Source organism: Sturnus vulgaris, unplaced genomic scaffold (genome assembly GCF_052056855.1).
Source record: "Sturnus vulgaris isolate bStuVul1 unplaced genomic scaffold, bStuVul1.hap1 Scaffold_195, whole genome shotgun sequence".
Taxonomy (NCBI): Eukaryota; Metazoa; Chordata; class Aves; order Passeriformes; family Sturnidae; genus Sturnus; species Sturnus vulgaris.
The window spans coordinates 8,910,440-8,982,528 of record NW_028276170.1 but is presented as its reverse complement, the minus strand read 5'-3'; positions in this window follow the sequence as shown (position 1 = coordinate 8,982,528).

The window sequence follows — 72,089 nt, the reverse complement described above, 5'->3', positions numbered from 1 at the left end:
TGGTTTTGTTCTGGCCACGAAGGCTGCATGGTGATTAGGTTCTTTTTCTTCTCACTGGGCTTCATTTTCTTGGAGGCAACTGATGTTTGGCTGAATGAACAGGTGACTACTTTGAACTTGTTGATGATAAAAACACATGCATACCTTCTCCTTAAGTTAATGAATTAATTTGACTTTGTCATTGTACATTCAATTCAAGAGCCTTACATAAAAATATTTTACTTTTTTGGTGCAAATATTGCAAAAAAAAATTTATAAATATACAAATTTAGGAGCTAATTCCCCCTTCCTTGTTTTAAAAACAGCATTCATGACTCTTGCCATGAACATGAAGGGAAGTTCAAAACAAAACAATACATATAGTAAAACCAAAAACTTAGAGTAATTGGGAATAATTCTGCTACAACAAACCAAAACATTTCCGATAACAGATATAATTAATTACACTTGTGAAATTAGGTGATTACCAAACATTAAAACATTGTACCATCATCCCCGTGTCTGCAACAGTTGATAAACCTCAAATCAGTGAATAATTGGATAAGCGTCTGTTGGGGGTTGTTTTTTCCTTTCCTCTCTGCCTGTGGAATTTTTTTTCCCATTGACATGCTAAGAAGCACTGATGGTTGGGTCCTAGCACCAGGGAGGGCATCCCTGGTTTTTTGGGAGTTTCTCTCGGAGGGCGGGGGGAGGGAAAGGGGGAACACGGTGAGATTGGAAGCAGGTAAAGGAGGGTGGGGGGCAGTTGCTGGCTCTCGCTCGCTTTTGGCTCTCGGAGCAGAAAGGTCATTGCTACCCCCCCACCATCCCAACGCCGGGAGCTGCCTCTCTGTTTTGGACCCAGCACCCCTGCTTGGACGCCCTCCTGCTTCAGCTTGCTGTTTTCCCAGCATCCTGCCTCTCTTCCATCCCTTCCCATCTGGGACACAGCTGCCATCACCCCCAGCCCCCTGCAGGTGCCGGGATCGTCACATCTGCCCCGTCCACCGGGAATCTGCCAGCGCTCACTGCCAGCGGTGACGGTGACTGCAGCACAGGGGAAAAGTGCCTGAGGCCCAGAAGGACTGGAACTGGGTTCCTGTTCTGCTTCTTGTTAATTCCAGAGTTGTTGTTCTGTTTGCCTTCTTAGATATACTAGTAAAGAACTGTCATTCCTATCCCCATATCTTGGCCTGAGAGCCCCTTAATTTCAAAATTATACTCATTCAGAGGGAGGGATTTGCTTTCTCCATTTCAAGGGAAGGCCCTGCTTTCCCTAGCACACACCTGTCTTTTATTCAAATCAGGAGTGATTTTGGCACCCAACGGTGGAACCTGTGGACATTGAGTGGAAAAGCTGGAAAAGCAATAACAGTTCTTGAGTGACCTGATTTTGTGTTTTAGGTGGCACCATGTTGTCCAGCTTACCCTGGTTTGGGCTGCACGTGGTCACAGCTACACCTCTCCCATTTGCAGGCCCTTATTTGAACATGGGTCCTATCACTAAGGCTACTGTGACTGTTATCCAGTTCATTTTGTGGGTTGATAAGGTGAGGAATTCATGGGTTTTTAACTTCCTCTGGAAGATGGCAACGTGGGTTCAGAGCTATCACACTCTAACTGTGTGTTTTTTGGGTTACTTCAATAATGGTACTTACTGTGAGGAAGTGACAGCAGGGGAAATTTTCTCCCTTCCCTTCATCCAGTCCACCGTTTAGGTCCACTGCACCAGTTTTCAAAGGCTTCAAATGGTTCAAATCTTCTCTAAATGTTAATGCTATTCTACAGTGGCTGGTGTTGCTGATATGCCTGTTAAACCTGTTCTATTTAACATTCAGAGATAAGGGGAGATTGATTTGGATAACAACCCTGATACCTACCCCAGGAAATTGGGATGCTGCTGCAGACGCTGACCCTGCCCCACAGCCCACTTCAGAAATGAAACACCCGGATTGGGTGGGTGTTTTAGTGAAGGAGATACGTGAGATGAGCCAGATGCTGAAGGAGTACCTTTCCCCAGCTGGTGAGAAACCCTCCCCCTGCCTTAAAGAGGGAGAGTCTGATGGTGCAGCAGTGGAACCCACAGACATTACATCTGTCCAGGTTCCAGCTGAACTGCAAGGGCACTCACAGAGAGCAATAGTCACCCCTGTGGAAACAAAGAAGTCTAAGATGAAAACAAGGTACCTAGATAATAAGGATAAGAAAGGAGGGCCCTGACAACCAGCAGGGGAGCCAGAGGTTGAGATCATCACCAAGTCCCTGTCATACAAAAGTCTCCATACTCTGCAAAAAGACAGTGAGTGACGAGGCCGTGAGGCTTTTACCACCTGGTTAGTGCAGGTGTGGGACCTTATGGGTCCAGGTGTGCAACTGGATGGTCCTGAGGCAAGGAATTTGGGACCCTTGACCCAGGACTCAGGTGTGGACCAGGTATTTGTAAGGGAGCCAGGGCCCCTTTCCCTCTGGGAGTGCCTTTAATAAGTGTGAGAGAGAGGTTTGTCCACAGAGAGAGAATGCAGGAGCACCACCATAGAATGTGCTGGAAGACCCTTGAGGAAGGGATCCAAGAGCTGAGAGAAGTGGCAGTGCTGGAGGTGCTCTTTGGGAGGGATGGACAGCATGACAATGACCCTGACAAGGTCAGGTGCACAGGGCAGATGTTGTGGAATCTGGCAGACCTGGGGCCATCTCAATACACCACCTTCATTGCAACAATTAATGCTGATAATAACAGAGACAGTGGGTTCTGTTGCCAACAAGCAACAAGCTTAGAAATTTTGAGAGTACAATCAATGGCCCGGTGCAGGCTCATGTCTCTGCTGTAATTGTGAGCCTCCAAGAGGAGATGAGGGAGATGAGGGAGGAGGTGAGGAAGAACAGTTCCCAAGCAACACCAGTGCTGTCATATCACGAGTTCCTGGAACACATTTTCAAGCCCTTCCAGCTGTTTCTGTCTTGCATCACAAAATTGGCATGTGTTTTGACCTTTTAAAGGACTTGTTGCATGCATTAGCATCCAAGGGGTTGCTTTCATCGTGCCCCATCCATCCCACACGGCAGCTCTTGCCATAGCCTGGAGGAAGCAGGAGACAGCGAGGATCAGCTGGAAGGCGCTGGCCACGAATGTCCCTCCCGCAGGCCCCTGGAAGGTCTCTGTGCTCTGCCCACGCCGCCCCTCGTGCGCGCAGGGAGCAGAGCCCTCCCAGCCGGGACAGGATTCCTAATGGTTGCTGGTGTTTTTTTCTAGGGAGACTTCCTGCTCAATGCAGGCTTCCCCTCAGGATGCCTGATGGTCTCTGGTGGTTTCTTGTGGGGACAGCTCCTGCTCAATGCAGGCTTCCCCTTGGGATCCCTCATGGCAGCTGTTGCTGAGGTTGCTGCATGGTTGCAGGCCTGAGCTGTCGCCTGTCCCCAGCCCCTGCCCGCTGAGGGCCTGCTCTTCCAGCCTGCTGGGCATGGGGCTGGCTGCTTTGGAGTTGGGCTTCACCTTTTCCTTCTCCATGTGCAACTGCCTGGAGCACAGAGATCCCGGGAGCTGCTTCCTCCTGAGCCAGTGGCACTCCTGGCACTGGGCAGCGCAGGGCCCTGTGCCCCGTATATACCCCTGCAGGGCGGGGCTGTGCCATGTCACCAGGACAACAGAATGGCCAACAGCACCCAGGAACCCGATAGAACGGCCCTGTGTCACAAAGGGCCCAGCCCAGCACCCCTTCAGCAGCCCAAGCCCCTGGAAGTGGCATGGAGCAGCAGCCAGCCTGGAGGGCTTCGAGCCCCTTGTTCTGATCCACTGATGAAAATGATCAGAAATGGCTCTGCCTCAATTGGGGTGCAAATGAGAGCATGTGCCAAAGTTAATAGTATGGGTTTTATTGTAGAGTAAACAAGTGGCAGAGAGAATGAAAAAAAAAGAGAAAAGTAGAAATGGAATAGAGGTGGGGGGAGAGAAAGAGAGTGAAAGAGACTGATTAAGTAGGAAACCTCACCACTCTGTGGATCCCAATGGAATCTCTGATGGAGAGCATCCACAGATGTCTTGAAGATGGATCCCAGTGGCATACTGTGGATGCTCTACATCTCCATTTTCTTGATGCTGAGAGTCCCCCAAAAACTCGGAGTTTAGGGGGTCGATACACACTAATACATGATAGATGTATATTATAGTTAAAACTTTCACAAAATATTTAAGTAGAGGCTTTGTATTGTGCATTATAATATTAATATTTGCAGAAATAAATGTAGTTGTGAAATAATAAATAATACTTTTATTTTTATAACTAACTGACGATATTTAGAATAACTCAAATGTATTTGTGAAATGGCTATGCTGATTCCAAGTACTTATAATAAACTTACAGTAGTGGAAATAGCTGAAAGCGTCTGCATGTTCAGACATCATTGAAAGAACCACGCAGATAACATTGAGAGAACAGATGTAAGGAGGACTCTGCTGCTGACTGTCAATAACTGTCACTGAAATTACCAAGCAGGGGACCCTTGTGAGCAAGTGACACAGGACCCTCTAAACTGCACAGAAAGGGGGACAGGGGTCGAACCAAGCTAAAGAATTGCCAGATGTAAACGAATTCAAAGCAACGTTTGAATATGTATAATCCTTATAAATATGTATTTGACCAATGCAATGAAAAAGTTGTTATGGTTAACCAGTGTGCCTCTGGCTGTGGCTACGCACCCAGCACTGTTATTGTCCCTTTTATCTCTTATTAAACTTTTAAAAATTTTAAAGAGTGAGGCTGGTTCCTCACAAAACCCAAGGTGCTCACCACTTTCTTTCCCCCCCCAAGCCAGGATCTGTCAATCCCAAACTTTGTTCAGATGTTGGAGGAGGAGGCTGCGAGGAAAAGGAAGATGCCCTGGGTAGGAGGCAGGTGAAGGGGCAGGTGCTCCTTTCCTCCTCTCCTCTGCTCCATCTCCCAGCCCAGCATCACCCCCGGCTGCAGGACAACCCCGCTGCCGACACCTCCTGCCAGGGACGGATTGGGGGGGATCTCCTTCCCCTTCCATCTGCAATGGAGGCAAATCCCATCCTCTCCTTGTCCACCTTCCTTCCTCTCCTCTTCCTGTCCTTCATCCATCCACGTTCCTTTCCCTTCTCCTTCCTCCCTTACTCCTTCTTGTTCTTTCCTCTCCAGCCTTTTCCTTTTCCCTTCTCGCTGTCCCTCCCTCTCCTTGTCCTTCCTCCCCCAGACATTGAGCTGCAGACAGAGACCAGGGACAACAAATCCCTGGCACAGAACCTTGTGGAAGAGGCCGTTTTGAGTGGCTCCGTGGCACAGAAATGCAACGGGAAGGAAAAGTCCCAGAGATCCCACACAAGGAGTGGCTGCAAACCGAGCCCAGGGAGCTGTGAGGAGGAAAGACCCTCCCTGTGCCAGGAAGGCAATGGGAGATCCGGCCAGATTTTGGAACTGGTGGAGAAGCCTCAGGCCATGGAGAAGCCCTGGGTGCTTGGAATGTGGGAAGGCTTCAGGTGGAGCTCAGCCTATTCCTGCTGTGTCCAAACACAGCAGTTCCAGATGCAGAGATCCCCCTGCAGCCTCTGGAGATCCATGGGGATGCAGAGTTCCCCCCACAGCCCCTGGAGGAGCCACGCAGGAGCGCGGGGACCCCTGAGAGGAGGCTGTGACCCCGCAGGCAGAGGGGCCCCCGCTGGAGCAGCCTGTCCTTGAAGGACTGAGCCCGTGGCAGAGTGACCCACGCTGCAGCAGAGTGAAGAGGGCTGGTACCCATGGGATGGACTCAGGTTGGAGAAGTCCAGGAGAAGTCTCCTGTGGGAGAGACCCCAAGGTGCAGCAGGGGAACGACTCCTCTCCCTGAGCAGAGGGAGAAGCCACTGGGGATGAACTGACCATGGCCCCATTGAAGCGTGGAAAAACACTCAATAACCCACAAAATGAGTTATAAGAGTAGATGTGTATTTATTCAGCACTGAGGTGCATGGTGGATAGCTCTTCCAAAAACATGCACACCTTTGGCGACCTGGCCTCTCTTTTATTCTCTACAAACTAGGACTACACAACACACCTAATACATATTCATTGCCTATCCCAGCTTCACATTGAAATTGGTTTCACACCTCTTTTCGACTGAGCATTTGTAGCCGTGGAATGGTGTTTTAACCCTTTAAGTGTGGTGTGTGATAATTGATAAAAGATTCGTGTTAATCACAAAAGCTTTAGGGTTTGTACGAAGCAGAATACTAAGCTCTGAAGTGAAGCATGGAAACTAGATAAAGGAAATTATATGATAAAATCATTCTGTTTAAAATCACCTTGTTATGTTATATTATGTAGTATTATGTTACATTATATTATGTTATATTATGTTATGTTTTCCAAATAAGTTGTATCGGCTACCAGCTTGCAAAATCGGACTTCCCAAAAAGCCCTTCCTGCCTTTGTCTAATCAATACTGCCTATCTCAAGGACCAGACTTCCAGAACTTCTCTGGTGCTTATCTACAAGGACCAGATGGCTATCTGTGACTGATTATCACCCAAAGGCTTTGTGAATTTGTGTAAGGATGTTTATTCAACCACCACTGCTTATGACAACAAAAAAACAAAAATTATTGATTACAATGAGAAACCACAGTATAAGAAGAGGCTGCAAACCAAGGTTGGGTGGAGCGTGGAGTGGGCGGTGACCCCTCACGTTCCCCAGCGTGCTGCTTGCTCTTTCTATATCAAATAAAGCAATCTAAATTTTGCTGAAAATCGAGACTTCTGTCTCTCATTTATAACAATTTGGTGCCGAAACCCGGGACGTCCTTGGAGCCCTGAGAGGCACTGCGATTTCGGGGAGGCGCCCCACTGCTGTGGCCCCGGTTCGTCAGTGATTCTCGGGACCCATCGACGTCCCGCACCATAGAGACTGAGCAAGGAAAATCTCCCCGGAAGACCGCGGCAAAATCACCTGTAATTCTCGTGCACGAAGAGCCAGACAGGAGCATCGGACTGTGAGTATCTGTGTGGTTTGGTGGGGATGACTGTGTGCTTGCCTGAATGAGACGTGGCCTTTGCTGCGAAGCGAGAGTGGAGTCCTTCTATCCGCGTTTCCAGCATCCCGCGAGGGACCTGGCCGGTGACCGGACGAAGCGAGTGAGCACAAAGGGAGAGACTGCTTTTCTTGTCCTAGCCCAGGTAGAGGCTGGGTCCTTCCCATCCTAGTCCAGGTAGAGGCGGGACCCGGGGAGGGGGGGAAGGGGGAGGAAAAGTAAAGCAGATTGCAACACACCAGTCACGGAGGGAGAAGGGAAAAGCTGTTTTCCCATCCCAGCCCAGGTAGAGGCAGGTTCCAGTCCCTCCTGACCCAAGGAGAGGCAGGGGTTCGGGCGGAATACATGAGTCTGCATCAGGCCATTGATCATACTGTCCTAATGTCTAAGTTTGTTGGGGACAGAACCCAGTATTTCTCGGCTGCTGTCAGCACTAACCATTGCAGTACAGGTGGTGTATTGAGATGGCCCCAGGTTTGCCATCTGCCCTGTCCACCTGACCTTGTCAGGGTCATTGTCATGCTGTCCATCCCTCCCAAAGAGCACCTCCAGCACTGCCACTTCTCTCAGCTCTTGGATCCCTTCCTCAAGGGTCTTCCAACACATTCTATGATGGTGCTCCTGCATTCTCTCTCTGTGGAGAAACTTCTCTCTCACACTCATTAAAAGCCATTCCCAGAGGGAGAGGGGCCATGTTGGGCGCCAAAAATCTGTCCTGGTTTTAAAAAGGACAGGTGTGTGCTGGAGAAGAGCAGGGCCTTCCCTGGAAATGGAGCTAATAAATCCCTCCCTCTGAATTAGTATAATTTTGGAATTATGGGGATTTCAAGCAAAAATACGGGGATAGGAATAACAGTTCTTTACTAGTATGTGTATATATATATAACAAGGCAAACAAAACAACAACAGCTAAGTAATTAACAACAAATAGAAGACGGGAACCCAGTAACAGTTTTTCTGGTTGTGGACACCTTTCCCCTCTGCTGCAGTTACCGTCCCAGTTTGGCAGTCAGTGCCAGCCGGCTCCCGGTGGGCAGGGGCAGATGCGGTGGTCCCGTGTGGCTGCAGGAGTGCTGGGGGTGATGGCGGCTGTGTCCTGGGTGGGAAGGGTGGAGGAAAGACTCTGCTCATGAATCCTTGGAGGCAGTGTCAGTCCCAGTGCTCCAATAGGTTGTGTGGAGGTGGCAGGCTGAAGTGGGAGAGCGTCCAAGCAGGAGGGTGCGGGGTCCCACAGCCGAGGAAAGGCAGCTCCCGGCGTTGGGATGGCAGGGCGAGGTTTTCCAGTGGCCATCCTTCTCCGAGCCAAACGAGCGAGAGAGCGAGGAGCTGCACACACCTCTCCTTTACCTGCCCCTGATCTTACGGTGTTCTCCCTCATCCCCCCCATCCCCCCTGCCCTACGAGACAAACTCTAAAAAGGGTCAGGCAGTCTCCCCCTATCACTAGCCATCTTAGCATGTCAGTGGGAAAAAATTCAAGTCAGCGAGGAGAGGGAAAAAAAGAAAAAAAAACAACCCCCAAGAGAAACTTAAACCAAACTTTACTGAAACAAGCCCGCATTGGCTGCCTGTCACTGCGGTGTCGCTGTTGCCGTGTCCCTTTACCCAGTCAGCTCTCTGATCATGTGGTGTCCACGCATCTCCCCAGCCCATCACTGCCTCACACACGAGGTGACCACCAAGCCACTCTCCGGCCATCTGACCCGCAGCTGAGCCCTTCCCAGAGTGCCCGCACCCGCAGGGAGCGCAGGGCTGGATTTGGCCGCCAGAGAGTTGGTGACCCTCGTGAGATCCTCGGTGCATTTAGTTCCTACAGGAGTGTGGGCACCGCTGGGAAATGATCTGCATGCCTTGTTAATTGGATGTTCTTCCACCGCTAGCCTGGGGCAGGATCTCTCCCGGTCCTCCTCTCAACTCCCGGGCCTCTCCTCAGCCAATCAGAGAAGGCACCAAAATAATTGAGCCAATCAGAGCGCGCGGCGCTGATGACTCCTCAGGCAGTCCCAGAGCGCCCAGAGCTCCTCACCTGGACTCCACCCGCGCCCCGCCCCCAGCGCCCCCCGCCAGGAGAATTTGGGGAGGGGAGTATCGCGTTTTATCTTCTTTTTTGTTGTTCCAGAGTCAGGATTAAATGCTCGAGAGACGGAATTTCGTGTTCGGACTCAGATATTTATTAATTCTTATCTATATTACAGTGAGTTCTACAGCACTTCTAGCTAACAGGCTAAAAATGGACACTCTCTCTCTCTACAAGGCCTTTTAAGGGCCAATCTGTCCAATTAAGAACACACAGCTAAATTCTTTTTACTTTTAACCCAACAACCAATCACCCGTGACCTGCACTGTGGATTTTTCTATCCAATTACAAAAGTACCACCAAGACCCGTGAAGAAGGTGAAAAAGAAAGAAAACTCCACCCTAAAACCTCCATCTTCTTTTATATGTATTAATATAGTCTAAAACCACAAATTCTAAATTTTCCACCATGGGACATTACACACTTCTATTCAAACTACACACCAGCGATCCCAGTTCTATCACACAATTCTGGAAAGCTTCTTCACAGCCTCAGGTCAAAAGCAGTGTTTTCCTGGAGGTCAATGCCTGTCAGCAGAGAAAGCCCAAACCCCTCAGTTTCCAGGGTTCCAACAGGGGGAGGTGTCAGACCCTGCCCGGCGCTGGCCATGGGGCGTGTGGCGGGGGCCCGGAGCTCTTGGCTACTGTGGGCTGCTGGGGGGCTGCTGGGGGGACACCCCCGGACCTGTGTCCTGCACACACAGCGCTGTTCCAGGAGATGGTTTAGTCCGAGTGTCACTTCATTCACGGCACCGACCGGCTGAGGTTCCTGGAGAGGAACATCTCCAAGCGGGAGCAGTTCCTGCACTTGGGCAGCGATGTGGGGCTGCACGTGGGGACACCTCCTTTGGGGACAAGGCTGCCAGGCACTGGAACAGCGACCCGCAATGGATGGAGTACAGACGGGCTGCGGTGGACAGGCACTGCCGGCACAACTACGAGTTGTCCAGCCCGTTCCTCGTGGAGCGCAGAGGTGAGCGTGGGGCAGAGCGTGTCCCCTCGGGCCCTGCCCTGGGAATGACCCTGGAGCCCCTCAAAACCTCCCTGGGAATCACCCGAGACACGTCAGCCCTTCTTGTGCCCACCCCGGGGCCTCCTGCCCCCCCACCCCAAGTAACTCCGGTGGCTCTCCCAGTCCATCCCAGTCTCTTCCAGTGTCCTCACGGTCCCTCCCAGTGTCACCAGAGTCCCTTCCAATTCCTCTCAGTCCACAGCCATTCCATTCGCATTCCACTCCCAGACCTCCACCCTCTCTCCCAGTGCACTCCCAATCCCTCCCAGTCTGTTCCAAGTCCTTTTCAGTCCAATCCCGAACCTCCACTCTTTCTCCCGTTCCCCAATCCACTCCACTCTCTCCCAGTGTTCCCCCACTTTCTCCACTTTCATCCCCAGTCCCTCTCACTTGCACAACAGCCCTCTTCCATTTCTCCTAGTCCCCACCCCAGCTGATCCCAGTGTGTCCCTGCTCTCTCCCAGCGCTCCCCAGTGCCCATCTCACTGTGGCCCTCGAGCTCCCAGCCCAGCCCCAGATGCCTGCTCTGCTCTGTGATGGATTTCTGCCTTGCCGAGATCCAACTGAGATGGTTCCAGGGCCAGCAGGAGCTCTCGGGGCATGTGGTGGCCACCAATCTGGTCCCTAATGGGGACTGGATTTCTACCAGCTCCTGGTGCTGCTGGAAACCCCCCGGCACGGGGTCAGCTCCAGCTCCAGGTGGAGCACGTCAGCCTGGAGCACGGCCCGGACCCCACAGTGTGAGGGGCGTGGGGGAGGCACTGGGGGAGCTGGGAGAGGGATTGACGTGTGCTGGGAGTAACTGGGAGGGAGTTTGAGATAGTCTGGATTAAAACAGGAGAATGGATCGGCGGTCTAGGATGGCTGAGAAGGAGTTTGAAGGATGCTGGGGAGGGTGGGATGCGGTTCTAGGGGTCCTGGAGAGCACTGGGAGGGAGTCTGGGGGTGCTGGGTATAACTGGGAAGGATTTGAGTGAGCGTGGAGGAGCTGGAAAAAGATCAGGGATTGGAAAGCAGGGTTTGGAATGAGGTTGGTTGTGTTGGAAAGAGACTGGGAGGATCTTGGTGAGTTCTAGTGTGGCTGGGAAGGGATTGGGAGATGGTGTGGGGGTCCTGGGGCAGTGGGGGGCAAATGAGAGGGAGTTATGGCATTTTGAAAGGGACAGGAGGGGCTTTGGTGGGTCCCAAGGAAGCCAGGAAGAGATTAAAAGAATTAGAAGAAGTTTTAGGGAGCCCCAGGTGGGCTGGGGGAGATTTGGAGGATTCTTGGAGAGCCTTGAAATGTCCGTGAGAGGTTTTGGGTGGCCCTGACCCCTGTGGTCCCCTAGAGATGTCGCCAGACGCCGCTCACAGCAATGTGCTGACGGAGATTGGTGGGTCCGTGTTTGGCTTCGTCTTCCTGGCGCTGGGGCTCGGCTTCTACCTGTGCAAGAACGTGAGGGGGGGACCTCAGGTTCATATTCCCCCGCCCCCAGAGTGTGTGTGCTCCTCCTGGGGACCTCCAGCCGGGTGTCACCCCCTTTTCCCTGCCCACAGAGTTCCTGAGCCGGCAGCGGCCGCAGCCCCTCCCCATGAACTCACGGAAGGCCAGGACCCCCTGCTCCATCCCCACACTGATTTTGGGAGGGTAGTGTGTCTCCCCCAGCCCTGCTGGAACTCTGCCTAAGCCCAGCTGCTCCCAGTGTTCCCAGTAAAGCTTCCCAGTTACACCCAGTTCATTTAGTGGGGGGTACTAGGAAAGGACTTGAGGGGACCCCGCGGGGGGATCGTGACTGGGCGGGGAGGGTGGGGTCCAGGTGGGGAACACTGGGTGCTGCGGGTCTGCCCGGCAAGCGGTGAGTCATCACAGCTGCTCTCTCTGATTGGCTGAATCTTCTTCATCGCATTCTGATTGGCTGAAAACAGGCCAGGGAGTGAGAGAAGGAACAGGAGAGATCCCGCCCCGAGCACCGGCACGGGAACAACAGAGCCAGCCTGGGCACAGCGAGGGAATTTATTACCAACCAAATCACAGCGGGACAAGGAAAAGGGAGAGAAATCTCTCCAACCCCTTCCTTCCACCCAACAGGGATCACCAGGACCACGGATCCCCAGGGCTCTGCCCAACGGGGGTCACTGGGGATCATCCAACACCGATCCTCCCATGGGGGATGGAGCTGGAGCAGAACACGAAGCTCTTCCCACACTCGGGGCACTCACAGGGCTTCCCTTAGTGGTGACTCCGTTGGTGTCTGGTAAAGGTTGATCTGTCAGAAAAGCTCTTCCCACACTCAGGACACTCGTGGGGCCTCTCCCCAGTGTGGATGCGCCGGTGGACAGTGAGGGTGGAGTTGCGGTTGAATCCCTTCCCGCAGTCGGGGCAGCGGAAGGGCCTCTCTTCTGTGTGAATCCGCTCATGTAGGAGGAGATTGGAACTGGTGTGAAACCTCTTCCCACACTTGGGACACTCGTAGGGCCTCTCCCCGGTGTGGATGCGCTGGTGGTATTTCAGGGCAGAGCTCCACCCAAAGCTCTTCCCACATTCCAAGCAGGTGTAGGGCCGTTCCCCTGTGTGGATCACCTGGTGATGCGTCAGATAATAAATAGTCCTGAAGCTCTTCCTGCATTTCCCACACTCGTAGGGCTTTTCCCCAGTGTGGATCATCTGGTGTTGGATTAGCTCGGAGCTCCACTTGAAACCCTTCCCACATTCCAAGCACTTGTGGGGCTTCTCCCCTCCAGGAGGCTTCTCCACCAGCTCTGAGCTCTGCCTGGATCTCCGGCCGCCTTCCCGGCTCAGGGAGGGTCTTTCCTCCTCGCAGCTCTCTGGGCTCAGTTTGCAGCCCCTCCTTGTGAGAGATCTCCGGGGCTTTTCCTCCTCCTCCATCTGCCAACGCCTTGGGAATGAAAATTCCTGGTTTGGGGAAAAAACAAGAGGGGAGTGCCTTGAGCCGGCGGTTCCCCCTTGCCCAAGTTCATCCCAGAAAATTATTGGCCATATTGTGTCTGTAAGAACCTCTGAAACACCAAGATTCAGCCCCAAAATCCTCCAAACCTCAAGATACACATCAAAAACGCCCCACAAAGCAAGATTCAGCCAAAATCCCCTTGAAATACAAAGATTCAGTCCCCGCAAAAGAAATAAAGCACCAACTTTTACCCCAATAAAGCTTTCAAACACCAAGATTGACCCTTCAGAAAATCACAGATCCCCCTCTCTGGTCACCTGCTGCATTTGGAGGGGGGCAATGAACTTGGGGCTGCAGGGGTGAGGCTGTAGATAGAGGGAGGGATGGAAACTTGTGTTGCTTCTCTTTTCTGCTCCTCCTTCTCCTGTGTCCCTGCTTTTCCTCACATTTCTCTTCCTCCTACTATTCCTCCTTCTCATGCACAATCCCACCTGCTCCTCCCATATGCATTATTTGACCATTTTGTTCTTCAACCTTGCTTCTCCTTCCCTTCTCCTGCTGCCCCCAGGCCCAGCACCCACTGCCGGCTCCCTCTTCCCCCCAAACCCACAGCATCCCAGCGCAGGGGCAGCGATGGAGCTGGGGCAGCTCGGGCTGGGGCAGCGCTGGGCTCTCGGCCGCTCCCGCCCGCACTCGCTCCCCACTGCAGCCGCTGCCGCCACCACAGCGCGGGGGGGCCCGGCCTTGGCGCTCCCCCCCTCCCACCTCCCCAAATTCCCATCCAGGGGGGCGCTGGGGCCAGGAGACAGACAAGTGACAGATCAGGGGGGCTGGGAAGAGTCGGCAGCCAGAGAGCACTGAAAATCTCAGCAGGGACTACAGTGGCATCTTCGGGGACTAAACATGGCAGGGCACCCGTGGAGGGTAGAAAGGGAAAGCCAGGAAGGGCTCCTGGCCAAAGGGATGATGATCCCAAAATATCTCTGAAGGGTCCCTTGGGAGCATCTTGAGGGAGTTTGCACATTCTCCCAGAGGTAATCAAGGACAGGGAGACACAGGGGAGCAATAAGGGAAGTCCAGAAGGAATTTAGACAACAGGGGATGGATGGTGATGGTGTGCTGGGAAGGGAATGGGTGAAGGGGAGTGTCCTGGACTTTCTTTGGGTCTCTGCAGAAAGGAATGATTTAGCAGAAAGCTCAGCAGCTGTCAGAGGATGAGCACCCCCAGGCACTGAGGGGGCTGCAGGAGGGGCAGAAGAAGCCCCTGGAGCACTTGGTCACAAAGGCACAGCAGGGGAATGCAAGAAGGGATGAGGAGAAGGCCAAGGGGAAGGCAAAGGCCATGGCAGAGTTTCTACAGCCCCTGAGGGATGAACCCCAGGGCCCAAGGGGGCCCCAGCACCCAGGGGCTCTCACATCCTTACACCATCTTCAACCAGGTGCCCTCCTCACACTGACACCATTCAGTCCTTGATGGCAAAGATGCTTTCTGGGGATGCCCACTTACACAGGATGGTAAACTGGATTTTGCCTTTGAGTGGGAACAAGAGGTAGAAGGGAAAATGGGAAAGACATGGACGGTCCTTCTGCAGGGATGCACGGAAGCACCAGCCTTATTGGGGCAAGCCTTGCAGAAAATATCACAAGAATTTACCCCACACGCAGGGATTGGGTTAATGCAGGATGTGGATGACTTGCTGCAATCAGGAGGACAAGAAGTGGTAGAAGAAGCCTCTGGGAAATGGCTGAATATTCAGGCTAAAAAGCATCGTTGAGTATTTGAAATAAAAGAGGAAATGCTGGAGAAAAAGGTTAAATATTTGGGACATATTTTGACTGAAGATTTGTGGTGTATTGACCCAGAGAGGGACCAGGCAACCTCAGAACTAACATTAACCAGCACTAAAATGGAACTGGGACAACGCTGAGGATTAATAGGCAATTGCAGCACCTGCACTGAGGATTCTCTGTTCCAGCAAGAATATTGTATGACTTTTTAACCCCAGACAGCCTTAATATTATTGTATGGACATAAGAAAAACAACAAAATTTGAGAAAATGAAAAAAGAAAGTGATGGACGCCACAGCCATGGCTCTACCAGAGTCAGAAGAGAAATTGGAATGGGATGTGGATGTTAAACAGGGCCATGCCAAAGGAATTTGGAATTCCCGGCCGCAGGAGCAGCATGGGAGGGCACCACTGACCCTGCACTGAAGGCAACGCAGCAGCAGCCAGGGCTCCACATCGGGCCAAGCCCCTGGGCCTGCCCACAGATCCTCTGCTGAAATCCTCTGCCTGGGCACCCTCCTTTGGCATCTCCACACACTGGGGCCAATCCTTGCTGCCACTGCTGGAGCTTCGCTGCTTTCTGTGCCTGCACTGCCACAGCTGCTGGGGAAGACAACGGCACAATTCCACTCTGCCCCTCAGTTACACTCACACACTGGGCTGCCGGGGATTCCATGGTCGGAAAATATAACGAGTGTAATTTTAAAAATCTATTTCTCTACTCAGGCTTCATGTGCCTTTGCATTGGGGAAACTAATTTGAAAGAGATTTCTAAGGAATGTTCCTCCACTCAACAGAGAGGAGTTTAACATCTCAATAGACTGGGAATAGCCCAAAAGATACTCACAAAGATAACGACCATTAAGGCCCATCAGCAAACATCAAGGAACACCCACCCCAGACACTGCCCCTGGCATAGTTGGAGATGCCTGGTCTGCAAAAGGCTGAGAAGGAAATCCAGGAGTGCGGACTTAATTAATATAGAGGGGAAGAAATCCAGGTCCGATAGGAAATTAAATACTCAGAACTACACAACTTGGAAGCAATGAACATTAAACCAATGGATTTCTATGGGTTCAAACTGTAAAAAGTTAAGGGAAAATCTAGTAAAACTCACGTGTCATGGAATGATTTTCTCTGCACACCCGGGCTATTTGTGGATGAAATTATTTCTGCTACTCATCCTGGCCAGAATCAAGCAATTCCTTGATTCTCTAACAGTAGAAATGGTGTTGAAGAGTTTTAGTTCTTCCCGCAGTTTTGGTGACAAGACTACACCATTAGAAGGTTTTTTCTTAATAATCCTACTTTTATAAGATTCATTCCAGGCAGAGTCAGGAGAGCAGCTTTAGAAATGCAAATTAACTCTGCTGAAGAAATGTATGGACAATTTACCAAACTATTCTTGCCTGGGGGAGGAATTTTGCAGATTTCCTCTGTCCCCCACTCCAAGCCCTGCCTCCCTGCACAGATGGAATTTGCACAAATAAAGGCAGAGCTAATAGTGAGGATATCTGACTGCAACAGAAATTGGTTAAGCTGCAAAGGGAAACAGCAAACGGAGAATGTTGGGAAAACTTCATGAAAAAAAGCAGGGGGGAAATCATCCCTCTCCTCACTCCAACCTGTGCTGTCACTGTCCAGGTTATATAGGGTGTATTGGGGCACTGGGGTGTTTTTGCAGCCACAAATTCAGGGAAATGAGTTGGAAATTCGAGTATGTGGCGATTTAATTAGAAATGCAAACTAACACTGCTAGGGCAATGTGTGCAAGATGTACCAAACTCTTCTAGCCTGGGGGAGGAATTTCCCTGAGTCCATCTGCCCCTCACCCCCAGCTCTGCCTGCTTGCACAGATGGAATTTGCACAACTAAAGGCAGAGCCCATAGTGAGGATATCTGACTGCAACAGAAATTGGTTAAGCTGCAAAGGGAAACAGCAAACGCAGAATTTTGTGCAACCTTCATGAAAAATAGTGTGTGTGGGGAATCATCCCTCTCTCCAGAGCACTGGGGTGTTTTTGCTAATCCAGAGAAACCAGTTGGGGATCCAAGTATTTGATGATTTCATAAGATTAACGTGGTCAATTGATGCAGCCCTGGCTGCAGGGAGCACCCCAAAACTGGAAAAAAAATGAAGAAACACCAGAACAAATCCTACAACACCATGGACCAGCCCCTGGGAGCCCTAACGAATTCATATCAGGAGACAGAGAAGTCATTTATCATTTCAATAGCATCATTAGATTACACAATGTCCTCGAAATAACACCCAACCAGACAGCTCCAGCTCCTCACCTTCTTCCCGACCAATCCACTCAGATGAGGAATTCAACGTTTCCCGATGGAATGGAATCAGATGATCTATTAACAGAAAGTGGAGAAGTTTGTGGAAAATTAAATTACTCAAACTGCTGCTTGCAAACAGATCACAAAGGAAAAGTGGTGAAACAGATAACAAAGGAAGTGAGAAAGTAGCTCATATTCCGGTCAAATGTGGAAAGGAAGGGAATGGGACACGTTTTCGTGGTTTCCTGGCAGACCACGGCTTAAACGAATGCTGCTCCTCCTCTGACGTGCTGCAGAAACTCTCAGCTTTTTACCATGCACGACACTTTGCGTCAAACAGGATGCAGGAAAAGAGATTGAGTCGATGGAAATTAAAAGTTTGTAAAGGCAATTCTTGAGAAAATGAGAGAAGGAGGGATTGAAAACAGTAAGGTTAATATCGTAGTAGGGGTGCATATTAAGGGGGACATGCAGTAGGTGGATCGGGAACTCTGAACCCTCCAAGTACCTCAGCCAGTAGGGAATGGGAGAGGGAGATGCAGCCGGGAAAATGAGGATAAAAAGGAGGCTGCGTTCTAGAGACCGCATGGCAAATGCCGCATGGCCTCTCTCTTTGTTCATCAATAAAGTCACTTTTACAGGACTCCTCTGTCTCCTGCGGGCACACAAACCTCTGGCCACGGGAATTTTCCCGCACAGCCCCGGGCACAGGGCAGACACCTCTGTGCCACCCACAGCAACCGGGACGAGCCAGCGCTGCTCCGGCACCGGCTCCTGCCGAGGCCCCAGCGGGAAGGAGACCGCGGGCAGCCGCTCCCGCAGCGCCCTCAGCCCAGCGCCAACACGGGCCGGCACCGGCACAACCAACCCGCCAGAGCCCCCTGCCGCCCCCGAGGCCCGCAGCGAGCCCCGAGCCCCCGCACAACCGAGCGCGGCTCCCACCTGCGCTGGGGCCGCCTCCGAGCTCCGCCGCCGCCTCCCCGGGCTCCGGCCGCTGCCGCCGCTGCCGGGCCTGCACAGACGCTGCCACAATGGCGCCTTTGCTGCTCTGCCCAATCAGCGCGCGACAACCAGGAGTGACATTGGCACAATCAGCCAATGGCAGCGAGGGCCGGGCTCTGCACACGGCCCAGCCTCGGCCCGCGCTCTCAGGGCCCCCCGGGCTGTGGGAGGGCAAAGGCGGAGATGAGGAACAGCCCTGGAACGGGCCCGGGCCCGAGCCGCCATTGGCCTGGAAACACAAACAAAGTTCTCCGCAGCTCCCGGCACGCCTTTCCCAGCCCTGCGTGTTCGCTGCCTCCGGCTCAGCGGGAATCCCTGGAGCCTCACTTCTCCTACCCCCTAATTAGGAGCATCAGTGCATGGCTTTGATTTCCCCCACAAAAAGGAAAAACTGCCCCAAATCCCTGTGGACGAGTGGGGGAGGGGAAAGATTTCTGGCAGAAAACTCGAAAAACTCAGAGCAGTGTAATGAGAATAAATGAAGACCCTTTAAATCAGCTTTCCGCCACCCATCCCTCCTTCCAGCTGTACCTCCTACCCCGGCAGTGCAGAAACGACTCTCACTTTTTAAAATTTTAATGGTTTATGAAACCTTAACAAAATATAATACAGGTCTTATGACAAACGACGCTGTTGTTTTGGGGGTTTTTTTAAGTCTCATATGTTTATTAAACTTTAGCATAAAAATACGCCAAAAGACTGAATAAGGAGAAAAATCAGCGCTGGGAGCACAGGACTAAAGCAGCTGACCCGGGTGTGATTTGGGGTCCCGGGGGGGGTCCCCGTGTTACCGTATGGACTAGAAATTCTGAATATTAGAATATAAAGTGTATAAACCATAATAGTAGTAGTAATGCTAAGGCTTGAAGACTGCAGTCCCCAGAGTAGGCCCTGGGAAACTAACTTAGGAATGTGCTGTGCTAAGAGCATGCAGAACCGTTAGTGATAAGGTTAAAGTATAAACATAAATAAAGTACTGGTGGTGGGCAGTGGTGCCAGAGAGAGATTGAGGAGGAGAACACTATAGTCCTAAGATAAGCAACCATGTAAGATTTATGACGTAAAATGCTATCTTCAAGGTGAATGTATCTATAGAAGAATGTGTACTTCTGCACATAAACCATTTGTAAAAGGGTATAAAAACCCTCTAAAAAGGGAACCAGTGGGATCCTGACTTGGGACGCGAGTCCGCAGGTCCCCAGGCCCTGAATAAAGCACCGCATAAACTGACACTCTGTTAGTTTGTGTTTTACTTGGGGTTTCAGGCAGCAAGGCCATAGGGACTTCTCCACAAGGAGGGAAAAAACCAATCCTCTCGTGGCTTCACTTTCACGATTCGCATCCACCTGGGACAGGAACTTACGAATCATGAGGCTCCTCCCATTTTCACAGCTTTCCCAAAGCTGTGCTTATGGGCCACGTTAAACTCATGGGGTATTTACTTTAAAGAATGAACTGTTCCAAACCAAAAATTCTCTTCATCTCTCCTTCTCTCTGTTCATGCTTCATCTCCAGGAAAAGAGATCCCCTTTTCTCCTCGGGATGAAGGATTCTCAACACAGATGCCTTTGATTAACAATCTATCAAATGGAACATCGCCAACCCCCCATGTCTTTCTCCATGGTTTATAGGAATATTCAATGTAACATCAGTTCATCCCTACAACATACAAAAGGATTTTCAGCCATCTTCACAGCATCTCCTCATTCTCCTTCCATCTAAAGAAACTTAGCTCTTTCATTTTCTCTTCTCACTCTGGGGAGGATTGAAAAGTCTGCAAGTCTTATCTGAGCACTGAAAGAGTTAAGATTTCACACAGGGAAAGCAAGGCTGCAATGCTGGAGCTGTGCCAAGATTTCGGAAACCTCAGGCCTGGCTGGAAAAGGGAAAGAGGGGGAGTGGCCGGGATCTCAGTCAGCCTCTGTGGGCCCAGCCCAGCAGTCACTGCCATGATGCTGAGCCATGGCCACCCCTCCTCCCTGCCGGGCCATGCCAGCTCCCCAGACAGGGCCCGGCCCTGCCCCCGGCCAGGCCCGCAGGCCTGCAGTGCAGCCAGGCCGGGCCCTGGGACCGCCACTGCTGCTGGGAAACAAAGAGAGCTCTTTTCCAAGTCACCCCCTTCAAAATGTGTGTTCATGGAGCGAACTAATTTTCTCCAATGGTTATTCAGGCTGTCAATAACCAAGCCAGCCTTCATTTGGTCCCATTCAACTCACAGAGGAAGTTTTCTCATAGAGAAAAACCTCTGAGTCCATTCTTTACCAGGTGAAAGCAGCACAACCCCTGTCCCCCACGGCCACCCCATTACCAGTTGTTGTGTGGGAGGAACCCCCCATGAGTCCCCCAAGGGCTTGGGGACTGCCCCAGAGCAGATCCATCCCCTCCCCAGAGCCCCAGGGAATCACTCCAGGGATTGAGTGATGAAGACACGAAGGGACCCCCATGGAACCATCCTTTTTCTGTACCAGACACGACTTTCCTTCCTGTCTCCCATCGTTCCCTCAACTCAAAGACCACTGCCAAGTCAATTTGGGGGTCCCAGCCCCCTCCCTCAACCTTGGGGGGGTCTCAGACCCCTTTTTGCTCTTCCACTACTTCCCCATCATCCATCCCAATCCCCACGCATGCCGGGTTTTGGGGGTTCCAGGCCCCTCCTGCTACCTCTAGGGGTCCCATCCCTCCCTTCTCTCAATTCAGGCACCTCGTGGCAGCTTTTTCCTGAGAGGAGTCCCTGAGTTACGGGATTTTTGGAGTGAAGTTTTGGAGGTGGACAGCTCTGTCTGGCTTTCCTCTCCCTGTTGTGGCCTCTCAGCTGCCCCCGACACCCTGGGGGTGCTGGGATTTCCCTGCTGGGGACAAGGACGTTCATTCCCTTCCAGGAGCCCAATGCCCAGCTGGGGCTCCAGGGCAGGGGGTCCTTGAGCAGCTGCCCCAGAACCTCCGCCAGGGTCTCCCAGCGCAGCCGGAGCCGCTCGGCCTGGGGTCCCCAAAGGCCTCAGCGAGCCCCAAGTCCCTGCCAGGAACCCTCAACTCCCTCCAAGCCAGCATCCCCCACAGCCCCTGCAAGTTCCCCCCATGGCACCGGCCGTGGCCGTGTCCCCACATGTCACTGGCCATGTCCCACCATGTCCTCACCCATGGCTGTGTCCCCACCATGTTTCCATCCCTGTCACTGTCCCCCACATCTCCATCCATGCCTGTGTCCCCCCATGTCCCCACGAATGGCCACATCCCCCTCCATGTCCATGTGTCCCCATGTCACTCTCCATGTCTGTGTACTACCATATCTTTGTCCCCCCATGTCCCCACCTATGTCTGAGTTCACTGTCTTTATTTTTATCCCAAGGTTGGATGTTTTAAAGGGATGAAGAGAAATGAAAAGCAAATCCAGCCCAAAATAACAGGATTTTTGTGTCCATGCTGGCTGAGAATCCAGCAGGGAAGGAGTGAGGGAAGAATATTTTTGGAGGGGTTTCCACCCCATTGTCTCCAAAATCTTGGTCTTTGCCCCAGTTCATCACCATTTTGCTGTGGAAGACACCCTTGGACAACAGGAAATCAAAATCCTGGAATCTCTGAGGCTGGAAAAGACCACCAAGACCATTCAGTATGCCTTAAAGCCTCCAGAAGATAGGACAGAACACAGAAGTTTTTCTGGGGTTGAAAGTCAACAAATTCACTCTCTCCAAGGAATTCCCAATGTTGGTTTCCATCCCAATGGACGTTCCTGCCCCTGTGTTCATACAGGTGTCCAGAGGGAGACAGGATGATGCACAGCCCCCCCAGCCAGGTGTCTTCCCAACACGGATCACCAGGACCATGGATCACCAGGGCTCTGCCCAACGGGGGTCACTGGGGATCATCCAACACCGATCCTCCCATGGGGGATGGAGCTGGAGCAGAGCACGAAGCTCTTCCCACACTCGGGGCACTCACAGGGCTTCCCTTAGTGGTGACTCCGTTGGTGTCGGGTCAAGGCTGAACTCCTGGAGAAGCTCTTCCCACACTCAGGACACTCGTAGGGCCTCTCCCCAGTGTGGATGCGCCAGTGAACCCTTGTGACCACACTCTGAAGAAGACACACTTCTGATATTTCTGAGGCACTTATGACTGAGGCACTGCATGTGCTTGTGCAGGTAACAATCCCAAAGTTCTTTCTGTCAGGAAAATTAATCCACAAATACCAGAGGTTTATGTCCAAAAAGGAGACAGAGGAGTCCTTTTTGCTTTATTCGAATAAAGGGAGAGGCCATGGGACATTCCCCTGGGATCTCTCAAATTTTTGGAGGACGCAGCCTCCTTTTATCCTATTTTCCCAGCCGCATTTCCCTCTCTCTTTCCCCATTGGCTGAGGTACTTGAGAGGCACAGACTTCCTGGAACGCCTGATACCTGAAATTCCCCTCTAATGTATAACCCTCCCTTTTACTTTTTAATTCTTACAGAATTCATAGTTTTCCCCCCGTTGCTTCTTTCATCTTTTGATATCCAATTTCATTTATCAGCAGCCCTACAGTTTGTTTGTAAAGGCAAATATCTTTTTCCATTCATCAATCAGTGGAATCCATCCCATTGTTTCTTTTATCTCTCAGTGCTAGCCTTATCTACAGGCTGATCCACAGCTCATTTGGAAAGACAAATTCAACATTACTCGCAATCCCCCCTCTTTTATTTTTTCAATAATTGTCTTTACAAACTTTAGCTATCATTGACTTAATTTTTGTTTGTTCCTGAGTCCTTTTTGGTTTTGTAATTATTTGGAGTGACATCAATTTCTGTCATTTTGTAACCATCTCTGGATCTGTAGGCGTGGCTATTACCTGCATCCCTTTGATCACATGTTGAATAAGTTGTACTAAGCAAGGGATCATGCATGGGTAGAAGATTAGAGTTGCTACAGCACATAAGAGGAAAAAAAGTAGTTGTTTAACCCATAGTCCACCAGGTAGCCAAGAAAACATGTCCCATTCCCATCCTTTCCATGTTTGGACTGGCACATGAGCTAATTTTCTTATTCCTTTTGCTATTTGTTTCACCACCTTTCCATTGTCATCTATTTGCAAACAGCAGTTTGAGTCATTAAATTTGCCACACACTCCCCCTTCTTCTGCTAATAAATAGTCTAATACCATCCAGTGTTGAAATATTGCAGTTCTCATCTGAGTAGCCTGGTCAGCAAGAAGGTCAAGAGCTGTAGCTGTCTGGTTACTTACTATTTCAAAGACAGCTTGTAACCTAATTATCCGGTTTAGATTATAAATGGGTTCTCTGGCACCTGATATGAATTCATTAGGATTCCAAGTGGCTGGTCCGTAGTGTTGTATGATTCGTTCAGGTGGCCATTCATCATCACCCCATCTTTGGGTGCTCCCTCCAGCCAGGGATACATCAATTGACTGCTTTTCTCTAATTAGATCATCATGTACCTTGATTCCTAAGTGATTTCCCTGAACCTGTGGTAGCAGAAAGAGCAGTGTCTGATATACCCCACACAACATATTCCTGACCAGTTTGGGGGTAACCTGCGATATGCATGTTGGCCACAAATCCAGTAATGCCCCTTTAAAGCCCAGGTCCCATTGGCAAAGGGACCTTCCCAATTTTCATGGTCAATTGGAGAGTCAAAATACAGCTTACTCCCTGGGCCCAGTGGTCCCCCAACAATGGTTGCCCCACCATAAGAATCACAGTAGTTGCATTTCCAAGCTCCCACATGAGGTTTCCACCTGCAGTTACATCCCAGATCTGTTTTGTTAGATTTGGACCAGAACCTATTGAAAAGGGTTCGAGTTCCATTTCGATGTTGCCATTTCCACTGGTAGTCACGGATAACATGTGTCCTACTTGTGGAATTATCTCGGGGGCAGCTTAAAAATAAGGGATCAAAAAACTTATCCTTCCCCACTGCTTTACAGCCTTCTAAATCTTTCTGGTAATTATGGTAGGAGCACTTTACCCAGCTACCATTTGTGAGCTTAACATGTGTTTGATTCCATCTGCCTTGATATCTGGAACAATCATAAGGAAGGCAGTTGGGGGTCCAACAATCTAAACCCAAAGATAAAGTCCAGTCACAAACGCTTTTTCCCATGTATCTGCTTCTTGTCCTAAGTGCCTCTTTCAGAAGAATGAAGCAGCCATGGACTTCCTTCTTCATCCCAAACTCCTGTTCCATTACGGACCTCACTCAGGGTGCTAATCCACCATTTAGGTTCAACTGGGCTGGCCACCCATGGCCCGTTTTCAGATTCTCCTGGACCTCCACAGACCCAACAATTGCTAAGATTAAAGGTTTTTGCTACTTCTCCTAAGGTCAAAAATTATTTTCCCATTCTTGGCCCCAACCTAACTGATAATATAAAGGGAACATTATTAAGAGAAACATTCTGATTGTGTAATCTAATTTCCTAACTTAATTTTTACTTTCACCTTGTCTTCCACACCGCTTGTGGCGAGTGAAGGCACAGAAACAGCTTAACATAAAGAAAACAATGACAGCAAGGGTTGGCCCCCAGTGCCTGGAGATCTGAGAGGAGGGATGCCCACACAGACTATTTCAGCAGGCACTCTGTGGGTGGGCACACGAGGCTTCCCCCGATGTCGACGCCCTGGCTGCTGCTCCAGTCCCCTCCTGCCGAGTGTCAGTCGCGGCTTCCCGTCCTTCTCCTCCAGCTGAGATGTCCAAATCTCTGGGGCTGCAGAGACCTTGGCCCGAGTGTGATGGGTCCAGCCGTGTTCAGCTGTCTTGACGGCTGTGTCTGTGCTCAGCAACACCTGGAAAGGTCCACGCCACTTGGCCACCAGTGGTGCTTCTTCCCACTCCTTAACCAGGACCCAGTGTCCCGGTTGGATGTTGTGAACAGCAAAGTCCAAAGGCAGGGTCTGTGCCAGCTGAGCTTCCTGTCGAAGAGATTTCACAGGAGACAGTATCCGAGCCACATATTGTTTCAAATACACATCACTTATCTCTATCCCCCCACTAGGCTGAGAATTACAAGGGTAAGGAATTCCAAACATCAATTCAAAGGGAGATAATTGAATATCTCCCCTGGGTCTGGCTCTTATCCTTGCTAAAGCCAGGGGTAGGAGCCGTACCCACGGCATTTTAGTTTCTATCACCAGCTTCAGGAGATGTTTCTTTATTTCTCCATTCATCCTCTCAACCTGACCCGAACTCTGTAGGTGCCAGGGGGTATGGAGGTTCCACCGTATTCCTAAAGCAGTCATAACACCTTGAAGAATTTTTCCTGTAAAATGAGTTTCCCTATCTGAATCTATCGCTTCCACCATCCCATATCTTGGAATTTTTTGTTCCAAAAATATTTTAACAACTGATCCTGTAGTTGCTGACACAGTTGGAAATGCTTCTGGCCACCCGGTTAATTGACATACTATTACCAGAAGATATTTAAATCTTGCCACTCAAGGCATTTCAGTAAAATCCACCTGGCATCTCTGGAAGGGACGTACTGCCCAACGCCTCCCTCCCCTGGCCAGTTTCTTTGTAACTTTGTTGTTGGTTTTAGCACAAGTCAAACAGCCTTCAATAGCTCGCTTTGCCAGGCTAAAGAGACCAACAGCAGCGTTCATTTTGAGGAAGGCTTCTGCCAGTCCTCGGGAGCCCCAATGACTCCCTTCATGAAGTTGTTTTAACAATTGTAAGGCTCGAGCTTTTGGTATCCACTGCTTACCATCCCTTGTAAACCAATTATTTTCTCTTTTCTCTGCCCCACTCTTTTTAATTATTTCAAGTTCTTCTGGTGGAAAAGAGAGTTTCTCTGGCAGCGGTGCAGTTACTGGGAGCAAAGGCAGGGTCTTAGAGACTTCTGGCAACAATGCAGCTTTCCGAGCTTCTTCATCAGCCAGTCGGTTTCCTATTGCCTTCTCTGACCATCCTGCCTGATGCCCCTTAATGTGGATTATCGCCACCTTTTTTTGGTAAATTCACTGCCTCCAATAGGCGAGAGATTAAGTTCTCGTGAGCTAATGTCTTTCCTCTGCAGCTTAATAAACCTCTTTCTTTCCATAGTTTTCTAAATGCATGTATTACCCCATATGCATATTTAGAATCAGTAAATATATTTACTGTCTTGTCCTGGTATAATTCACAGGCTCTCACAAGCCCGTACAGCTCTGCTGTCTGAGCTGACCAGGTGTGTGGTAACTTCCCCCCTTCCTTTAATTGCTTCCCATTTACGATAGAGTATCCTGTAAATCGTTTCCCTTCTACCACCTTGGAGGACCCATCAATGAACACATTCTCTCCCTCAGGCCAGGGAATATCCCGTAGATCTTCCCTAGCCCATGTCTGGAGGTCTATAACCTGGATACCATCATGGATTTCTTCCTGGCCCCCCTTTTCTCCAGGGCCATTTAAATAAGAGGCTGGATTAAAAATTTCCCCACCTATAAATTCTAAATCCTCCTGTTCCATTAAACAAGATTCTTACTGTAATAATCGAGCACTCGTCATCCACTTAGAGGCTCTCTCAGTTAACAAAGCTTTAATCTGATGTGGGACTTTAACAATGAGATCCCCTCCCCTTGTCAGCTTTCGGGCCTCAGCCACCATCAGAGCTGTGGCTGCACAGTTCTGCAGACAATGGGGCCGCCTCTGGCCACCGGGTCTAACAACTTAGAAAAACAGGCACCAGGCCTCCGTGTTCCCCCATGCTCTTGCACCAAAATTCCTTTAGCATGACCCTGTTTGACATCCACATATAGCTGAAATTATTTTTCTGCATCTGGAAGAGCCAAGACTGGGGCCTTAACCAATTTGTCTTTTAATTTCTTAAAGCTTTTCTCTCCTTCTGGTGTCCATACCACGACATTAGGACTGTTTTGGGTTAAAAGTTATATAAAGGTCTGGCCACCACAGAAAAATCCTCGATCCATGCTCTGCAGTACCCCACCAACCCTAAAAACTGCCGTAACTCCTTTTTAGTCTGGGGTAATGGTACCTGTAAAATCCCTTGTATCCTTTCTGGATCAATACACCGTAACCCTTCGGACAGAATGTGTCCCAAATATTTGACCTTCTTTTCTACTAACTGTGCTTTTTTTTTTTTTTTTGGATACTCTAAGTCCCTTTTTTGCAAGAAAATTAAGCAGCTTTACAGTAGCTTCTTCAACCACCTTTTCCTGTTCCCCTGATAAGAGCAAATCATTTACATACTGCAACAACTTGACTCCTAAGGGTGGAGTAAACTCTCTTAATATTTTCTGTAAAGCTTGCCCAAACAGAACTGGTGACTCTGTATATCCTTGAGGGAGTACTGTCCATGTCAATTGTTGTTTTATCATTTTCCCTCCTTCCTCCTGTTCCCACTCAAAAGCAAAATACTGTTTACTATCTTCTGTGATTGGACACCCCCAGAAAGCATCCTTCAAATCCAGTACAGAATAATACTGATGTGAAGAAGGGATTTGATTTAGGATTGTGTATGGATCTGGAACTGTGGGATGCCTTGGTTTGACAATCTCATTTATTATTCTTAAATCCTGCACCATTCTGTAGGTTCCATCTGGTTTCTTAACCGGCAGGATAGGAGTGTTATAGGGAGACATACACGGCTCTAAAAGACCTGCTTTTAGCAGGGACTCAATAACAGGCTGTAACCCCTTCTTTCCCTCCCTTGAAAGAGGGTATTGCTTTTTAGACACCACTTGTCCTGGTTGCTTCAAAGTAATTTGGAGAGGCTCTATGTCCAGTTTCCCATATTTCCCTGGAGCTGCCCATACTTCCGGATTTATTTTAGCATAAGCCTTCTCAGACATTTTACACAAAGATATCACAGTTTCGGACTCCGTGTCACTTCTTACAATGCTAATTTGCATTCCCATTCTAGCCATTAAATCTCTTCCCAGTAAATTACAATCACAATTAGGAACAAACAAGAATTCATGCACTTCAAATCTGTCCCCCACATCTATTAACAGCGGTTGAATAAAATGCACTCGCTCATCCTTCCCACTTACTCCTTGAATAACCAAGGATCTTTTTGACAATTTCCCCCCCTTAGGTATAAAATTTAAGGTGGACCGAGACGCCCCCGTGTCTACCAGAAAACACACCTCCTCTCGATCCGGACCCACCTTAAAAGTTATCAAGGGCTCCTGAGTGGTGGGTCCTTGGTATAATAGGAGCCCCTGACACCCCTAACAATCCATTTCTATTATTCTCTGGACTTCCTCCTCCTGAGGGTCCAGTTGTTTCTGCGGACACTCGTTTTTCCAATGCCCTTCTGCCCTGCAGACAGCACACTGGTTCTTCCCCAGCCGCTGTTTGGGTCGGCTGTCCCCTGCCGAGGAGGGAATCCCTTTGCCACTTCCTTGTGGCCGACCCCGTCCCCTCTGTCCCTGGGGACCCCTTGGACCCTGTGGTTTATTCCTCCGGGGTGCAAAAACTCTGCCATCATCCTTGCTTTAGCTTCTGCCTTTTCCTCATCCCTTCTTACATATATCTGATGTGTTTTTCTAACCAATTCCTCTAGAGGCTTATTTTGCCACTTTTCATCTTTCTGTACTCCTTTCCTTAGATCAGGCCAGGCCTTAGTAATAAATTGCACCTTAAGCAATGTGTTGAAGGCTGGCCCTTCAGGATCCATCCCCCTGTGCTTCCTCAAGGCATCCCTAATCCTCTCCAACCAATGAGAGGGGCTTTCCTGTTTCTCCTGTTCCAACGACAGAGCCTTAGCTATGTTGTTAGTTCTGGGAGCCGCTGACTTGATTGCCCTGATCAAATAAGCACGGCAATCACGGTGAGCCAGACTGGCCTGGTTATTTGGGTCCCACTGGGGGTCTGCCTGGGGGATGGCATCACCCACCGTAGGTGCATTGGGTCCAGCCCCCCCTGCTGCTTGTGGGTGTTCATCCTCCCACAGCTGCCGAGCTTTCTGCAAAATCATTCGTTTCTCTGATTACCCAAACAAAATTCCCAATAGAAAATCCCAATCCTTCCATGTATAATCCGCATTTCCCAAATATTCCTCTATCTTTTCCCCCACCCCTATGGGATCATCCAAATATGGGGGTAATTCTTTTTTTAACCCTCTTATATCCTGGGTAGTGAGTGGTACAATTACAAACCCAAATCCTCCCCCTTGACTCCCCAAAGGAACTTGACAGAGTGGCATCTGGTGTACCCCTGTCTCTTGGGGGGCTTCTGATGCCCTAAACTGAGTTCAAATTCTAGTTCTGGGGGGTGATACAACATGCTGCTCCCCTCCCCCTACACCATTGTTATAAATGAGAGACAAAAGTCTCGATATTCAGCAAAATTTAGATTGCTTTATTTGATATAGAAAGAGCAAGCAGCGCGCTGGGGAACGTGAGGGGTCACCGCCCACTCCACGCTCCACCCAACCTTGGTTTGCAGCCTCTTCTTATACTGTGGGTTCTCATTGTAATCAATACTTTTGGGTGTGGTTTTTTTGGTTTTTTTTTTTGTTTTTTTTTGTTTTTTTGTTTTGTTTTGTTTTGTTTTTTGTTTGTTTGTTTGTTTGTTTGTTGTTTTTTTCCTTTTTTTTTTTGCTGTCATAATTTTGCTAGGTAAGCAGTGGTGGTTGAATAAACATCCTTACACAAATTCACAAAGCCTTTGGGTGATAATCAGTCACAGATAGCCATCTGGTCCTTGTAGATAACCACCAGGGAAGTCCTGGAAGTCTGGTCCTTGAGATAGGCAGCATTGATCAGACAAAGGCAGGAAGGGTTTTTTTTGGGAAGTTCGATTTTGCAAGCTGGTAGTCGATACAACTTGTTTGAAAAACATAACATAATGTAATGTAACACAATACAACATAATATAACATAACAAGGTGATTTTAAACAGAATTATTTAATAATATAATTTCCTTTATCTAGTGTCCATGCTTCACTTCAGAGCTTAGCATTCTGGTTTATGCAAATCCCAATGCTATTGTGATTAACATGAATCTTTTATGAATTGTCACAATTTCCCCACTTTTCTTTTTTTATCCTATTGATTCGTGTTTTGGTTTCAAATTTTGTCAGTACTTCTTGTACTGCCATTAATTTTGTTGCCTTCTCAGGGTCTCTTGGTATTGTAGCAACTTGCATTCCTTGAACCACCGACTGGATTAGTCGAATGAAGCATGGAACAAGACAAGGGATGAACAGTAGTCCTAATAATGCACATGTTAACATAAATCCTAATTTTTTCCACCAAGCTCACCCCCACAGCTTATTCCACCAATTATCATGAAGCATAGACTTCCAGGTTTGTACAGGTACATGGGCTATTCGTTTTATTTCTTCTGCAATTTTAGTAATTACTTCACCATTATCATCAATTTCTAAGCAGCATGCAGAATTATTAAACTTCTCACACACTCGCTCTTCTTCAGCTAACAGATAGTCTAGAGCCAGTCGGTTTTGATATACTGCTGCTCTAGTTTGGGTAAGTTGTTTAGCTATCAATTCCATTGCTCGGGCTGTCAGGTTTGAAGTAATTTCTACCACGGCTTGTAGCCTGATAATTCTATTTAACATATAAATTGGAGTGCGATAGCCCCAGCTCCCATCTTCAGCCCAGGTAGCTGGTCCATAATATTCAATAATTCGTTCTGGGGGCCATTCATCATCCTTCCATATTTGTGTTCCCCCTATGTCTGTGCTCCTTTTATTTCGACACAAAGTTTCATACAAGGGAACTCCTAACACTCTATTACCCTTTTCCTTTGGAAATGTAAAAAACGCAGGCTGGATAATCCCTAGAGTACATGTCCCTCTCCATCTTTTTGGTGGTGTATTATAAGCTTTTTTCCACAGATCCAAAATATTCCGCCTGGGGCTTTCCGTCTCAGTTTAACTGATTCAGGTTGTTGCCAATAGGTCCTTACACTTTTTACTTCTTCATATGGGTTGGCTCTATTTTTATTATACCAGCATAGTCCTGTAAAATTGTTCTTTATACAATTACCTTTACTTAACTTTCCCCAATATCCTTCTGGAGCTTTGGGCCACCAAGACCGATTGCTTGCATTTGTAATCAGGATAGTCTTACAGGGGGTGTGCCCCACATCTTGGGTAAAGTTATTTCCCTGACGTGTTATACATGCCTCTCCTGTTACCTCATGACTTAGAACCCACCCTTCAGGTCTATTGACTCCCCTCGATATTTCCGTTTGATTCCACTGTAACAACTGATCTGGGCCTATTCCCTGCCCCCTCCATGGCCATTGCTCAGTCATCTGCATTCCTCTACAGTGATCCAACAGTGAGTTAAGTTCAGTTCAGTAGTAATTTCTTTCATTAATTCTACAAATAAATTTTTTCCCAAGGTGGGTAAGTCCCGTTCACTGAGTTGTTGTTTTATTTTCTCATACAAGTTAAAATTTACCCCACTGTTTGTCCTTGTTCCTTTGAACACTTTAGTTGTATTTTTTATCAATTCCTCCTTGTAGTGATCTTGCACTCCTCCCTGATCTGAATATCCCCACATACCTTCTTTTGGGAAGCAGAGCTGTGTCTCTCCTACTGGGCAACTTTGGTATGCCGATGGAGCCCACCCTCCTTTTCCCAAATTGGTGGCTACCCAGTAACTTCTTCCCATAATAGTACAGGTTTCTAAGTTGTGTTTATTATAGCAGGCCGAATTGATGTGTGTGTGGAAGGCAAGGGTGGATACCGTGCATCCCCGTACCCAATTGTCTGGTGACACTTGGAACAAGCATCAGCATTATTTCCTTTTATCATCATTAGCAATAGGATGACTCCCATGACCATTTTCATCCCTCTGCCTCCCTCAAGGCCTACGGGGTTGCTGCCAGTAGCCGAGGTTTGTTTGATCTTCTCGGCAGCAGGGAATATGTCCTGGGCTCTCCCACTTTGTCTTTCTCTTTTGGTAGTGTTTCTTAATTTTGTCCCAGCTTTTAGCTTTAACATTCCAGTACGAGGTACAGCAGTAACAGCTCGGTATACACAACCCTTCCGACACTCTTTTGCCAATACCTCTGCTCTGGCTTTCGTTTTTTTCCTCATTTCATTTTTAAATAACTCCCACCAGTTATGATCATCAAATTTAATTTCTCCTTGTGCTGACAGGGTATTAAGTACCTTAATAGTTTTTTACATTCATTTCTTCTACACTGGACACATAATGGGAATGGGGGATACCCACCATAGGAATGACACCACTACAACTCAGTACAATATGGACTCTTTTTTTTTTCTTTTTTTTTTTTTTTTTTTTAGTGAACGGGCTACAATCACACCCCTTCTGGTGACTCAAAAGACTGCATTAATTCTTTTAGGGCTTGTTCAATGAGATTAGGGGATTCTGTAAAGCCCTGAGGCAATACTGTCCAAGGCAGTTGTTGTTTCCTGCCCTTATCAGGATCTTCCCATTCAAAGGCAAAGCAATCTCTGCTACTTTCCTCTAACGGGCATGCCCAGAAGGCATCTTTTAGATCTATTACACTATACCAAGTGTAGTCAGGGGACAACTGGTTTAAGAGAGTGTAAGGGTTTGCTACTACAGGAAATTTGGTAACAGTTCGCTGATTTATAGCTCTCAAATCCTGTACCAATCTGTAATTCCCGTCTGTCTTTCTGACAGGCAGAATAGGAGTATTATGTGGGGACATACATGGTTCCAAAGCCCCCTGTTGCAAAAGGTTTTCTATGAGAGGCTTAAGGCCCCGTCTCCCTTCCAGTGATATTGGATATTGATGAACTCGGATAGGTAAATCGGGATCAGTGATTTTCACTTTGATAGGTTTCATTTTTAACTTCCCTATTTCCCCAGGGGTGTACCACACCTCAGGACATATTTGCTCCTCGTCCTTTTGGGTTAAAGCAAAAATTTTATGCTGCCCTTGGGATACTTCAATTTTCAAATCCAATGCTATTATTAAATCCATCCCCAGTAAATTATTTTCTGCCTCTGGCAGTAACAGCACATCTTTTAATTCAATTTTGTTCTGGGTCTCAATTTGCACATTTTTAATAATAGGGACCCGAAATGGTTCACCTTTTGCTCCAGCCACGAGTGCTGTTTCTCTACTAGGTTTACATCCTTTTGGTAGGTGTTTAATTGTGGATTTTTTGGCTCCTGTATCTACTAAAAATTCCACCTTCTCTCCCTGGGGACAGATCCTTAATTTTATCAAGGGTTTTTAGATGGTATGGTCCCCAGTACATACAGCCCCTGACACCCCTATTCGTCTTCCTGGAACTTTTTTTCATCCCGTATCTGTGCTTTACAATTTTTCTTTATATGACCTTTCTTGTTACAGTAAAAGCAGGTTCGCCTTGGTGAATTATTTCCTGCTTCATTTCCTTGTTTCGGTGGGGGTTTTCGTGGTTTCCCTCCCCCTTTCTGCTGGGTTTCTTTCTGTGTTTCACGAACTGCAGCTATAAAGATTTTAGCTTTTGCTTTCTGCTTCTCTTAGCAATTCTTGTAACCCCCGATCTTGCCAATCATCTAACTTTTCTAATTTCTTTCTAATATCTCCCCATGATCGAGCAACAAATTGGGTTTTGAGGAGTGCCTGGCCCACTTGTGTGTCAGGGTCTATCCAGGAGTACATTTGGAGATTTTTCCTCAGCCGCTCCAACCAGTCTGTCGGGGATTCTTTTTTTTTTTTTTTTTTTTTTTTTTTCACTAAAAGCTTTATTAATATTTTGTCCTTTAGGAACTGATTCTCGGATACCTTTAACGAGTATCCATCTTAAGTCCATCATATTCTGGCGATGGACATCATTCTGATTATCCCAGTTAGGATTATTTAATGGCCATTTCTGGTCTCCCCTAGGTCCAATCTGATGCTCCCGGTCCCATACCCTCATTCCAGCCTGTCTGATCATTTCCCGTTCCTCCGTGGTGAATAGGATACTTAATATAGATTGTAATTCCATCCAAGTATACATACTTGGTCCGAGGAATTGATCTAGTCTCTCAGATACCCCTATAGGATCTTCCAATAGTTTTCCCATTTCTTTTTTAAAGTTCCTCACTTCCCCTGTGTTCAAGGGAACATTTACAAATCCAATTAATCCAGCCTGTTGTCCTGCTAATGGCACTTCCCTCAGGGGGTAAAGGCGAGCCTTTGTGTCGTTATCTCCCTCCTCTCTGGTGATACCATCTCTCCTGGTATTCCTTTGACTGGAGCGAGTTCTTAGAGCTATGGGAGTACCAGGAGGAGAAGTGGGTGCGTGGGGGGGTCTCCTGTATTTTCTGTATTATACGGAGGTGGGAGATTATCGAGGGGTTCCCAGGTAACCTTATTTTTATTTTCATCTTCTTTTTCTTTTAGAGTATATATCAAGGATGGCTTGGACTGTTTTGCCCACAGGGCAGCATACTCACATTCCTCTCTGTTAAATGGTTCTTTACAAGCCACATATGTGTTTAATGCCCGACAAATCCAACCCTCAAATGATCCGAACATGGGCCACTATAGGTTATCTTTACGGATCATTTCTCTGGTCCATTCCACCATGCAATATTGAATTAATTTTTCTTTACTTCTTCCTCTGTATACCACCCCTGTGTCCCAACATTTTAATATTACTCCCAAAGGGCTGCCTGGTGCTATTTCTGGCAACTTACTTGTCTTGTCTTTATTTTCCCGGTCTCCTTGTGGACTAAATGAACTTGAACCTCTTCGTGGGTCCTTGGGACTCAGAATCTTACTCCCTCTTTGTCCCATTTTTACCTCAAAGGACTGTCTTGAGGTGTTTGTACTCCCCGATGTGTTCTGCCTGAACCCCTGCCTCTCCTTGGGTCAGGATGGACTGGAAGCCGCCTCTACTTGGGCTGGGATGGGAAAAGCAGCTTTTCCCTTCTCCCTCCGTGACTGGTGTGTTGCCATCTGCTTTTCTTTTCCTCCCCCTTCCCCCATCCCCGGGTCCCGCCTCTACCTGGGCTAGGATGGGAAGGACCCAGCCTCTACCTGGGCTAGGACAAGAAAAGCAGTCTCTCCCTTTGTGCTCACTCGCTTCGTCCGGTCACCGGCCAGGTCCCTCGCGGGATGCTGGAAACGCGGATAGAAGGACTCCACTCTCGCTTCGCAGCAAAGGCCACGTCTCATTCAGGCAAGCACACAGTCATCCCCACCAAACCACACAGATACTCACAGTCCGATGCTCCTGTCTGGCTCTTCGTGCACGAGAATTACAGGTGATTTTGCCGCGGTCTCCCGGGGAGATTTTCCTTGCTCAGTCTCTATGGTGCGGGACGTCGATGGGTCCCGAGAATCACTGACGAACCGGGGCCACAGCAGTGGGGCGCCTCCCCGAAATCGCAGTGCCTCTCAGGGCTCCAAGGACGTCCCGGGTTTCGGCACCAAATTGTTATAAATGAGAGACAAAAGTCTCGATATTCAGCAAAATTTAGATTGCTTTATTTGATATAGAAAGAGCAAGCAGCGCGCTGGGGAACGTGAGGGGTCACCGCCCACTCCACGCTCCACCCAACCTTGGTTTGCTGCCTCTTCTTATACTGTGGGTTCTCGTTGTAATCAATAAATTTTGGGGTTTTGTTGTTATAAGCAGTGGTGGTTGAATAAACATCCTTACACAAATTCACAAAGCCTCTGGGTGATAATCAGTCACAGAGAGCCATCCGGTCCTTGTAGATAACCACCAGGGAAGTTCTGGGAGTCTGGTTCTTGAGATAAGCAGTATTGATCAGACAAAGGCAGGAAGGGCTTTTTGGGAAGTCTGATTTTGCAAGGTGGTAGCTGATACAACTCATTTGGAAAACAAGACATATCATATTATATAATGTAACATAATACAACATAATATAACATAACAAGGTGATTTTAAACAGAATGATTTTATCATATAATTTCCATTATCTAGTGTCCGTGCTTCACTTCAGAGCTTAGTATACTGTTTTATACAAACCCCAGTGCTTTTGTGATTAACACGAATCTTTTATCAATTATCACACCACTCAAATCCAAAACAGTGGGAACATTCTGACAAGTCTCTGAGAAATCCTAACGTATTTAACACTAATGCTCCGAAGAAGATGAGATCTTAATCTGTAAACACATTCCTGGTAGTCAGAGGCCATCTCACTAGCAGAGGGGAGAAGCTTCCTGCAGATGCAAGAGCCTCCTTGGTTTCATGTGAATCTTTCCCGCTGCAAAGCATGGGGGGTTCCCCACTGGAACAGGGACAGCGTTCTGGGAACTGACTGTAGGCTGAACACAAGTGGCTCCAGGACACTTCCTGCTGGGACACTTGCCTCTGGGAACAGCTTCTTGGAGATGGCTGGGCTCCCCTTTTTACTTCCAGGCATTTTCTGCCCATCTGCATCCTCAGGGATGAGGCTGTTTGTCTCACAGCCGTGGCTCTGAGGGAGCAGGGACGCCTGTCCAAAGGGCTGCCTCCCTCTGCACTCTGGCTGCTCTCACCCAGGCTCTGGCAGGGGTGAAGGCTCTTGCAGAAATATCCCAAGGCTGGAGATCTTCCTCACCCTGCTCCTCCACTGCTGATACCACAGAGTTCCCTGCACATAGGAACATCACCTTTTCTTCTGGAGGAACCTGTTCCAGCACAACACCAAGGGTCTTCTCCTGTGGCACCACCACAGCATCCTTAAAGCCGTGGACTAGCAAGTGACAGCTCCTGGAAATTGCTGCTGTGTGTCTGGCTGCAGGAAACCCCTTCTAGAACGCCCTTGGTGTCTATTTTTGCTTTCTGGACTTTCATGGCCAATCTGCATTGATCGCCAGCGAAAATAGCGAGGGTGCGGCGTGAGCAGCGGCCGAAAGCGCTGAGCGGGGCCATCAAACCCAGCCCAGCAACTCCCGGCGTTCGCCAGCCCAGAGGTGGCGCGGACAGCGCGGCCGAGGGTGGAGAACCAGCCCGGCTGTGCGGGAGGGCTCTCACGTGGGAATGTGGTTCTCTAAGAAGGCCATAACTAAATGCTTGCATGGGGATTTTGGCTTCTGGAGCAGTGGGGTAGGGCTGTTGTTGGTTCCTACCTCTCCATCCCAGGATGATGTAAAGGGTGAGGGATGCCATGTGTGCTGTGCACTGGCAGTGATCCTCAAGAAATCCTATGAATCCTCTCTTTCAAACTAGTCAAGCTCAAGGGAAAGATGGGTCCAAAAAAAAAGTGTTGAGTTTTGTGCCCTCCTGCCCTTGTGTGGTGAGGGGCAGGAGGCAGAGGTCCAGCTTGGTCTCTATTTGACCTTTCCTTTGAGACAACACTGTCTGCTCCCACCACAAAGGCACAGAGGGTGCTCTTTGCCCCCACCAGTGGGAAGTGGCTCTGCTGACCCCACTAAGAGTGCTGGAAGATGAGTCTGTGAACTAAACAGTTGAATATTGCCTAGAGGGGGGTAGCAGGCAGTAGATGTGCCACCATTCTCTTTCCAGGACCCCACTGGGAGTACTTGAACTATCGGCGATGAGAGAGAGACGGGGACACTGAATGGTGATCAAAATCCAATTTTTACTGAGCACTACATGTGCTTATATACCATTTACAGGAAGACTGGTAATATTTTCCTGCAATCACATAGACAAACCTTACATAGACAAACTCTCACATAGACAAACTTTACATTTGGACTTAGTAAAATCTTATTTCCCATAACCCAGACGTGATCCAGTCCTCTTGCAGTCAGATCTCTGTTTGCTCTTGCCAGGCATCCTCGTTGTCAGGCTGCATTTGCTGATTAAATCTGCAGTACTCTCAGTCTCATTTGCATTACCCATATCCACACCTCCCCCGTTTCTTTTAACTAAAAATAGACTCTTATGCGATTTGTCTATTAAATTCTTAACACACCGTAAAATACAAGGAATAACTACTACAATGCATAATATGATGCCTAATACATACAAACCTATTTTAACTAAATTCCTAACCCAGCCAGTGAGTCCCCAGTGCCCTAAGAGCCAGTTCAGCCAGTCGTACCCATGATCTACCCGAAGTTTATTGACACCTTCTTTCAGGGCTTGAATGCTGGCATAGATGGGCTGGGAGTGGTCAGAAAGGTTAAGGCAACACATCCCATCGAATTCCTCAGCCACAGGCGGCGGCGGAGCTCGGAGGCGGCCCCAGCGCAGGTGGGAGCCGCGCTGGGTTGTGCGGGGGCTCGGGGCTCGCTGCGGGCCTCGGGGGCGGCAGGGGGCTCTGGCGGGTTGGTTGTGCCGGTGCCGGCCCGTGTTGGCGCTGGGCTGAGGGCGCTGCGGGAGCGGCTGCCCGCGGTCTCCTTCCCGCTGGGGCCTCGGCAGGAGCCGGTGCCGGAGCAGCGCTGGCTCGTCCCGGTTGCTGTGGGTGGCACAGAGGTGTCTGCCCTGTGCCCGGGGCTGTGCGGGAAAATTCCTGTGGCCAGAGGTTTGTGTGCCCGCAGGAGACAGAGGAGTCCTGTAAAAGTGACTTTATTGATGGACAAAGGGAGACGCCATGCGGCATTTGCCATGCGGTCTCTAAAACGCCGCCTCCTTTTTATCCTCATTTTCCCGGCTGCGTCTCCCTGTCCCTTTCCCCTCTGGCTGATGTTTTTGGAAGGTTCAGACTTCCCGATCCGCCTACTGCATGTCCTCGTTAATATTCACTCCTCCTACGATATTAATCTTACTGCTTTCAATCCTTCCTTTTCTTATTTTCTCAAGAATTGCCTTTACAAACTTTTAATTTCCATTGACTCAATCTCTTTTCCTGCATCCTCTTTGGCGCAAGGTGTCGTGCATGGTAAAAAGCTGAGAGTTGCTGCAGCACGTCAGAGGAGCAGCAGCATTCGTTTAAGCCGTGGTCTGCCAGGGAACCACGAAAACGTGTCCCATTCCCATCCTTTCTCCGGAATACGAGATATTTTCATATTTCCTTTGCTATCTGTTTAACCACTTTTCGGTTATCATGTGTTTGCAAACAGCCATTTGCGTCACTTAATTTTCCACAAACTCCTCCTTCTTCTGTAAGTAGATAATCTGATCCCATCCCATGGTGAAATGTCTCGTTCCTCATTTCAGCGGCTTGGTCAGCAGGAAGGTCAGGAGCTGGAGCTGTCTCCTTGGTTATTATTTCAAGGATACTTTTAAACCTAATTATGCCACTCAAATTATGGATGGATTTTCTGTGTCCTGATATGAATTCGTTAGGGATCCCAGGGGCTGGTCCATGGTGTTGTAGGATTTGTTCTGGTAGCCGTTCATCTTTTTCCCTTTTTTGGGTGCTCCCTCCTGCCACGGCTGCATCAATTGACCACTTTTATCTTATGAAATGATAAAATATTTGGATTCCCAACTCATTTCTCTGGACTAGCAAAAACACCTCATTGCTTTGGGGAGAGGGATGATCCCCCCCCACACACTTTTTTTCATGAAATTTGCTCAATATTCTCCGTTTGCTGTTTCCCTTTGCAGCTTAACCAATTTCTGTTGCAGTCAGATATCCTCACTATGGGCTCTGCCTTTAGTTGTGCAAATTCCATCTGTGCAAGCAGGCAGAGCTGGGGGTGAGGGGCAGATGGACTCAGGGAAATTCCTCCCCCTGGCAAGAAGGCCCTTGGGCATTGTCCACACTTCTCCAGAGCAATGTTAATTTGCATTTCTAAAACTCCTCTCCTGGCTGCCTGGAACTAGGATTTTCTTCCAGAGCAGCCTTTAGGTGATTCACATGTCCACCCTCACAATCTGCTTTAGTTTTCTTTTTTATTTTTTTTCTATCGATTTTTTATTAACAGTTTATGCGTTAAAGCCTCACCATTAATACTCTTCTAGGTTTGCAAAATGCAACTTAAAGGTGAGCTTCTAAAGATCCATTCTGAAATTCTGCCGTCATTAAGAGCCACCACAAATATATAGAAAAATATTCCAATGCAATCAAGTCTTTTCTGCCTCTTCTCCTAGGAGTAAAAATTGCTTGTCACACCACTGGCCCAAACCTAACTGACAATCTAAAAGTAGGATTAATGTGAAAAGTTTTTGTCATGGTGTAATCTTGTCACTGAAACTGCAGGGACAATAAAAAACTCTCCAGCAATATCTTCAGTGTTAGAGAGTTAAGGCATTACTTGATCCTGGTCAGGATGTGCAACAGAAATAATTTCATCCACACATAGCCCGGGTGTGCAGAGAAAATCATTCCATGAGATGTGAATTTTACTAGATTATTCCTGAAATTTTACAGTCTGAACCCATTGAAATCCATTGGTTTAGTGTTTATTGCTTCCAGGTTGTGTAGTTCTTAGTATTTGGTTTCATATTGGACCTGGATTTCTCCTCCTGTGATGTTAATGAGGTCCCACTCCTGGATTTCCTTCTCAGTCTTTTCCAGACCAGGTGTCTCCATCTATGCCGGGGCAGTGTCTGGGGTGGGTGTTCCTTGATGTTTGCTGATGTTTCCTTGATGTTTTGTTGAATGTTGTTATCTTTGTGGGAATCTTTTGGGCTATTCCCAGTCTGTTGAGATGTTAAACTCATCTCTGTTGAGTGGTGCAACATCCCTTAAAAAAAACCTTTTAAAATTTCTTTCCTGAGAGAAAGGCAAACCGAGCCTGACTAGTAAAATGGAATGTAAAAAAAATTGAATTTGGTATACTTTCCAATAATGGAATCGCAGGCAGCCCAGTGTGTGAGTGTAATTGAGAGGCAGAGTCCTGGGTGGATGCTGTGAACAGCAAAGTGCCAAGGCAGGCTCTGTGCCAGCCCAGCTTCCTGTGGCAGAGATTTCACAAGAGACAGGATTCTGGCCACAGACTGCTTGAAATATACATCCCTTATCTCCAGCCCGCACTAGGTGGAGAATTCCCAGGGTAAGGAATTGCAAAGATCAATTCCAAGGGAGAGAATTGAATATCTGCCCTGGCTCTGGCCCAAGGTTATAATGGCCGGGTGCTTGGCCTTCAGCCAAGGGCACACACTGACTCAGAAAACACTTCCTAAATGCAGCAACATGTTGCATATTCATAGACCTTCATGCATTATTCAGATTCATTCTCCCCAGACCTGTAAATCATTCTTTTTCCTTCCTGGGATTCTGGTGTCCCATAATCCAGGAATGTGAAGAATTTCCTGATTATCTTTTTTACCATTCTCTGATTTACTTACATGAACAAAAGCTTTTTACATCAAAATGTTGTAATTACAAAAAATATATTTACCACAACTATTTCTAAGTTCTGTTAATCGCAGAGCTAAAATAAACTATGTTCATACAGCAAAGTTTTCCAAGAGATAGCATTCATTTTAATATTTGCAAAAAGACAATAATATAATATGTACTTATAACACACGTAGAATCCCAATTTCTTTCCTGAGTCTGGAATAGTCATAGCTGTGGCACCAATCATTTTGTTATTTTTCATTTTCTCAGCTTTTGTTCCCTTTCTTCTGTCCATACCCCAACCTTGAGGCTATTGGGGTTTAGAAAGTGATACAATGTTATGGGTAGAACAGAGAACTCTCAATTCAGGTCCTGCAGTTTCCTATTAATGCTCAGAATTCTTGCACCTCCTTTTCAGTCCTGGATTACTTCTGAGACTCCCCTGACCCCCTCTAGTTCAAGATACCACAAACCTTCAGACAAAATATCTCACAAATATTTAACTCTTTTCTCTAGCATTTGCTCTTTTTTTTTTTCAAATACTGAAAGATTATTTTTAGGCTGAACATTCAACCATTTCACAGAGGCTTCTTCTGCCACTTCTTGTCCTCCTGATTGCAGCAAGTCATCCACATCCTGCATTAACCCAATCCCTGGGTGTGGGGTAAATTCTTGTGATATTTTCTGCAAGGCTTGCCCTAATAAGGCTGGTGCTTCCGTGCATCCCTGCAGAAGGACCGTCCATGTCTTTTCCATTTTCCCTTCTACCTCTTGTTCCCACTCAAAGGCAAAATCCAGTTTACCATCCTGTGTAAGTGGGCATCCCCAGAAAGCATCTTTGCCATCAAGGACTAAATGGTGTCAGTGTGAGGAGGGCACCTGGTTGAAGATGGTGTAAGGATGTGAGAGCCCCTGGGTGCTGGGGCCCCCTTGGGCCCTGGGGTTCATCCCTCAGGGGCTGTAGAAACTCTGCCATGGCCTTTGCCTTCCCCTTGGCCTTTTCCTCCTCCCTTCTTGCATTCCCCTGCTGTGCCTTTGTGACCAAGTGCTCCAGGGGCTTCTTCTGCCCCTCCTGCAGCCCCCTCAGTGCCTGGGGGTGCTCATCCTCTGACAGCTGCTGAGCTTTCTGCTAAATCGTTCCTTTCTGCACTGACCCAAGGAAAATGCTTAAAAGCTAATCTGGATGCTTGCCCGTCCAATGCCCATTTCCCAGCTGTTCCTTTGTCCTGCTGCTCCTTGTGCTGTGGCTGCCGTGGCCAGCCCGTATCCCAGAGCCGGTGCCTGTCCTGCCGCAGTGTCCAAACGCGGCCCCCCCGGCGGGCAGGGCCGGCAGCTCCACGGGGCCGGGCAGCGGCCGGGGCGTCCCGCAGCCTCCTGGGGGCCGGGGGCCACTGCCGGGCCTGCAATTGCCGGGGGGTGCTGGGCTCAGGCAGCGCCCGGCGCTGAGCCCCGGCTGCCCCACAGCCCCGGCCCGGCCCCGCAGCTCCCCACAGGCCCCCAGCCCGTGCTCCCGGTGCCGCCCCTCTGCGCCCGCTCCTGCCGCTGCCCAGCACAGAGAAACCCCCTGCAATCCTGACCTCCTTGTGTGCCTGTCCTGGCAACCGGGGATACAAAGGATCTGCAGCAGCTGGCAACTTCTGAGGATAAGAGCCCGCTGACAAGCATCCCCATCCTCAGCATTTTTCTCTTCCTCCTCTTTTCCATCACCCTTTTTCTTCCCACATAGATTGCTCCTGCTTCTTCTTGCCTGAACCATATTCCTGCACACTCCCCTTCACCCAATCCCTTCCCAGCACACCAACACCATCCATCCCCTGTTGTCTAAATCCCTTCTGGACTTCCCTTATTGACTCCCTAGGTGTCCATGTCCTTGATTACCTCTGGGAGAATGTGCAAACTCCCTCCACATGCTCCCAAGGAGCCCTTCAGAGATATTTTGACATCATCATCCCTTTTTCCGGGATTCCTTCGTGGCTTTCCCTTTCTAACCTCCATGGGTGCCCTGCCATGTTTAGTCCCCGAAGACCCCACTGTAGTCCCTAATGAGATTTTCGGTGCTCTCTGGCTGCCGACTCTTCCCAGCCCCCCTGATCTGTCACTCGTGTGTCTCCTGGTCACTCTCGGGTACCCAGTCCATGCCCGGCGCCGCAGCCACCCAAGGGAGCCGATCACCCAAACTGGGTGAGGCACCTTCAGCTCCACTCACTGCTCCCGCCCCGGACGGGGGAAGGAATTCGTGCCGAGCCCCAAGGTGTGTGGAAAAATTCACATCACCAGAGGTTTCTGTCTGCTAGGAAGACAGAGGAGTCTTGTAAAAGTAATTTAATTCATAAAAAATGGAAGAGAGCGCTGGCCATTTCCCATGGGGCTTCTGAAATTGTTGGAGGACACAGCCTCCTTTTCATCCTAATTTTACCAGCCTCATCTCCCTCTCCCTTTCCATATTGGCTGAAGTACTTGAGGGGTAGAGACTTCCCAAGGCACTCACTGCATCCACACATAGCTAACGATGTCCAGTACTCTATTAAGTGTTTGTTTTCCTCTGGGAGTTCATAAATTGAGCAGGACCTTGGCTGAGCAGCAGTCTGTGTGGTCAATTAATAACATTTTCTGACCCTGATGGCTTCTGCTGTCCCTTCCTTATGTCCACGTCCCCGGCCCTGTGTCCAAGCGGATTCGCAGCATGTGTTTGTAGAGACCCTTTGCTGTTGTTCCTTGCATGGGGGTCCCCCGTTTTGGGGCCATCCCCCCTGGAGCAGGGTGTCCCGGCTTGGTGCAGCCCCGCCCCTCGGGCAGCGCTGAGCCAATGAGAGCGCGCGGCGGTGATGACGCAGCAGTGTCCAGGCAGAGCCGCAGCTCCCAGCGTTGCCCACCTGGAGCCACCTGCGCCCGGCCCGGGCCCCAGCGCCCCCCGGCAGGGGAATTTGGGGAGGTGGGAGGGGGGGAGCGCCAAGGCCGGGCCCCCCCGCGCTGTGGTGGCGGCAGCGGCTGCAGTGGGGAGCGAGTGCGGGCGGGAGCGGCCGAGAGCCCAGCGCTGCCCCAGCCCGAGCTGCCCCAGCTCCATCGCTGCCCCTGCGCTGGGATGCTGTGGGTTTGGGGGGAAGAGGGAGCCGGCAGTGGGTGCTGGGCCTGGGGGCAGCAGGAGAAGGGAAGGAGAAACAGGGTTGAAGAAGAAAAGGATCAAACGATGCCTGTGGGAGGAGCAGGTGGGATTGTGCAGGCGAAAGAGGAATATTTGGAGGAAGAGGAGTGTGTGGAAGAGCAGGGACCCCAGAGGAGGGTCAGAAATGGGAAGCAGCACAATGTTCCACTCCTCCCTGTATCTGCAGCCTCTACCCCAGCCCCAGGAGCCTTGCTCCCACCACGTGCAGCAGGTGACCGAAGAGGATGATCCATGATTTTCACAGGGGTGAATCTTGGTGTTTGTGAGTTTTATTGGGTTAAATGTTGGTGCTTTGATTTTTTGCTGGGGCTGAATTTTTATATTTTGAAAGGGATTTGGGCTGAAAATTTCTTTTTGGGGAGATTTTGATCTGTGTCTTGATGTTTGGATAATTTTTGTGCTGAATCGTTGTGTTTTGGAGGTTCTTATAGACACAAGATGCGCAATGACTTCCTGAGTTGCACTTTGGAAGGAGGAACTCTCAGCCCAAGGTGCTCTCTTGTGTTTTCCTCCAAACCAGGATTTTTCATTCCCAAAGCATTGGCAGATGGAGGACGAGGAAAAGCCCCGGAGATCCCTCTCGAGGAGGGGCTGCAAACCCAGCCCAGGGAGCTGTGAGGAGGAAAGACCCTCCCTGAGCCGGGAAGGCGGCCGGAGATCCAGGCAGAGCTCAGAGCTGGTGGAGAAGCCTCCTGGAGGAGAGAAGCCCCACAAGTGCTCGGAATGTGGGAAGGGTTTCAGGTGGAGCTCCCACCTGATCCGGCACCAGAGGATCCACACTGGGGAACGGCCCTATGAGTGTGGGAAATGCAGGAAGAGCTTCAGGACTATTTCTCATCTGATGCAGCACCAGGTGATCCACACAGGGGAACGGCCCTACACCTGCTTGGAATGTGGGAAGAGCTTTGGGTGGAGTTCCAGTCTGAGACAACACCAGCGCATCCACACTGGGGAGAGGCCCTACGAGTGTCCTGAGTGTGGGAAGAGCTTCTCACAGAGCTCTCACTTGACCTGACACCAACGGAGTCACCACTAAGGGAAGCCCTGTGAGTGTCCCGAGTGTGGGAAGAGCTTCGTGCTGTGCTCCAGCTCCATCCCCCATGGCAGGATCGGTGTTGGATGATCCCCAGTGACCCCCGTTGGGCAGAGCCCTGGTGATCCGTGGTCCTGGTGATCCGTGTTGGGAAGACACCTGGCTGGGGGGGCTCTGCATCATCCTGTCTCCCTCTGGGCACCTGGATGAATGCTGGGGCAGGAACGTCCATTGGGACCCAAACTGACATTGGGAACTCCTTAGGGAGAGTGGATTTGTTGACTTTCAACCCCAGAAAATCTTCTGTGTTCAATCCTGTCTTCTGGTGGTGCCCTGCTGGGCAGGGTGGAGGAAGAACCCCCAGCCCTTGGCTGGAATTGAGTGCAGCGGGTGCTGGAGAACAGCCATGAAACCAGAAACTCATCACGGCTCCTCTGACTAAACCCTACAGTCCTCACCCAGCCCCCAGCGTGGCCTTGAAGGACTCTTTATCCTAAATAACTCCGACTGCCCCACCTGATAAGAATCACAAAACCCTCTGCTGCCTGGGCAAGGTATTAACTCTTTCAATGCCCAGAATAAAACTTTACAGATACTTTATTTTCGCTCCTAAATTGAAAAAAACAACAACAACAACAAAGACAAAATAGTAATACACACAGAAACAATATAAAAACACCAAAATAAAACAAAAAGAAAAGTCAAATCCTAAATAAAGAAAGGAGAAAAGTCATGAACTAAAATTTCTCTTTTTTTAAACTATGGACAAAATACTTTTGTTTCCCTATAACACATACAAATATTATGAAGTGAATATGACTGTTTGTTGGAGGTTGGGTGTTCCCCTTTTTCTCTCTGTGGAATTTTCCCCATTGTTATGCTAAGAAGCTGTGGCTCCCCCCTGGCTCAGCCGGCTGGTTTTCCCTCGAGGGGAGGGGGAGGGAAGAGGGGGAAACACCGCGATGTGCAGGCAGCAGGTAAAGGAGAGGTTTGGGAGTCGCTCTCTCTCTCGCTCGTGGAGTCGGAGGAAAGACGCCGCTGCTGCTGCCGCCACCCCCTCGCCATCCCAGCGCCGGGAGCCGCGTTCTCTGCTGTGGGACACCGCACTGCTCCCTTTCCCGCTTTCGGTCTCCCAGCTCCGGACACCCTGCTGGGCACCGTGACCGACACGGTGAGCAGAGAAGTCTCTGCCCATCCCTCTCCCACCCGGGACGAGGCCGCAGCCATTGCCCCGGTCCTCCCTCAGCTGCGGGGACGGGACCTGCCCACAGCCCCGGTAACTGCAGGGCAAGGAGAGGGTGTCTGCGGCCAAAAAAGGACTAGAACTGAGTTATTGTTCTGTTGGCTGTTAATTTCATAGCTGTTGGTTTTGTTTGTCTTGTTAGATATATTAGTAAAGAACTGCTATTCCTACCCCCCATATCTTTACCTGAGAGCCCCTTGATTTCAAAATTATAGTCAAGTGAAAAGAACGGGGGTTTATACTCTCCATTTCAAAGAGAGGCTACTGTCTCTTTTGGCAAATACCTGTCTTCCAAACCAAGACAGATTTGGGCCTGAGGGCATTGAGAGGAGGGTGAAAAAGGAATAACAGCTCTCTTGAGTTACCTAAGTTTTGTGGTAGGTGACACCATGCTGTCCAGCTTACCCTGGTTTGGGCTCCATGTGGTCACTGCTATATCTCTCCCATTTGCAAGCCCTTTTTTGAACATGGGTCTTATCACTGAGGTTCCTGTGGCTATTATCCAGTTCATTCTGTGGGTTGATCAGCAGAGAAATTCATGGATTTTTAACTTCCTCTGGAAGACAATCACATGGATTCAGAGCTATTGCACTCTAAGTGTGTAGTTTTGGGGTTGACTTCAATAATGGTACTTACTGTGAAGAAGTGTCAGCAGGGAAAATGTATTCCCAACCCATCACCCACTTTTTAAAGTCCTCTCCACCAGATTTGAAGGAGTTCAGATCCACTCTAAATGCTAATGATATCATACAGTGGTTGGTGTTGCTGATATGCCTGTTCTATTTAGCAGTCAGAGACAGGGGACATTGATTTGGATAACAACCCTGATACCTACCCCAGGAAATTGGGATGCTGCCCCAGAGCCTGACCCTGCCCCACAGCCCACTTCAGAAATGAAACACCCAGAGTAGGTAGGGGAAAGAGATGAGCCAGATTCTGAAGGAGTACCTTTCGCCAGCTGGTGAGAAACCCTCCCCCTGCCTTAAAGAGGGAGAGTCTGATGGTGCAGCAGTGGAACCCACAGACATTACATCTGTCCAGGTTCCAAATGTACCACAAGGGCACTCACAGCCAGCAGCATTCACCCCTGTGGAAACAAAGAAGTCTAAGATGAAAACAAGGCACCTAGTTAATAAGGATAAGAAAGGAGGGCCCGCACAACCAGCAGGGGAGCCAGAGGTTGAGATCATCACCAAGTCCCTGTCGTAGAAAAGTCTCCATACTCTGCAAAAAGACATTGAGTGATGAGGCCGTGAGGCTTTTACCACCTGGTTACTGCAGGTGTGAGATCTTATGGGTACAGGTGTGCAACTGGATGGTCCTGAGGCAAGGAATTTGAGACTCTTGACCCAGGACTCAGGTGTGGACCAGGTATTTGTAAGGGAGCCAGGCCTCCTTTCCTTCTGGGAGTGGCTTTTAATGAGTGTGAGAGAGAGGTTTGTCCACAGAGAGAGAATGCAGGAGCACCACCATAGAATGTGCTGGAAGATCCTTGAGGAAGGGATCCAAGAGCTGAGAGAAGTGGCAGTGCTGGAGGTGCTCTTTGGGAGGGATGGACAGCATGACAATGACCCTGACAAGGTCAGGTGCACAGGGCAGATGTTGTGGAATCTGACAGACCTGGGGCCATCTCAATACACCACCTTCATTGCAACAATTAATGCTGATAATAACAGAGACAGTGGGTTCTGTTGCCAAATAGCAACAAGCTTAGAAATTTTGAGAGTATGATCAAGGCCCAATGCAGGCTCATGTCTCTGCTGTAATTGTGAGCCTCCAAGAGGAGATGAGGGAGATGAGGGAGGAGGTGAGGAAGAACAGTTCCCAAGCAACACCAGTGCTGTCGTATCACGAGTTCCTGGAACATATTTTCAAGCCCTTCCAGCTGTTTCTGTCTTGCATCACAAAATTTGGCATGTGTTTTGACCATTTAAAGGACTTGTTGCATGCATTAGCATCCAAGGGGTTGCTTTCATCGTGCCCCATCCATCCCACACGGCAGCTCTTTCCATGGCCTGGAGGAAGCAGGAGACAGCAAGGATCAGCTGGAAGGCGCTGGCCACGAATGTCCCTCCCGCAGGCCCCTGGAAGGTCTCTGTGCTCTGCCCACGCCGCCCCTCGTGCGCGCAGGGAGCAGAGCCCTCCCAGCCGGGGCAGGATTCCTAATGGTTGCTGGTGTTTTTTTCTAGGGAGACTTCCTGCTCAATGCAGGCTTCCCCTCAGGATGCCTGATGGTCTCTGGTGGTTTCAGTGGGGACAGCTCCTGCTCAATGCAGGCTTCCCCTTGGGATCCCTCATGGCAGCTGTTGCTGAGGTTGCTGCATGGTTGCAGGCCTGAGCTGTCGCCTGTCCCCAGCCCCTGCCCGCTGAGGGCCTGCTCTTCCTGCTTGCTGGGCATGGGGCTGGCTGCTTTGGAGTTGGGATTCACCTTTTCCTTCTCCATGTGCAACTGTCTGGAGCACAGAGATCCCAGGAGCTGCTTCCTCCTGAGCCAGTGGCACTCCTGGCACTGGGCAGCGCAGGGCCCTGTGCCCCGTATATACCCCTGCAGGGCGGGGCTGTGCCATGTCACCAGGACAACAGAATGGCCAACAGCACCCAGGAACCCGATAGAACGGCCCTGTGTCACAAAGGGCCCAGCCCAGCAGCCCTTCAGCAGCCCAAGCCCCTGGAAGTGGCATGGAGCAGCAGCCAGACTGGACGGCTTCTAGCCCCTTGTTCTGATCCACTGATGAAAATGATCAGAAATGGCTCTGCCTCAATTGGGGTGCAAATGAGACCATGTGCCAAAGTCAATAGTATGGATTTTATTGAAGAGTAAATGAGAGGCAGAGAGAATGACAAAGAGAGAAAAATAGAAATTGAATAGAGATGGGGGGAGGGAAAGAGAGTGACAGAGACAGATAAAGTAGAAAACCTCACCACTCTGTGGATCCCAATGGCTTCCTGTGGATGCTCTACATCTCTGTCTTCTTGGTGCTCAGGGTTCCCCACAAACACGGAGTTTAGGGGGTCCAGACACACTTGGGGCAGGTGGGAAGGCCCAGGTTCCTCCCCTGGCAGGGACAAGTCTGACACAGGCTCTGGCAGCAGCCTCTGGCTCTGCTGCATCCCTTTGCATCAGGAGCAGTGCTCTGCTGCAAGGCCTCAGCAGTGAGTCTGGGCAGCGCTTTGGGGCTCTTGGATGGATTCTGGCCCCTCCTCAGCTGCCCCTCACGGCAATGTGCCGTGGATGTGGCCTTCCCGGGCTGGGGATTTTCCAGCGGAGCCAGTTTGTGTGAGGGAGGATGGGTGTTCAGTGCCTGTGAGCAGAGGTTCCTCCACAGCCCCAGAACTCTCCTCCTCCCTGGCTGGCTGTGGGCAGTGTGTGCAAACGTGGCCTCAGCAGATGAGCCTGTGGGCTACGGCCTCCCCCAGCCCCAGCCTGGCCCAAGCTGATTTTCAGGACAGCTGCTGGCTTTGGCTTGCTTTGGATACATTCTCCTGCCTCAGTCTTGTGTCCTTGTCCCTAGACCAGAGGCAATTGATTAATGGTGTCACCTTGATGGTACCTCAGGTGCTGTTAGGCCGCTCAAGTCCCAGGCCAAAGCTGCAGTCAGGTGAAGGAGGGCTGGGCTGGGCTGGTCTCAGCCTCTTTATTCAGTTTAGCCATAATGTGCAAATCTCCTTCCTGGCAGCGTTTAAGCCATTCCCTATAACATTTCAGTGTGTGACAGCGCTGTTGTGCCCAGAGCCCTGTGAGGCCCAGTGGCCCAGGACAGACCCCCCGAGCCCCACAGTGCCAGGCCTGGCTTTGCAGGCTGGGCTGTGCGGGGCCAGAGGAATTGGCCGGATGGACGCAGGCAGGGAGTTGTGGTCAGCGGCTCCATGGGCGGCTGCAGGCCGGGGATGAGGGGTGTCCCTCAGGGAGGGCTCTGCCTCGGCCCCGGGGGGGCCCAATGCGAGGGCGAGGGGCTGGGGGGGCCATGGGGGCGTTCGATCAATGGGGAGGGCCCGGGGAGTGCTGAGAAGGGGGTGGTGAGTGGGGGGGAGGGAGGGGTCCCATGGATTTGGGGGGAGTTTTGATGAGTGTGGGGGGAGTCCCATGGATTTTGGGGTCCTGGTGATGGGGGGGCGCGGTGAGTAGGGGGTCCCATGGATGGGGGAGGGGCGGTGAGTGGGGGGGGGTCCTGGCCCACTGTGGTGGTCCCAAGTATCCGGAGGGGTCCCAGCGCTTTGGGGGGTGTTATGAATGGTTTTCTATTTTTCCAATTAAACAAACAGCAACGATTAAAAGTAACAACAAATTTTTAATAGTAACAATTATAAATGAATACAATCAAAAGTATTAAAGATGATTACAAAAATTATTGAAACTGAATACCATCCAAGTAAAGTATTACAGTTGTATAATTTGGGATGGATAAAATTTGAGAGTAAGTGTTTTAGTATAATTGAGGTTCGTATAAAGCATAAGCAAAACCGACCGGGGGTACGGGGAGGGGCCTGCCCTTCCTCTCGTACCAAAGCATTTGGGCCAACAATCCCACTTATATACTATAGGCTACAAAAGTTTCTAGAAAGCTCCTCCTAGTTTCTATTCCTAAGATCTACGTAACTATACTGCACGGCGCATGCTCTACTAATGGGTTAGGGGGTCTCTCCTCCTTTTGAGGGTCTTATTTCCGGTGAAGGCTCATCATCTTCATCAGTGACCGAGGTGTGACCTGCAGGTAGCGCAGGCGCCCTGTGTGACTGAGCAGATGTTTTCCATAACATGACTCTAATTAAGTCCCATGCTTGGAATCATTCCATTTTTGCCCATTTCAAGGTTGAAGCTGTATTTCTAGATGCTGCTTATCAGACCTATGTCCTTCCACTATTCTTATCTGACTTTCTGCTAACCTTCTTCTTCGACTCCCAACATCTGGAAGATGTCTTTTATCCTGTATCACCCATCTCCCCCCCTTTCACTCGGTAACAATTGTCTTCTATTGATCTAAATACAATTTTGCTAATATAGTTACAATTTAATTAGCACGAATCACATTTATCACAGAGGGCTAGGGGAGGCAGGGGAGGAGGGAAAGGGGTAACACTGTGGAATTCAAAGCAGATATTGAGGGTGGGGGGCAGTTGCTGGCTCTCGCTCGCTTTTGGCTCTCGGAGCAGAAAGGTCATTGCTACCCCCCCACCATCCCAACGTCGGGAGCTGCCTCTCTGTTTTGGACCCCGCACCCCTGCTTGGACGCCCTCCTGCTTCAGCTTGCTGTTTTCCCAGCATCCTGCCTCTCCTCCATCCCTTCCCATCTGGGACACAGCTGCCATCACCCCAGTGCCCCTGCAGCCGCACGGGGATCGTCGCACCTGCCCATCAGGAGCCTGCCAGAGCTCACTGCCAGCTGTGACAGCAACTGCACCAAAGGGGAAAGTGCCCGTGGCCCAGAGACTGGAACTGGGCTCCTGTTCTCTTTGTTGTTAATTCCAGAGTTGTTGTTATTCCTATCTCCATATCTTTGCCTGAGAGCCCCTTAATTTCAAAATTATACTAATTCAAAGGGAATGGTTTTATTTTCTCCATTTCAAGAGAGGGCCCTGCTTTCCCTAGCAGACTTTCAAACCAAGACACACCTCCTGACCGGCAAGGGAGAGTTCTCCCTGCAGTTGATCACCCCAATATGGTATATTTTTGTCAGCTCTGAATTTCCCCTTCTCCACTTCACCTTCAGGATAAGAAAAAACCCTGACTTTGTCTCTCAGGTTTCCTGATAATTTGTAACTGAAAGATTTTGAGATCCTGAACTTGCTCCCATGGTGTTGGGCCCATTGTGCCCCCCCAAATATCTTCCTTTACCCTATAAACAACTGACAGAGATGGAAAGCACAGTAACAGCTCTAGTTGTAGGAATGTAACAACTACAAATCTGTGCCACCTTCTGTCTACTGCCCTGACCTGCCAAAATAGGGCTTGGAAATCATTTCTTTTTTTTTTTTTTTTTTTTTTTTTTTAATAAATATACATGCTCTTTAATTTTTCTTTTCTTTTATGAGAGCTGCCAACCCTTCTGTACCCTGAATAGCTCTCCAAGTCTCTACCCAAAGGCCTGACCCGAGCTGTGATCCTTCCAGCCAGGACCCCACCGTGAGGGGGTGGCAAGAGCTCTGTGTGTCAGCCCGGCTCTGGAAGCTGAGCTGGGAGTGATAATTATCCATTTTCTAATGTCCTGTGAGCGGTGACTGCCAATTCTCCAAGGGCAGTGACACATTTTCACCAGGAGTGTGATGTCCATTGTTACAAAGCTTCCATTTTTACAAAGAAAACATTTTCAGTTTCGTTTTCTCCCTGTAGTGGAAGAAGAAAAAATCACGGCTACTATTGTAAATAAACCAAAAGCGTTTCAGGCAGGTTTGTTAAATTGAAACATCTACTCCTCAGGGCACAGCCTCACCCTTTTTACAAGGCTTCCTTTGAATGCAACGTGGAATTTGCTCAAGTAGGAACTGCTGGGTGATGCTTACTGAGATGGATTTTTTCTGTTGGATGCAACTGTCTCCAAACTGGAGGATATTGAACAAAATGATAAGTGAATCAGTTTTGTCTCATTTAAGGTGTGGAATGCCAGAGCGATGCAAAGAACTGGTAGAAGCAGGATTTGATGTTCGACTGGCAGACAAAGAAAATGTGACTCTTCTTCACTGGGCAGCAATAACAGAGAGGAGCTGGTAAAGTGAGCTGGGAGTCCCTGTGACAGGAACAGCAACAGCATCAGCATATTCTGCCACTGTTACCTATAATGACTTTGCTGCTTTTGGACTTGAAGGAATGCACTGCTTGAGGAGAAAAGGGTAGAATTCAAATCTTAATGTACTTACCTTTGCGAAAATATCACCAAAATGGAAAGATAGCCCAGTTTCCTTGTATGTGAATTTATGAAGAACATGAAATCATTACATTTTCCCAGGTTTGGGTATTATAGCAAACTCTCTTGTTTTAAAAGGAAAGATGTCTGCTAAGAAAGGTGAGAAACTTTCTGGAATGGAAAGAAGACCCGTCCCTCCAAATCCTTATAACTTCAAAAATTATGGAGCTTCCAAGCAAAAATGCAGGAAAAGGAGCAACAATTCTTTAGTATTAAACATGTACAGATCAGAACAGAACAAACAGCACAAACACAGGAGTTTGCCCCTGCTGAGCGCTGTTTGCCCTTTGGTGCAGTTATGACCAAACCCGGCAGGGGGCGCTGGGAGAGGCTGCGGGGCAGGGGCGGGGCCAGGGTCAGTCACGGCCAGCAGGGGGCGGGGCCAGGGTCAGTCACGGCCAGCAGGGGGCGGGGCCAGGGTCAGTCACGGCCAGCAGGGGGCGGGGCCAGGGTCGGTCACGGCCGGCAGGGGGCGGGGCCAGGATCAGTCACTCACGGCCAGCAGGGGGCGCTCCGGTGCTCGCTCGGGCCCTCACGGAGGGGCAGCGGCCGCTCGGACAAAAGGCAGCGAAGGCAGCGATTCCCCCGGGCACTCGGGTGACGGCGGACACTGCCCCGGCTCCAGGCGGCGCACCGCGCTCCGGCTCTGCATTCCCGAGCAGCAGGGAGGCAGGGAAAGCAGGCACATTGGATCCCATTGCCGAATTGCAGCGTAGCAAAGTCCCGAAGCCGAATGCACAAAAGCTCCCGCAGCAACCATGCAACCGACTGCCCTGATCCACTGATGGAAGGGAAGCAGCCAGGGTTGCACCCCAGTCACTGAACTCCAGGATTAAACCAAGATTCTTTTGCTCTAGGTAGATTTACTAGGAGAAAATTCCAACAAGATATTCTCCAGAGGTTAAAAGCACACAGTTTACTGGCAAACTGGCAAAAATTTTAAAGGCCAACTAGATAAAATTAAGGAACATTGTCAAAAGAGTAAACACAACACCACTTAGCATAGACTTCGCCCACTGATCATAGAAAACCTTTACACTCATTTGATGTTACCTTCTGTGAGAGAGAAGAAAGAAGGAACCAGAAAGACAGGAAAGATCTAGAAAAACAGACATCTGTCTACAGAGTCCTGGGTCCCAGTGATGTAAAACTCCAAGATGAAGGTAGGGCTAAAGGATCATGTCCTTGCCTTATGGTGATCCTTCTTTCCTATGGTGGCCCCAAACCTTTTCAGCCCATCCTGGGCCTTCCTCCCCAGAGGGATTTCTGGTCTCTTGGCCACTTGGGTGCCTCCAGTGTGCCATGACTGACAGACATCGTGGAGCAGAGCACTACCTTCCCAGAGATCTGATCTACTCCTAGCACACATTCCCAGCCCCTCAGGATGTCTCAAAAAAGATTACCTTTTCCAGACTCTGACAGGCAGGACCCACCCCCACAAAGTCTCGTGCAGAGCGTACACCTTTAGCACAATGTGAAACTGCCTAGGCAGCCTTTAAAAACTCGTGTCTGAGTGCAAACCCCTCTGTCCTCCTCAAGGTTTCCTGGTTCTCAAATCCTAAAAACACAGTGACCATCTTTTTGGCACAAAGGGTCATGGGACAGATACTTTATCACTAGGAATCCCTCCTAAGCCAGCATTCTTCCAGAGAGTTGTAGAGAAAGAGAGAAGGTCCTCCCTGAGCCTCCTTTCCTGCAGGCTGAGCCCCCATCTCCCTCAGCCGCTTCTCACCTGACTTGTGCTCCAGAGCCCGCCCCAGCCCAATTCTCTGCACACACTCGAGCACCTCAAAGTCTTTCTTGTAATGAGGAATCCAAAACTGACCCCAGGATTAAGGTGAGACCTCAGCAGTGCCCAGAACAGGGGGGCAGTCACTGTCCTGCTCATGCTGGCCACACTATTGCTGACACTGGCCAGGATGCCATTGTCCTTCTTGGCCACCTGGGCACACCTGGGCTCGTGTTCGGCAGCTCTGGGCCAGCACCTCGAGGTCTTTTTCTGTGGGATGATTGGAAACTGCGGGGAACGATCAGTGGAATGTGGACAGTTTAGTAACAATTCCAGGAGGCCCAGTCTGATTTCGGGACTCTTTGGCCGCTTTGGTAACAAGTCAAGTCAGCCCAGTTCCCCTTAAGGGCTCTGTGGCCGCCTGAAGTAACCAGCCCGTAGCCCTGCAGGGGGATGTTGTAACCCAAGTGCAGGTGTAAGCTATTTCTTTGGACACCAGTTCCCACTCTTGCAGAACGTTGGGGTTTATTTATGGATCCCTCGTGCCCGCTGGCCGAAGCGCCTCCTGCCCCCGCTGTTGTTGCTGTCGGAGCTCGCAGCGCAGCCCTGCAGGAACGGCCGCTGCGCGCGGGCCCCGCTCCGCCGCTGCCCCGGTGACGGCCGAACCCTGGGCGCGAGCACCGCCACGGGGGCGGGGCCTGCGCCCCTCGCGCTGCTCGGCCACCAATGGGGAGCCGTGGGACGGGCGGGGCGGGCGGGGATTGGCTGGGGCCGGTGGGCGGGGGCGGGGCCCGGAGGGGCGGGGCCCGGCTGAGGGGCCGTTGGTGCGGCAGAGTGGGAGCGGCGGCGGCCGGGGCGGCGTGGGGGAGCGGAGTGCGGTGGGGAAGGGACCGACCCCCGGTGGGAGAGAAACCGATCCCCGAAGGGCGAGGGACCGACCCCCGGCGAGAGAGGGACTGGCCCCCGGTGAGGAACTGAGTGGCCTCTGGCGAAGGAGTGAGCCCCGGTGAGTGGCCCATAACGAGTGCCCCTCGCGGCGTGGTCTCGCGTCCTGTGCCCAGTACCAGCGCTCTCTGACTGATCCACATCTGTACTTGCATCTGTTTGACATCTGGACACAGGACTCCCATGCTGACCTCCATGGCTGCTGGCATATATTTATTCTCTTTGTGTCACTTTTCAGGTACATTATTGATTTATGATCCGGATGCAGTGTCTGGTTTCCCACACAGCTGTTGAATGAATCCTTTTGCACAAAAGGTGCTGGATGATGCACTGGCATTTACTCTTTGGTGTTTCACACTTTCCAAGGCATTTTGGAATCCAAATGAAGCTTATGTACTTAGAAATTAAATATGTAGGGAATGTAGTCAAATATTGCTTGTGTGACGTATTCCTTAATGAGTTCTTTTAGAAAAACCAACTATATACAACAGTACCCATTTGTTTTATATTAATACACAAGATCAAAATAATAGGACAAGGAGCCGAATCTAATTACCAACTGTCCTGCCTCCCCACCAAAAAAGGGTGACAACCTTACATGCAATCCATTTTTAGAGCTGTGTGACAGGTTAGATGTATTAGTAGTCTAGAATCACTACATCTGTATACTGCCGAATTGGCTTACCCAATACTTAACAGAAACTTAATAGTAATATTTGGTATATGTATGTAAGGGATAGTGTTTTGAGGGGTTTTGTCTTATATGCATTTACTGTGAATACATTCTCTCTCTTCTCGGTGGTTTTGTATGTGTCCATGCCTGACTTCTGCCATAAACTTCTCCCTGCCTATGTGGGAGGTGTACAAGAAGGTGCTGTCAGCCCTGCTGGGAAGGTCTTCCTTGGAATACATGCACACCATGGAATCCTCTGAAGTTATACTATGTCTGTTCTTAGAGTATTTAATAACCATTGTGTAGCCAGAGCAAAGGTGGACATAAAGGCTCTCATTTTCCTCATGTGTTCAGTTCAAACAAAACCAGAAAGCAATCTACATCATCTTTTAGAATAAGTTATAGCATTTGTATTTCTTATAATTAGTAACACTGTTGATCTGGTAGGCACCACATCATCAATGGAAAAGTACTGGTTGATGATTTTGGCACTTAAAATTGTCAGTGGACTATTGCTGGTATTTGACAAGATAGTTTTACCTGCTCAAGCTCCATGAACCCAAGGGACTTGAGCAAAATGTGTGATGTGAACTGTTAGAAAGAGTACTACAGTTGTTACTGTTATAAATGAGAGACAAAAGTCTCGATATTCAGCAAAATTTAGATTGCTTTATTTGATATAGAAAGAGCAAGCAGCGCTGGGGAACGTGAGGGGTCACCGCCCACTCCACGCTCCACCCAACCTTGGTTTGCAGCCTCTTCTTATACTGTGGGTTCTCGTTGTAATCAATAATTTTTGGTTTTTTGTTGTCATAAGTAGTGGTGGTTGAATAAACATCCTTACACAAATTCACAAAGCCTTTGGGTGATAATCAGTCACAGATAGCCATCTGGTCCTTGTAGATAACCACCAGAGAAGTTCTGGAAGTCTGGTCCTTGAGATAGGCAGCATTGATCAGACAAAGGCAGGAAGGGCTTTCTGGGAAGTCTGATTTTGCAAGCTGGTAGCCGATACAACTTATTTGGAAAACATAACATAACATATTATAATGTAACATAATACAACGTAATATAACAAAGTGATTTTAAACAGAATTATTTTATCATATAATTTCCATTATCTAGTGTCCATGCTTCACTTCAGAGCTTAGTATTCTGGTTTATATAAACCCCAATGCTTTTGTGATTAACACGAATCTTTTATCAATTATCATACTGAGAACCCCAAAACTCCCCCTGGACCCTCACCTGGGAAACCCCAAATCCTTGGGAATGCTCACCTGGGATCCCCCCCAAAAATCTAATCTGGGTACCTGGGAACTCCAAAACCTCCTGCAGCCTCATCTGGGAAACCCCAAATCCTTGAGAATTCTCACTTGGAACCACCCAAACCCCACCCAAACCCTCCCCAGAACTCCCCAACCCCTCCCCCGCCCCCTAACCCCCATTTACTGTCCCCAGCTGTTCCCCCCCTGCCCTCCCCCCCGAGCTGGCCCAGGTGGACACCGCGTGGCACTGAGCCCTGGTGGCCCTGGTGGCCCTGGTGGCCCTGGCCGAGGCCTTGAGGACACCAAGCACCGTCCCCACGGCACTGGCTGAAGCCAAGGTCACGCTGTATCAGGCCCAAGTGGCCCTGGAAGAGCTGAAGGACTCCAGAAAGGCCGAGGTGGCCCCGGCAGTGGCCCAGGGGACCCTGGGGGACGAGGACGAGCAGGAGCTGCGGGGCTCCAAGCGGTCCTGGCTGAGGCAGCAGTGATGATGATGCTGGAGCAGGAGGAGGAAGGGGCACAGCAGTGCCAGAGCTGGCTATGGGCTGGGCACAGGCTGGCCATGGGGCTGATGGTGCTGTGTGCTGCTGTGTGTGAGTAAAAACCAGTATGGACCAGTATAAACCAGTATGGACCAGTATAGAGCAGTACAGACCAGTTTGGGTGAGCTGGGCTCCAGGCTGGGCATGGGCCGGCCGTGGGGCTGATGGTGCTTTGTAGGAGTATAAACCAGTATAAATCAGTATAGACCAGTATGGGCCAGTACAGACCTGTACAGACCAGTATGGACCAGTAGAGACCCACCCTGTCCCAGGATGGGGACACTGGGCTGGCACTGGGAGCACTGGGAAGGAACTGGTTTGGTGACATTGAGATGGTGACATTGGTATGGGGAAAATGAGTTGGTGACAATGGGATGGGACTGGGATGGAACAGGTGGCAGTGGGACATAACTGGGAGCACTGGGACAGGGACACTGGAACAGGATGGGGGATACTGGGATGGGACAGGGACACTGGAATGGAACTGGGAGCATTGGGCTGGTGGCACTGGGACAGGACTGAGGACACTGAGACTGAACTGGGGACACTGGGGTGGTGCCATGGGTGGCACTGGTGATGCTGAGATGGCACTGGGGACACTGGGACAGGACCAGTGACACTGGATTGGTGACACTGGGACAGAACTGGTGGCACTGGGATGGAACTGGGGACACTGGGTTGGTGACACTGAGCTGGCACTGGGAGCACTGGGCTGGCACTGGGAGCACTGGGCTAGTGACACTGGGACAGGACTGGTGGCACTGGGCTGGTGACACTGGTATGGGTCAATGACGGGGTGGCACTGGGCTGGCACAGGGACACAACTGGGAGCACTGGGACAAGAACACTGGGACAGGATGGGGGACACTGGGATGGCACTGGGGACACTGGGCTGGTGATGACATTGGTATGGGGACACTGGGGATGTGGTACTGGGACAGGACTGGTGGCACTGCGATAGGACTGGGGACACTGGGCTGGAACTGGGTTAGTGACACCAGGCTGGTGGCACTTGGGTGGTGACAGAACTGGTGGCACTGGGTTGGTGACACTGGTATGGTGACAATGGGGGGGTAGCACAATGGGGGATGGGACTGGGAGCACTGGGATGGTGACACTGAGAGGGAACTGGTGGCACTGGGACACAACTGGGAGCACTGGGACAAGAGCACTGGGACAGGATGGGGACACTGGGCTGGCACTGGGAGCACTGGGAGGGAACTGTTTTGGTGACATTGAGATGGTGACTTTGGTATGGGGAGAATAGGGTGGTGGCACTGGGAGGGAACTGGAGACACAGATTGAACTGGGAGCACTGGGATGGTGACACTGGGACACAACTAGGAGCACTGGGACAGGGACACTGTGACAGGATGGGGGACACTGAGATGGACTGGAGACACTGGACACTGGGATGGACTGGAGACACTGGGAGGGAACTGGGATCACTGGGATGGTGAAATTGGTATGGTGGCAATGGGGCAGTGACACTGGGCTGGGAAGGAACTGGGAACACTGAGCTGGTGACACTGGGACAGGACTGGGGACACTGGGGCAGCTCTGGTGGCGCTGGGGTTGAACTGGGGACACTGGGATTGAACTGGGGACACTGGGCTGGTGACACTGAGACTGAACGGGTGGCACTGGGATGCTGACACTGGGGCAGCCCTGGGCTGGTGGCTCTGGGGTGTTCTTGGTGCCACTGCTCAGGTGCCACTGTGCTGGTTGCCCTGCTGCCGTGTCCCCGGTGCCACCTGTGCGGTGTCCCCATGTCCCCGCAGTGTCTCTGGACTTGGCACACTCTGCCCTGGGGGTGACCAAAGACAGTCACCTGCTGCTGGCTCTGGGCACAGTGGCCGTGTCCTGCCAGGTGACCCTGCAGGCCTCGGTGACATCGTGGTGACACCTGGCCACCATCGCCTGTGAGCACTGGGCCATGGCCCAGCACCTGCGTGACTGTGCCCAGGGGGTGGCGACCGCCAGGGCCAGCGCCGAGGCCACCGCGGCCACCAGCAAGGACACTGCAGATGTCCAGGGGCAGCTGGACACGGTGACATGGCACCTGGGGTACTTGGTAGACGCTGTTAACAGGGACATGATGGTGACACATGTGGGACATGGCAACAGGGGTTCCCCAGAGCTGCCCAGGCCCTCGGGGACATCGTGGTGGCCTTGGGAACCTCGGTGGAGGGACACAAGGAAGTGATGTGAAAGCTGGAGGCAGCCCGGGATGCAGGGACAGGGTGGGGACATGGGGGCAGCACTGTCACCCCGAGGGACACTGGGGACCTTGGTGCCTTTGCCTTGGGGACATCGGGGCCACCCTGAAGTCACCTGTCCTGTTTTGGGTCACTAAGATGACCCTGCAGTGTCCCCACGTGACCGCAGTTTGTCCCCTTGAATCATTAAAAACCGGAATAATCACGGACAAAGGCGCTGTAACTAATTAAAGTGACAAAGTGGTGTGTTTATTCACCGGCACGGGAGTCACCTCCCAAAGGCGTGACCGCCCCGAACAAGGTTCTTTGCCCTCTATTTATTGCCCAAGATCTTACATACAATACATGTGCATAACCCCAGCACCTCCCATCCCCATCCCATATTAAAATGAGCCCATTCGTCATTCAAGCATGCGCAGTTCTTCTCTTGAATTGGGTCGGTGGTCTCGAAATGGGTCAGTGGTCTCAAAGGATGAAGTCAGGAGAGTCTTCATCAGGTCTCTGTGATCCTGTGGCACAATCCAAGGCCTCATGCTTCATGATTAACGCATTATTATTTTATTTATTATTTAGGTTCTTCTATACCTAAGTTCATAATAGCACATAATTATACCAATTAGCTCTTGCCTAAGCATCAAGTAATTACCTACCTAACGTACATCTTGGCCATGGAAACTCCTTCTACCCTTAGCAAAAATCTTAACTCTTTAAAACCATGATTCAACTCTCCATGTCTGTGCCCCACCATGTCTTTGTCCCTCCATATCCCCACCCATGTCTCAGTTCTGTGTCTTTATTTTCACCCGTGTTGGTTGTTTTAAAAGGATGAGGAGAAATGAAAAGCAAATCGAGGCTAAAAGAAAAAGATTTCAGTGTCTGTGTGAGCTGAGGACCAATGTGCTTGAGTGGGAGGGAAAAACATTTTTTGGAGGTCTTTCCACCCCACTGTCTCCAAAATCTTGGTCTTTGCCTCAGTTCATTACCACGTGGCTGCGGAAGACAACCTTGGGCAATAGGAAATGAAAATCCAGGAATTAGTGAGGTTGGAAAAGATCTCCAAGACCATTCCTGGATATTCCTGGATACCACCAGGAGATAGGATTGAACACAGAATATTTTCTGAGGTTGAAAGTCAACAAATCTGCTCTCCTCAAAGAATTCCCAATGTCAGTTTGGGCCCTGATGGACGTTCCTGCCCCTGTGTTCATCCAGGTGCCCACAGGGAGACAGGATGATGCAGAAACCCCTCAGCCAGGTGTCTTCCCAACACGGATCACCAGGACCAAAGATCACCAGGGCTCTGCCCAACGGGGGTCACTGGGGATCATCCAACACCGATCCTCCCATGGGGGCTGGAGCTGGAGCAGAGCACGAAGCTCTTCCCACACTCGGGGCACTCACAGGGCTTCCCTTAGTGGTGCCTACGTTGGTGTCGGGTCAAGTGAGAGCTCCTGGAGAAGCTCTTCCCACACTCAGGACACTCGTAGGGCCTCTCCCCAGTGTGGATGCGCCGGTGGACAGTGAGGGTGGAGTTGCGGTTGAATCCCTTCCCGCAGTCGGGGCAGCGGAAGGGCCTCTCCTCTGTGTGAATCCGCTCATGTAGGAGGAGATTGGAGCTGGTGTGAAACCTCTTCCCACACTTGGGACACTCGTAGGGCCTCTCCCCGGTGTGGATGCGCTGGTGTTTTCTCAGGTCAGAGCTCCATGCAAAGCTCTTCCCACATTCCGAGCAGGTGTAGGGCCGTTCCCCTGTGTGGATCACCTGGTGCTGGATCAAGTTGGAGCTGTTGCTGAAGCCCTTCCCACATTCCCCACACTCATAGGGCTTCTCCCCAGTGTGGATCCTCTGGTGTAGGATCAGCTGGGACCTGTAGTTGAAACCCTTCCCACATTCCAAGCACTTGTGGGGCTTCTCCCCTCCAGGAGGCTTCTCCACCAGCTCTGAGCTCTGCCTGCATCTCCGGCCGCCTTCCCGGCTCAGGGAGGGTCTTTCCTCCTCGCAGCTCCCTGGGCTGGGTTTGCAGCCCCTCCTCGTGAGAGATCTCCAGGGCTTTTCTGCCTCCTCCATCCCTGCACACCTGAGGAATGAAAATTCCTGGTTTAGGGGGAAATAACAAGAAGAGAGCTCCATAAACTGGGTGTTCCTCCTTGCCCAAGTTCATCTCTGGAAGTCATTGAGCATCTTGTGTCTGTAATAACCTCCCAAACACCAAGATTCCTGCTTCAAATCCTCCAGACTTTAACACACGGATCAAAAACTCCCCAAATAACAAGCTTCAGCCAAAATCCCCTCCAGACATGTGCTGGTTTGAAAGCAAAACCAATGAGAGAATCAGTCAGAAATACAATTCTATAGGAAAAAAGATAAGAGAAAAAAAATACATGCAATAGTACAAAAGAAAACAACTGACAGAATCAGAATACAACCTGACACCCCCCTAGTTAGGGTGGTGGTAGCAGTCCCAATGAAGTGGTTTTGTTGTAGTAGTGATGCTGTAGAAAGTTCTGGTAGCTCTTGTCCTCTGGAAACCAGTGGGGAAGGGCTGCCTTGGTGTTCCAAATCTCAGATTTTATCTAGGTAGGAAAGGCTTGGCTCCTCCCCCTGGCTGGAGCATCTCCCAATGGGATGATGGAATTTTATCAGTCATGCAGTGGGACTCAATGGCCCATGAACAGAAGATATCTTCCTGGAGGAAGGATGGGTTGTGGAAAAGATAAAGAACACTGCCCCACCTGGTTTTAACAGATGGCCCTTTAGCAGAGGATATCTCCCACAGTGATAAGGATCACTGCTCCATCTGTTTTTATCCACCACTCTTTGTTCTTTTGTTTCTTCCCAGGACCTCCGACTAGTTACTTAATGTTTGCTGCTGATTTCTTCTCCCTTTTGAAGATGAATATGGTAAAAGTATCTTTGACCTGCCTTGCTGGATATTGTGAAGAGGAAGAGTCATCTACTGCAAGTGGAAGTGTCACAGGTGGAGCAGAGTTCTGTGAGTGCTGTATCAAACCAGACCTCGTCAGACCTGCCAGAACAACTGGTCCATGCTGCCCTTCACTGCTCTGCCTGTTCCCCACTGTTTCATGCCAGAGTAATTTAACTGCTGTTAATTGGGTGTGTGTTTCACTCGAGCCAGTGCAGCAGAACCAGCAGAAAGCAGCCCCAGAATGAATGGGGCTCTGCAGAGGAGCCCCAGACTATTCATCAGCCTGCCCGCAGAACTGGCTCCAACTCTGAACCCTTGTGACCACGCTCTGAAGAAGACACACTTCTGATATTTCTGAGGCACTTACGACTGAGGCACTGCACGAGCTTGTGCAGGGAAGAATCCCAAAGTTCTTTCTTCCTTCAGGAAAAACCCTGCAGCAGTGCATACCCAGCATCTGCTATCAGCACATCCTGGCTGTGCAGGAGAAGCAGCAGCAGCATTGTACACGTGGGTTTGTTAAGCTGAACTCCCCTACACTTTGAACAGTGCTCATCACAAACATATTTAATGGCACACCGATGCCATACATTTCTCCTAAAAGCCTCCCTTGTAACTAAACTTTGCTGGAAAGTTAATGCCGAGGATGAACGAGCAACTTCGGTCTCAGTGCGGAGGTGGAGGGGTTCTAAACACTGACTTTCCGAGAGCAGCATCTCTCCTGAAGCGCTCGGGGCCACCCGAGGCGCCGCCGGGAGCGCGGTGCAGAAGCCGGCCCGGACTCAGCCGCAGCGCCGGGCACCGCGCATCGCTGCTCTGCAGGGCGGCCCGCACGTCCTCCAGCAGCTGCCGCAGGCTGCCCTTCTCCTGCTGCAGCTCGGCCATGCGCTCCTCGGCCCGCTCCAGCGCCACCATCTCCTCGCAGCGCTCTCGGGAGCAGGGCCCCGGCGGCCGCCGCTCGGGCTCGGCGGGGGCTGCGCGGGCGGATGTGGCTCTCGATGTGCTCGCCCTCCCGGCCCAGCGGCAGCCGCGGCCCCGCGCGGGTGCTGAAGTGGCCGCAGAGCCGCGCGTGGAGCTGGCGGAAGGTGAGCTCGGCTCAGAGCCCGTCCCACAGCCCCGCGCACTCCTCGGGCTCCGCCGCCTCCTCCGGCCCCAGCGCCCGGCACAGCGTGCGGGACTCCTCGCCGGGGATGCGGCCCGGCCCGGCGCAGTCCCGCTGCTGGAAGATCTCGTGCAGGGACTGCTCCGGGCCGCTGGCCAGCACGACCATCTCGTTCTCCACGCCGCGCTCCAGCCCGTAGCGGTGGGCGAGGGCGCTGAGCAGCCACTGCGTGCGCCGGGCCGGCCGCCCGGAGGGGTCCCAGCCCTCAGGCGGCTCCATCGCGCCCGCCCGGCCCGCGGCGCTGCCCGAGCATCCTGAGCGCCGCCCGCCCGAGCGCTCGGCCCCGGCCCCGGCACGGAGCGCCCGGCTCGCCCCGCACGGAGCCGCGTCCGCCTTTGTCCGGCAGGAGCAGGGACTCGGGCAAAGCGGGCAGGTGCCGCCCTGCTCCCTTTGTCTGCCAAGCCCGAGCCCCAAGTGTGGTTCTTATTTCTTAGCTAATTTCTCCCTGCTTTCTCTCTGACACAAGCAAGACAATAGCATGGCACAATCCAGTTTGACAAGTAAGGCTTGTGAACGAGTGAGCGCTTCCACTAAATTAAAAACCCAATGTGCTTGAATGCCGACCTTCTGTTCTCTCAGGCTTCCTCATCTCTGTAGATGAAGTGACTTCCTGATGTTGGTGTGTGGATGTTAAGAGGTCTGTGTTCGAGATGAGTAAGTGTTCAACTCGTTCAAACGAGCTGCCCAAAGCAGTGATTTTGGTCTCTCTTTGCCAGGGGAGCAGGACGAGCTTTGTTGAACGCAGGCAGCAGCACAAGCAGGGCTCCTCCGGCAGCAGGGATATGCCAGGAGCCAGAGGGGACCGTGGCACCAGAGGGGACCGTGGCACCAGCCGTGCCCGAGGTCTGAACAGGCTGCCAAAGTCAGGTGGTGCTGACAGGCTGCGTTAACAGCCCAGGCAAGGCGTGGTGAGGAGCCAGGGCTGGGGACCACCAGAGGAATCCTGTCAAGAGCAAATGGTTCTAATATTCTCTCAAGGATAAAAAAGGAGCAAACCAGTCCAGCTGATATGTGAGGAAAACGAATTCAAGTTCGTTTAAAACTCTGCTTAATACAGGGTTGGGTTTCTTTTGGGTGAACTGATGCTAATAAATATTTGCTCCCATATGATGGGGTTTCTCTGCAAATAGGCCTTGATATTAAATTTCTGACCACCTTTAATTTTGCAATTTCTTCGGTTGAGCACCTGAGTAGCTTTGTTGAGGAATGGAGAACTATTTGTAGGTCAGTATTTTCTCAGGAGGAGCCTTAAATTTTATCACAGGAGGAAGGAAAGGCAAAGGTTTGAAAGCCTTCCCCTGCTGAAGTGACACACTTTGAGAGGAGTCTGTGAGGAGAAGTCCCCTCAGGCACTGCCAGGGCTGTTTGCCTCCTCTGCAGGCTCAGTATTCTGGGAGTTCCACAAGCCTCAGATGCCACTGTATTTTCCCCTGAATATTTTTTGTCGTGCAGTACACAGGGAGAATATTTTGTGCTAGATTCTCCTCTGGGCTGAGAGGAATGTTGAATTTGTCTTTACAAATGAGCTCTGGATCTGCCTGTAGATAAGGTTAAGCACTGAGAGATAAAAGTAACAATGGGATGGATTCCACTGATTGATGAATGGAAAAAGATGTTTGCCTTTACAAACAAACTGTAAGGCTGCTGATAAATCAAATTGGATATCAAAAGATGAAAGAAGCAAGGGGGGAGGGGAAACTATGAATTATATAAAAAATAAAAAGGAAAAGGGAGGGTTATACATTAGAGGGGAATTTCAGGTATCAGGCGTTCCGGGAAGTCTGTGCCTCTCAAGTACCTCAGCCAATGGGGAAAGAGAGAGGGAAATGTGGCCGGGAATATAGGATAAAAAGGAGGCTGCATCCTCCAAAAATTTGAGAGATCCCAGGGGAATGTCCCATAGCCTCTCCCTTTATTCGAATAAAGCAAAAAGGACTCCTCTGTCTCCTTTTTGGACATAAACCTCTGGTGTTTGTGGATTAATTTTCCTGACAATTTTGGGGGCTCGTCCGGGATCTTTCCACCGTCCGGGGCAGCGAGTGGAGCTGAAGGCGCCTCACCCAGTTTGGGTGATCAGCTCCCCTTGGTGCCGGCCGGTACCGGGCGATCCATTGGGTTCCCGAGACTGTCCAGGAGACAGACGAGTGGCGGACCAGGGGGGTCCGTGAAGAGTCCGCAGGGAAGGACCACTGAAAATCTCACCGGTGAGTAAAATGGGATCTTCGGGGAGCAAACCTGGGAGGGCACCCATGGAGGGTAGCACAGGTAAAACGGGGCACCCAGAGAGGGTTGGAAAGGTGAAGCCGGGAAGGGGCCCCGGCAAATGGGATGACGATCCCATAATACCCCCGGAGAGTCCCTTGGGGTGAATGCTGAGGTCTTGGGAGAGATTGTATATTCACCCAGACATAACTATGGAAATGATGGTAAAATATTGTTATTTTGTGTGGCCAGAGTATAAGTTGGCAAGGGGACTTATATGGCCACCTTATGGAACAGATAAAATTCATTTATGTCGAATTTTGTGGAGGTATTTAGAGGAAAGTGGTGAGGAATGGGATGTTTTTCAGCACCTTCCCCCGTCTTGTCCTCCAGTGTTGCCAGCTGACCCAGAGTCAGCTGCAGGTCGTCTGTATTCTCAACTTTCAGAGCAAGGGGATCAGGGAAATGTTATTCCTACAGCCTCACCTGAGAAGGATAATGGTGTAGGGGGAGGGGAGCAGCATGTTGTATCACCCCCCAGAACTAGAAGAGGAACTCAGTTTAGGGCATCAGAAGCCCCCCAAGAGACAGGGGTACACCAGATGCCACTCTGTCAAGTTCCTTTGGGGGGTCAAGGGGGAGGATTTGGGTTTGTAATTGTACCACTCACTACCCAGGATATAAGAGGGTTGAAAAAAGAATTACCCCCATATTTGGATGATCCCATAGGGGTGGGGGAAAAGATAGAGGAATATTTGGGAAATGCGGATTATACATGGAAGGATTGGGATTTTCTTTTGGGAATTTTGTTTGTGTTATCAGAGAAACAAATGATTGTGCAGAAAGCTCGGCAGCTGTGGGAGGATGAACACCCACAAGCAGCAGGGGGGTCTGGACCCAATGCACCTACGGTGGGTGATGCCATCCCCCAGGCAGACCCCCAATGGGACCCAAATAACCAGGCCAGTCTGGCTCACCGTGATTGCCGTGCTTATTTGATCAGGGCAATCAAGTCAGTGGCTCCCAGAACTAACAACATAGCTAAGGCTCTGTCGTTGGAACAGGAGAAACAGGAAAGCCCTCATTGGTTGGAGAGGATTAGGGATGCCTTGAGGAAGCACGGGGGGATGGATCCTGAAGGGCCAGCCTTCAACACATTGCTTAAGGTGCAATTTGTTACTAAGGCCTGGCCTGATATAAAGAAAGGAGTACAGAAAGATGAAAAGTGGCAAAATCAGCCTCTAGAGGAATTGGTTAGAAAAACACAGCAGATATATGTAAGAAGGGATGAGGAAAAGGCAGAAACTAAAGCAAGGATGATGGCAGAGTTTTTGCAGCCCCAGAGGAATAAACCGCAGGGTCCAAGGGTTATTGAAGGAGTAAGCGGGAAGGATGAGCGAGTGCATTTTATTCAACCGCTGTTAATGAATGTGGGGGACAGATTTGAACTGCATGAATTCTTGTTTGTTCCTAATTGTGATTGTAATTTACTGGGAAGAGATTTGATGGCTAGAATGGGAATGTAAATCAGCATTGTAAAAAAGTGACACGGAGTCCGAAACTGTGATATCTTTGTGTAAAATGTCTGAGAAGGCTTATGCTGAAATAAATCCAGAAGTATGGGCAGCCCCAGGGACAAATTGGGTAATGCCCCAGTCTTGGCTCTTCACGAGGCAGAAAAAGAATTTCAGCTATATGTGGATGTCAAACAGGGTCATGCTAAAGGAATTTTGGTGCAAGAGCATGGGGGAACACGGAGGCCTGTTGCCTGTTTTTCTAAGCTGTTAGACCCGGTGGCCAGAGGCTGGCCCCATTGTCTGCAGAACTGTGCAGCCACAGCTCTGATGGTGGCTGAGGCCCGAAAGCTGACAAGGGGAGGGCATCTCATTGTTAAAGTCCCATATCAGATTAAAGCTTTGTTAACTGAGAGAGCCTCTAAGTGGATGACGAGTGCTCGATTATTACAGTATGAATCTTGTTTAATGGAACAGGAGGATTTAGAATTTAAAGGTGGGGAAATTTTTAATCCAGCCTCTTATTTAAATGGCCCTGGAGAAAAGGGGGGCCAGGAAGAAATCCATGATTGTATCCAGGTTATAGACCTCCAGACACGGGCTAGGGAAGATTTACGAGATATTCCCTGGCCTGAGGGAGAGAATGTGTTCATTGATGGGTCCTCCAAGGTGGTAGAAGGGAAACGATTTACAGGATACTCTATCGTAAATGGGAAACAATTAAGGGAAGGGGGGAGGTTACCACACACCTGGTCAGCTCAGACAGCAGAGCTGTACGGGCTTGTGAGAGCCTGTGAATTATACCAGGACAAGACAGTAAATATATTTGCTGATTCTAAATATGCATATGGGGTAATACATGCATTTGGAAAACTATGGAAAGAAAGAGGTTTATTAAGCTGCAGAGGAAAGACATTAGCTCACAAGAATTTAATCTCTCGCCTATTGGAGGCAGTGAATTTACTAAAAAAGGTGGAGATAATCCACATTAAGGGGCATCAGGCAGGATGGTCGGAGGAGGCAATAGGAAACCGACTGGCTGATGAAGAAGCTCTCAAAGCTGCATTGTTGCCAGAAGTCTCTAAGATCCTGCCTTTGCTCCCAGTAACTGCACCACTGCCAGAGAAACTCTCTTTTCCACCAGAGGAACTTGAGATAATTAAAAAGAGTGGGGCAGAGGAAAGAGAAAATAATTGGGTTACAAGGGATGGTAAGCAGTGGATACCAAAAGCTCGAGCCTTACAATTGTTAAAACAACTTCATAAAGGGAGTCATTGGGGCTCCCGAGGACTGGCAGAAGCCTTCCTCAAAATGAACGCTGCTGTTGGTCTCTTTAGCCTGGCAAAGCGAGCTATTGAATGTTGTTTGACTTGTGCTAAAACCAACAACAAAGTTACAAAGAAACTGGCCAGGGGAGGGAGGTGTTGGGCAGTACGTCCCTTCCAGAGATGCCAGGTGGATTTTACTGAAATGCCTCGAGTGGCAAGATTTAAATATCTTCTGGTAATAGTATGTCAATTAACCGGGTGGCCAGAAGCATTTCCAACTGTGTCAGCAACTACAGGATCAGTTGTTAAAGTATTTTTGGAACAAATAATTCCAAGATATGGGATGGTGGAAGCAATAGATTCAAATAGGGAAACTCATTTTACAGGAAAAATTCTTCAAGGAGTTATGACTGCTTTAGGGATACAGTGGAACCTCCATACCCCCTGGCACCCACAGAGTTCGGGTCAGGTTGAGAGGATGAATGGAGAAATAAAGAAACATCTCCTGAAGCTGGTGATAGAAACTAAAATGCCGTGGGTACGGCTCCTGCCCCTGGCTTTAGCAAGGATAAGAGCCAGACCCAGGGGAGATATTCAATTATCTCCCTTTGAATTGATGTTTGGAATTCCTTACCCTTGTAATTCTCAGCCTAGTGGGGGGATAGAGATAAGTGATGTGTATTTGAAACAATATGTGGCTGGATACTGTCTCTTGTGAAATCTCTTCGACAGGAAGCTCAGCTGGCACAGACCCTGCCTTTGGACTTTGCTGTTCACAACATCCAACCGGGACACTGGGTCCTGGTTAAGGAGTGGGAAGAAGCACCACTGGTGGCCAAGTGGCGTGGACCTGTCCAGGTGTTGCTGAGCACAGACACAGCCGTCAAGACAGCTGAACACGGCTGGACCCATCACACTCGGGCCAAGGTCTCTGCAGCCCCAGAGATTTGGACATCTCAGCTGGAGGAGAAGGACGGGAAGCCGCGACTGACACTCGGCAGGAGGGGACTGGAGCAGCAGCCAGGGCGTCGACATCGGGGGAAGCCTCGTGTGCCCACCCACAGAGTGCCTGCTGAAATAGTCTGTGTGGGCATCCCTCCTCTCAGATCTCCAGGCACTGGGGGCCAACCCTTGCTGTCATTGTTTTCTTTATGTTGAGCTGTTTATGTGCCTTCACTCGCCAGAGGTGGTGTGAAAGACAACGTGAAAGTAAAAATTAAGTTAGGAAATTAGATTACACAATCAGAATGTTTCTCTTAATAATGTTCCCTTTATATTATCAGTTAGGTTGGGGCCAAGAATGGGAAAATATTTTTTTGACCTTAGGAGAAGAAGTAGCAAAAACCTTTAACCTTAGCAATTGTTGGGTCTCTGGAGGTCCAGGAGAATCTGAAAACGGGCCATGGGTGGCCAGCCCAGTAAAACCTCAATAGTAGATTAACACCCTGAGTAAAGTCTGTAATGGAACAGGATTTTGGGATGAAGAAGGAAGTCCATGGTGGCTTCATTCTTCTGAAAAAGACACTTATTGCCTAAATAGGCAAATAGATGACAATGGAAAAGTGGTGAAACAAATTGCAAAATGAATTTTAAAAATTAGCTCATGTACCAGTCCAAAGATGAAAAAGATGGGAATGGGACATGTTTTCTTGGCTACCTGGTGGACTATAAGTTAAACAACTGCTTTTTTTCCTCTTATGTGCTGTAGCAACTCTAATCTTGTTGCCAGGCATGATCCCTTGCTTAGTACAACTTATTCAACATGTGATCAAAAGGATGCAGGTAAGAGCCACGCCCACTAATTCAGACATGGTTCCAAAAGGACAGAAACTGATGTCACTCCAAATAATTACAAAACCAAAAAAGACTCAGGAACAAGAAATTAAATCAATGAGAGCTAAAGTTTGTAAAGACAATTATTAAAAAATAAAAGAGGAGGGGTTGAGAGGAATGTTGAATTAGTCTTTACAAAAGAGCTGTGGATCTGCCTGTAGATAAGGCTAGCACTGAGAGATAAAAGAAACAATGGGATGGATTCCACTGACTGATGAATGGAAAAAGATATTTGCCTTTACAAACAAACTGTAGGGCTGCTGATAAATCAAATTGGATATCGAAAGATGAAAGAAGCCACGGGGGGGAAAACTATGAATTCTGTAAGAATTAAAAATGAAAAGGGAGGGTTATACATTAGAGGGGAATTTCAGGTATCAG